Here is a 72,089-nt window from a genome sequence, read left to right as displayed (position 1 = left end):
GATATCATCTCATGCCTGTCAGGATAGGTAAAATTAGGAACACAGGAAACAACAGGTATTGGTGAGGATGTGGAGAAAGGAAAACCCTCTAACACTCTTAGTGGGAATGCAAACTGCTGCAGCTACTCTGGAAAACAGTATGGAGGTTCCTCAAAAAGTTAAAAATAGAGCTACCTTACAACTTGGTAGCTGCACTAGTAGGTATTTACCCAAAGGATGCAAAAGTACTGATTTGAAGGGACACATACACCCTGATGTTTACAGCAACATTATCAATAATAGCCAAATTGTGGAAAGAACCCAAATGCCCATCGATTGATGAACAGATAAAGAAAATATAGCACATACATACAATGGACTATTAATTACTCAGTCATCCAAAAGAAAATGAAACCTTGCCATTTGCAATGCCATGGATGGAGTAGAGTGTACTACTTCAAGAACAATAAGTCAGTCAGAGAAAAACAAATACCATATGATTTCACTCATTTGTGTAATTTAAGAAACAAAACATTAACACCAGGGGATAAAAAGAGAGAGGCAAACCATCAAACATACTCTTAACTACAGAGAAGAACCTGAAGGTTGCTGGAGGGGAGGTGGCTGGGGGATGGGGTGGGATGGGCTAGATAGGTAATGGGCATTTAAGGAGGGCATGTGTGATGAGCACTGGGTATTATATGAAAGTGATGAATCACTAAATTCTACTTCTGAAACTAATATTACACTATATGTTAACTAAATGGAACTTACATAGAAACTTAAACAAAGAAGCTAAAAAAAAAACTCAATTAAAAGTTAAAAACAAACTTGCCACACACTCTCCTGCTTATGCAATGTCACCCTTCCCTTTACTTGTACTTGTTTTTCAAATATGATAAGCAGAGACTGAGAGCTATTTCTTTTCTTCTATTTAGATCCGCATTTATGGAAAACTTTTACTGACCCTAGATCTCTCCAAAAAGCAAAACAACAAAGTACAGTACCAATTCCATTCAAAACTTATTACTAAAATTTATACTCACTTTTCTATTTTGATAAAATTCCCCATATTTCTGATTTCTTTTTCTCTTAAAGTCTATTGAAGATTTCAAACATAGGGTAACTGTTGCTTCCTGAGCCACACCTGTTTCCTGCGCTACCCCAGCCCCCCATTTTAATGGTCCCTTCCTGTTGAGGTGGTTGGCTGCTCCAGGCCTGACATGAATGAGCCTTAAGTCTGCATTGAGAGACACTATCATTGTTCATTGTTTCACCTTTCATTTATTAATCTTTTTAGTTCAGCTTTATTTACGTACCTATTGTGTGTTTAAAGCTTTTCTCTTCACCCAAGGATGAGAAGATTGAAGTATCTCTGTGAGTCAGTTAATTTTCAGAATTCTTTTTTTCCTTCAAGTATATGTTTTTGTGTGACCCAATCAAATTTTGAAAAGGACGTTATCTCCATCAGACATATACATACATTTAATTCTCTTGGATGTTCTCTTCTGTCCACTTTCTTTACTTTTTTTGTCTTTGTGGCTATCCTAAAATGGGTTCAGTTTTACTATAAGCCAGTTCTCAACAAGCTTCTGAGAACAGTGTAGGCTGGCCAAAATGGCAGTTGCTTTTGAACTCAATATTTTTCATATTAACTGTTTTTAACCGTACTTTGTCTCATGGAATTGAGCAAAGAAGGAGCGGGGAACCCTGGGGTGAGGGATGGGAATGTAGTACACTATAGTTTTAGAGAAATACACAAAGTAGTTCTGACTTACTTAGAAAGATTTTTAAAATTAGTTTAAATCATTCGCAACTTGCAAGAAGTTCTCTTGTGATGTCTGTTGTGAGACAACAATGGCAAGATGATGAGCTGTGGGCTCAAGCAACCAGAAACCTTGATGGTTGATCTGGTATTTTTGGCTCCATTATTGGTTGGTCTCTAAGTAAACCAAAGTGATTATCAATGCAAAAGTAGCCAAAAGGGATGCCTGGGTGGCTCAGTGGTTGAGCATCTGCCGTTGGCTCAGGGTGTGATCCCAGGTCCGGGGATCGAGTCCCACATAGGGTTCCCTTGGGGAAGGCCGCTTCTCCCTCTGCCTAATATCTCTGCCTCTCTCTCTGTGTGTCTCGCATGAATACATTTAAAAAAAATCTTAAAAAAACAACAAAGGTAGCCAGAATGGCATGATGTGTGATAAATTCTCAAAGATATCATGTGAGGGCTACACATTGAAAGACATACTTTAGTAGATTATTAGGTTATTAACAATAGATTATGAACACAAGTGCACTTAAGATAGTTTCAGGGATGTGTTTCACTTTACAATTCTCTGTCTTAGTCCATCTGGGTTGCTGTTATACTGTAAATGGTGTGGCTTATAAACAATGGAAATTTAATTATCACAGTTCTGGAGGCTGGTGCCAGAATGGTTGGGTTCTGGCGTGAACACTTTTCTGGGTTCCAGACTGTAGGCTTCTCATTGTGTCCTCACATGCTGGAGAGCAGAGAGAGGAAGCAAACTTTCTCATCGACTCTTGCAAAGGCACTATATCCTATTCAAGTGGGCTCCACTCTTATGTCCTCATCTAACCCTAACTGCCCCTGTAATATCATCATTTTGGAGACAGTATTTCACTATTTGATTTTTGGAGGAACACAGGCATTTATTTGATAAAGGTGTTATAAATGTTCTAAGGAAGATGTCATAGAATACCGTGCCCCGCACAGAATAAGTAGATAGAAAATGTGCAAACTACATGCATTTTGAGGCTCACTTATGTAGGGTTTGCTCCTGCTGTGCAGAGAACAATCTCTAAGATGCAGTTGTTATAATTACTGAGAAATATGTTTCCAGGAGTGGACAGTATGAACATGGATTTTTGACAGTGAAATTCCTCCTCTGAATTTCTAGTGTAACTGGAGAAAATTATCCTTGGCCAGGCACTGGAATTTCTTTGACAGCCTCATGGTCTTTCTGAAGCTTAACAAGTTAAAAATATACTCTTGACTATTTAATATCCTGATCTTTGAAAATTTTATTTCCTTTATTAAAATATCAACTGATACATTTTATATGATCTACATTGAATATTGCAAAAGATTTTCATAATATGTGTTAAGGTACATGACTTTTCTCTAAACATTACACTTTAATTATTCTACTGACTTAAGCCACTCACGGAGGCAAATATTATTATTAATATTTTCACGGAGAAATTTTGTAAATGCAAAAAGCCATTAAAATGATTAAAATTTCCTCTTGGCTCCTGCTATTCCTGGGACTGCCTTGGTTCCTAAGAACAGATATATTGTTGAATCTAGCTACTAGAAAAGTATAAAATGCATCTTACACTGTCCAGAGGAAGAAAGTCCTGAATTAATTCTTATGCTTTCTATCTATTGTTGTTCCTCTTTTCTTTTATCTTTTCTTCCTTTTAAGAAAAAAAAATAGTACTTTGGAACAAATTGATTTAGTTAGATAATTCATTGATCATACCCCTAGCCTGGGGTAAAAGCATAACTTCAAAAACAGTAATAACTAAGACAATCATCTAATTTTACTGAAATAAAACTGAAAATGTACACCCAACAAAAATCATCTGTGAGACTACTTTAGGTGCATTTGTGCTTGTACTTTATTCTCGATGACATAGTAATCTACTAAAGTTCCTCTCTCGATTTTTCTCTTTGCAATCTGGAAGAACAGATTCACCAGTGATTGTGCTCATTTATAAAAGCATCCAAAACAAAATTGGACCCCAAGGCTGATAAGCTATAAAGATGCTGATCAGATCTGAGCAGAATGGACCATGCTTTGGGGCTTGCTCAGCTAAAGATGGTTCTAGAAGACTGATGGCTTTATATACACAATTACAAACACCACAGCTCTGTCAGATGAATGGAAACTCATGAAATATGGGGCTGGTCCTTTATTAAGTAAAGAATGACATTTTGTAAAATACTTCCTAAGATTTAGTAATTTTTTGGAGTTAATTAAATTCCCAACATTCTTTGGTAGAACACATAATCAAAGGATCTTACAAGAAAGAACAATCCAATAGTATATATATATATATATTGGTTCTACAAAACAAAGACTAATTGATTTTTTAATGGCTCAAACTAAAAGGGATGAACCTTGTCAAATTTATATAATTGCTATCCATGATCAGTGGAAGTCATAATCAATGAGAAATTAGAAATATGCTTGTTCTTTCCAGAGTTTTTCTCTAAAGAGAGGTTCGATATAAGAAAACAACCTGGGATTATTTTCTTTGGTATAAATAACACAAATAGCTAAAAATGTAGTTACACTGAGGTAATATATTAAAAACAAGATTGACCTTCAATTTGAGATTAATGCTCATTTATCAGGGATGATGTTAGTCCACAAAATCAGGCTTGGCTAGATTTGCTCTTGATCATTATGTCCCAGCTAGCTCCTGTGACTTTTCAGATTTATAATGTAAAAATCAGACCTTGAATTTGCATTCCTGTAAACACTTTTTGCCGAATTAAAATGTCATTTGCTGACTCAATTAATAAGTATGGATGCCAATTTAAAGTTACTTGTATTCTACAGAATTTACTTCATAATTCTACCAGAGAAACAATGATGAAAATCTATGATTACCTCCAGTGGCTTTGTTTATCTTTCCTGCTGTCAGCTTCCCTGTGGAGAATCTTTATGCCTAGTTTGTACTGAGACCCCAGAGTTCTTTTATTTATTTATTTTTTAAAGATTTATTTATTTATTTCAGAGACTAAGGGAGGGGCAGAGGGAGAGGGAGAGAATTCTGAAGCAGACTCCCTGCTGAGCATGAGCCTGATGCAGGGCTCCATCCCAGGATCCTGAGATCATGCCCTGAGATGAAATGAAGAGTTGGATGCTAAAAAAAATAAACAAATAAATAAAGAGTTGGATGCTCAACCGACTGAGCCTTTTGCACACCCTGCCCAGACTTCTTACAGTTTCTCCTGGCTTCCCACAAAAATAAACTAACTCAAATTCCTTGTTTACACACACACACACACACACACACACACACACACACACACACACACATATATACAGAGAGAGAAAATATAGAGAGATATAGAGAGGATAAAGAGTTAAAGAGAGAAATAGATACAGATAGATGGATACAGATAGATGTTCATGAATAATAATAGCTTCCTCTTGTAGTAATAAGAAAACGAAGCAAGAAACATTCAGGTCCTTGAAGCACTGAAATTAACAAATTTTGATAGCCTCAGAATAATTTGAATTAGGTGAAGAAAATTAGGTATATTCTAGAATACGCCTGAAAACTGGTTTCTAAGAGATATTAATTTGTTCTATTGATGTGCAAATTCAATTTGAATGAAAATGTTAGAATGAGGATATCTAAGCAGACCAGCCCCCAATATTTTTAAGGCTCCAGACAGGACTATTTAAATGGAAGCCCACATCCTCAATATGTAAATATTTAAAAGTCATAAATCAAATTAACAAACTCTCAAATAAATATGTTCCACCTTTCTTCCTTGACAAATATAAGTTATAACAACCTGACAGGCTAGATTTGAATTTGAATTCTAGAATCCGTAGGAGATCTGTACTGCAGGATGATGCCTAGCAGGGCTAGACAGGGGCCTCTGGCCTGGACTGTGGTTACCCCTTGCCCTCCCAACCCCCCATCTTCTCTTCTTCCCTTCCCTTTGGTTGTGTACCATAAAGCCCTGCTGGTGCTAGTGTAGAGATGCAACCCTGCACCACTTAGGCCTAGGAGGTATACAGGTATCCCCCACTTTCTGAAAATTCTCCTTATACCCATTTGCTTTTTTGAAAGATGTGTGCTAGTATCTGTACTCACAAAAAGAAATCTGAAAGGAATTTTTGCCTTTATGAAAAAAGCAGTTACTATACTAACATAGGCCTTTTGAAAAAGTGAAATGGCCTAACATGAGCTTTTGGAAAGTGCTTTATGCCATTTCAGCTTACCAGAGGCTCTACTTTCAGGTATGAGCAGGAACCTATTTATTACTGATGGGGTAAACTTGAGAAAGGGTCAATGGTCCTCATAATATGGGCCACATAATTAGAGACTTCTAGGGTACCAGATACTGTGACTGTGGTCTAACAAGTGGGTGAAGATTCTTGAGTAGCTGGCCCTTTTCACTGGCTTCTTGCCAACAGGAGGGTCAGGGCCAGAGAAAATCCAGAAAAGGAGTTTCTAAAGCCTGGGGCCCAGGGCAGAGGCCCTTCTTTTTCACATATGGAGATGATATTAATCTAAGTTCTCTATCATGCATTGAGCTTTAGGATCTAACTCAAACAAAGCCATTTATCCATTTTATACCTATATCTTTTTATAAGGAATTTTGAAAATATATAAGTGAACAATGAAACTTAAAAATAAATTGGTGGGAGGGGCACATGGGTGGCTCAGTCAGGTAAGCATCTGACTTCCACTGGGTCATGATCTCAGGGTCCTGGGTTGGAGCCCCACATAGGGCTCTGCACTCAGCAGTGAGTCTGCTTATCTCTCTTTCCCTCTGCCACTCCCACAGCTCATGCTCTCTCTCTCTCTCAAATAAATAAATAAAACAATTTTAAAAATTGGTAGGGAAATAGTTTGGGAATCACACAGTTTGGGTACACACATTATCCAGGTGATACTTAAATTATAGTTTATTAGGAATAGGAGAATTTATGATAAATCTGTAGTTTAGATTTGGAGGGGGTGTGTTGTAGACAGTGAAGTCCACATCCTAATCCTTAGAAATGGTAAATATGTTGTAAAGAGGAATTCAAGTCCCAGATAGAAAGAATCTTGAGAGTCAGCTGGCTTTAAAATAGATGTATCACCCCTTATTGTCCAGGTGGTTGCCATATAGTCACAAGTGTTCTTAACAGTAGGAGGAAGCAGAAGAGTAGGTCAGAGTGAAGCAGTATGAGGTGCGAAGAGGATTCAAGTTGCCACTGTTAGATTTGAAGACAAAGGAAGGGATCAGGAGGCAAGGAATGTGGTAGTCTCTAAAAACGGGAAAAGGCAATGAAACAGATTTTCCCATGGAGGCTTCAGAAAAGAATGCCAGCACTGTCAACACCCTGATTTTCAGTTCAGTGAAAACCATGCGGGACTTCTGAGCTCCAGCACACAGATACAATAAATGTGTGATTTTAAGTCATCAACTCTATGGTAATTTATTATAGCAGCAATAGAAAACTAATACAGGGGATAAATATCTCAGCCCAGTGTGGTAAATTAAGAAGCTCAGAATGTTGCTGAAAGTTCCTTATTAAAGTGTAGAATTAACGTGTTCTATGTTCTTGATTACCATTTCTTAAAAACGAGGATGAATTTTCTTAAAAACAGATAAATTTGCAACTAGGGTAAAAAATGTCATGAACTCCTAGGCACAAAATTATATTATGATGTACTTGGCATAGTGCATGTATCTGCAAATGTAGTCTTGTGTAGATGGTGTATTGAGTAGCTGATAGACATATTAGTTGTGTTACTTGCATTGTAATTCAATGAAGAAAGAAATGATGAGTTTAACCAAATAGAAAATGCAAAAGAGATCTCAGTAGTCTTTGGAAGGCTTCAAAAACAAATTATTAAGTGGTCCAAGTCTTGAACATGGGTAATGGTAAGTGGCATGTCACTATGATGATCTATGTAAATACATTGGATTAAGACAAATTTTTCTTTTCTTGTTTTCTTGTTTTCTTTTTAATTGAGAAAAAGCTTTGTTTCTGATGGATGTGTTTATGATGTCTTGAATCACGATTGAAGAAGAAAGTTGTGTGGAATTTTTGATTACTATATTCCATAGTTTATTAATTAAAAGATTATATGTACTTAAAATACTGTTAATTTTCCCCGGAAATCTATTATCAAATCATATACATGTATGGGTGTGTGTCTTCTTATATATTCAATTATATTGAGAATCATGGGGTTAAGGGAAGATAAAAAGTAAAATATCCAAGCAACTTTCAGTTTCTTCTTGACCTTGCGTGCACTGAGCTTCCAAAAATCGCACAAAATGCAGTGAACACAATAGTGATCCAGAACATAGCTAAAAATGTAAAGCAGTGCAATCAGATAGGTATTAGACTTTAAATCCATTTAAGACTTTATCCTCAAAATCAAGTGTAAAAATCAGAGAATTCATATTAACATGAGCAGAATTCTTTCACTATTTCTTAAACTGGATTTTCCTCACATCAGGTGGCTTTCTCTTGCCCTCCTCCCACTTTTTTTTTTTTTTAAATCAAGCCTAAGGAAACCTATAGTGAAGTTCTCTAATAACAAAGTATAATGGGGCCTCCTACACCATTGTATGTTGAGGGCTGTCTATTCTATTTTTAAAAGTCTCCAGGGAAGGAGCTTCTACAACTTCCTTGTGAATCTCTGACTTCGTACCTGGCAATCTTCCCCTCCCTGGGTCCCCAGGCTGGCCTTCCTCCCTTGCTTAAGAATTTATTATAGATCAAATTATTTTAGGGTTCTGAATATATTGTTATATTTAAACGATACTTTCCCCCAAAGGGGCTCAATTAAAAGAGAGCAGGATGTCTGTGCAGTGGAGTGCTGTCTTCGAAGAAAGGTGTTCAATTAATATAAATGGGTGAGATTCAGAGGATAAACACAAATCAAAATCTCTTAGATGAACTCTTTCAAAAGTTTTGAAACAACTGGAACCTGAGGTATGTCTTCTTTCTCCTGATTCTCCCCGGAGTTAAGAAATGATGTGCAATTGAAGACAAATGATCCCAGCCTGAATCCCGAGGCTAGAAGCTTGACTGCACTGTTTGTTTCTTCATCAGAGGACAATGATGGTGCTGCCCTACCTTATTTTTTATGTGGCTTAATTAATACTTATATGATATTTGCAAAGACATTAAGAAGTATTTAGGCCTTCTATGGGTTTGATACTGTTATTATTCCTCAAGATATTTCTATTGTTATTTTCTATTCAAATTAAAACTGTAGGGAAGAATGGAATTCCATTCTGTCATAAAATCATGTGTTGGCATTCAGGAGGAGACATAAATCATTTTTTTTCCAAAATTTCCATGTTTCTCTAATGTTCTCTACTACCTTTATGATGTCTTAGGAAAAATAGTAGCACAGTATAACTAGGAATTAAAAAGATTCTATTGCTATCTAATACTATCCATAAACTTTCAATTAAAACACCAATGAGGGATCCCTGGGTGGCGCAGCGGTTTGGCGCCTGCCTTTGGCCCAGGGCGCGATCCTGGAGACCCGGGATCGGGTCCCGCGTCGGGCTCCCGGTGCATGGAGCCTGCTTCCCTCTGCCTGTGTCTCTGCTTCTCTCTCTCTGTGACTATCATAAATAAATAAATAAGAAAGGAAACCAAGTTGGATTCCTTTAAAAAAAAAAAAAAACACCAATGAGGCTGACTCATTTAAACAGTCAAAAATGTTAACTTACATACTAATGTTAACTATTTACTACTAATGTTAACTATTTACTGTTTGCTTTGGGGGAAGGGGATATACCCTTTTGGTGTCTTATGTTTGCTTGTAGTCATTTAGAAAAGTTTTTAGATCTGAGAAAAATTTAGATTCTAATTTTTGTGTTACATCTTCTTTATTAGAATGAACGTGGGAGCAGATTTTCAAACAATCACACTTTTGAGAATTTCTCCTTCTTCCTGTTAGGAAAAGCAAGAAAGTTCTCTTTATTGGGAGCAAGCTGTTTTTGTCTGCCAATATGTTGGTAACAAGCTACTTTCAATATCGCTGGTGAGCTTGTTTTCATGTTTGGGGAAGGGACTTACAGGCCTGTTTGTGTATAGTAAGCTATTGAACATGTTCATGGAGCTCAATGGGGAGCCGGAGATTTTTGCTATTGTGTGGTTCTGACCCTGTTCCCATAGGAACAGAACAAGTGTACTTCACCACACGAGTTTTTCTTTCTTTTTCTTTCTTTCTTTCTTTCTTTCTTTCTTTCTTTCTTTCTTTCTTTCTTTCTTCTTTCTTTCTTTCTTTCTTTTTCTTTTTCTTTCTTTCTTTCTTTCTTCTTTCTTTCTTTCTTTCTTTCTTTCTTTCTTTCTTTCTTCTTTCTTATTTTCTTTCTTTCTTTCTCTTCTTTCTTTCTTTCTTTCTTTCTTCCTTTTTTCTTTCTTTCTTCTTTCTTCTTTTCTTTCTTTCTTCTTTCTTTTTTTTTTTTTTAAGATTTTATTTATTTATTTATTTGAGAGAGAGATCAAGAACAGGGTAAGGGGCAGAAAGAGAAGGAGAAACAGACTCTCCCCTGAGCAGGGAGCTGGAGGTGGGCTCAATTCCAGGACCACAGAATCATGACCCGAGCCAAAGGAAGATTCTTAACCAACTGAGCCACCCAGGTGCCTCATGTCTGCTTCTCTTTCTGATCTCCATCTGACTCAGGAGGTGGAGCCTGGAGGACAGAGTCGGGGTATTTGATTTCTCTTTTGTTTTCCAAACATATCTTAGAGTTAGAAAGGAGAGATGTTAGTATTAAAAGAAAAAAATAGGGGGACACCATGGTGACTCAGGGGGCTAAGCCTCTGACTTGGTTTTGGCTCAGGTCATGGTCTCAGGGTCCTGAGATTGAGCCCTACATTATTTGGGCTCTATGCTCAGTAGGGAGTCTGCTTGAGATTCTTTCTCCCTCTCCCTCCACTCCTCCTCCTGCTTGTGTTCTCTTTTTAAAATAGATAAATAAATCTTTAAAAAAATTGCAAAGGACTGTGGCTCATTGTATCAAAATACACATTAGTTAGCCAAAAGTTCATATCATGGCAAACAGACACAAAGTTTCCCAGTTAAAAAATTTTTTTTCTGTGACACTTAACTATTGTCCATCTTGGGTCTAATACATAATTTCTATTTTTTCATTTTCTTCATTTTTTAAAAAAGATTTTATTTATTTATTTATTCATGAGAGACACAGAGAGAGGCAGAGACATAGGCAGAAGGAGAAGCAGGTTCCCTGTGGAGAGCCTAATACAGGACTCGATCCCAGGACTCCAGGATCACACCCTGAGCCAAAGGCAGATGCTCAACCACTGAGCCACCCAGGTGTTCCTAATTTTCTTCATCTTTAAGAAAAGATAATAATGCTTCATCTCAGAAAATATTTTTAAAATGCTTCATAATTCTTAATGAAACGTGTTACATTAGTGCAAAACCTTCTCTTAGTCATTATTCATATTGTTCAATCATATTTTATCTTTTATTTCAGGAATTATTCAGTTTCTTTTTTTTAAGATTTTATTTATTTCTTCATGAGAAACACACATTGCGAGAGAGAGAGTGAGAGAGGCAGAGACACAGGCAGAGGGAGAAGCAGCCTCCCTGCGGGGAGCCCGATGCAGGACTCGATCCCAGGACCCCGGGATCATGACCTGAGCCAAAAGCAGACACTCAAACGCTGAGCCACCCAGGCATCCCAATTATTCAGTTTCGAACAGATTGTAATGGAGAAACAGTGAGATGAGGGACGAGGGAAATATAATTTGTACTTCACAATGTTCTAAATAATTCACTTTATGTATTACCTGTATGTGTAGGGAGGTTAAATTTCTTAAAATAAATTGCTTCAAACTAAAGTCACAATTCTCAGTGGATTATTAATCAAGCAATTAGAAAAGGGAGTATCGTATTTTTTTCCACTTTGCAATAAGAAAATTATAAAATTTTATTTTATTCATCTAACATTGCAACTAGATGAAACAATGTTTTCTTCACTGTCATGGTATCATGTCCAAGAAGAGTAATACATGTTGGTAAGAAACTTGTAGTCTGTGTTATTAACCAAAATAATGTTTTAAAACCATATTTCCTTGTATTTCCTATGTCTATGTCTTTAGGCCTAAAAGAAATATTAAGGTAGGTTTTGTTAGTTTGGAATATGGACTTGGTATAATATATTTGAACTTGCTTTAGAAAAAAATCATTCAGAAATTTATGTGAAGGATTTATTGCACATTTCTCTTTGAGGTGAGCAAAAGCAAGTCTGCTATTGCAGATACCACTTGAAAGCTCATAGAGGAAAATGGTGTGAACACTTGCTTTATTTCTTAACAGCAAACTGATTTTAAATGTTGGGGTTAGAAACCTACTCAACAGTTTTTTTTCAACTGCTCTCGCTCTAATTCATAATTACAAGCTTATTCCAATCTCTGCATAATGAAACCACATTTTAGACCAACAGCTGTTATCTACTTTTTTTCTGGTAGCCTTGGGGTATGAATATTTTAATATTCATTTTCTATGTGCAGATAAACTAAATACTTCCTACTAGAAGTCTATCAAAGTAATCACGAAAATCTTAGTTGCTGTTCTTTCTTCCATGTAACACATTAAAAAAAAAAACTGCTTACTTTATGCTGCATTTTCCATCAACCTGAAAGTGATTTTTTATAATATGTACCAAAAAGGATATGGAGAAATCCAGGAATAGAAAGGTTCCCGGGAAAGATTAGAGCCATAGTGTTTTAGTGCCTGAACTTGCATCCTGTGCGTCAGTTTAAGCCTTGATATTTTGCTTCTGGCATTTTTTTTTATAACTGGTTTTGTGTTGGAAGACTGTGATTTTTACTTATTGAAATGGTACTAAGTCCTCATATGCAAATGGTATGGCCTAAAGGTAGACCACTCCATCCCCCGACTTTTGAATAAAATCTCACAAACACCATTGTAACATAGCATACAGCATATGGCAACTTTGGGTTTTGGATGGCAGTGAATGAATAGAAAGATTAAAGTTCTGGAGCCCAGTGACATGTCAAAGGGAAGCAGCAGATAGAAGGGCAGTGGAAGACCTCGCAAAGAAAAGGGAAATAGATGAATTTGTAGCTGCCGTGGGTGGATGTTAATATTGAGGGTGGTCAAGATGGATTCTTCCTATTTTTATGAAGTCTATAGGCAGGTGTTTTCACCTGTCCGCGTTCCAGCAGAACATTAAAACTTATGTAACACAGTAAGCAATATTTTTGTATGGAAAATAACCTGTGCCATTAGGTCAAGATCAAATAGCTCTAATGTTAGACCATGACGATATGAACACATCTGAGGCCTGAACATGGTGATGGAAAATAATGCCAAGAACAAAAAAGCCACATAAAATGCTCCATGTAGTTTTTTTCTGTTACAAGGAATCAAGGTCTGTGAAAGCTTAGTTGGCCTTAGTGAGCACATATGTGGTGATGTCCTATGTGATCTTTCTTTCTGACTTTATGTTCTTGGCTCTTGGGATAACAGAACACAAACACTCAGGCCCTGGGTTTTTTGAGAAACAGATGCTTCCTCCCTTTTTAAAAAGTGCATACATTTGACAGGTCTTGATGGTGAGACTAGATAGAAACTTCTAATCCTTTCCAGGGCCTGTGACAGCTAAAATTTTCATGCTTGTCTCTTCCTTGTACTTTCTTCAACCTGCCTCATTCTCTTCTTCTTCTTCTTCTTCTTCTTCTTCTTCTTCTTCTTCTTCTTCTTCTTCTTTTCTTCTTCTTCCTTTCTTCTTCTTCTTCTTCTTCTTCTTCTTCTTCTTCTTCTTCTTCTTCTTCTTCTTCCTCTTCTTCTTTTTTCCCTTCCATTTTTGCTTGTGACTTAAGAAGTCCCTTCTAGATATCAGGGACACATTCCATTTATCTTCAGCCTCGTTGTCATTGTTGTTTCTGCCTTTGTCTTCATGTCTTAACAGACACTTGCTGTTCCCTCCACTGCTTTCAGTGGAGTCCCAGCTTTTTTGAAGGTCCTACCATTATACTGCCCTTTCCCCCCCACCCCACATTTCCTTATCTCTCAAGGTCCCATGTCTCTTTACTGACTCCAGATCATCACTGCTGCCCTGGAGGGCTTCCTGCATTTGGCTTTTATATTCTTATGGATTTTCCTAACATTCACCCAGCAATTGCTCTGTGCTGGGATGATGCTAAGCCCTGTGCATGCCTTCCTTCACTTCTCCCTCACCATACTTTAGATGTCTGCTATTATTACTTCCATACCGTGATGGAGGAGAATGAAGTGTACTGCAGTTGAATGACTTGTTCTGAGACAAGCAGCTGTTGGATGGTGTGGCTGGGAGTCGAAGTTGGGTCTTGTCCAGAACTCATCCTTTCAGTCATTAGGAGTCTATTTGGTTCTTCTGCCTCCTACTCACCATCGTTCAGCGACACTGGTCTTCCTACTGGCAGTTCATCAGGTAGGGGTTATGGATTCATCATGTCAGCTTCTGGAATTCCACATCCACTGTACAGCTGCTGTACTCTCGAACTGCACACAGTAGGCCAGCTCACCACACTGACATCTCAGAGCCGCTGGTCTTTTTGCCTACCATTCTCCCTCTGTTCATCCCCATTGGATCTGCTTCTTTTTCGGTGTTTCTCATCTTCCTGACCCACATCCCTTTCCATTTCACCTCCATCTTTTCACTTCCTTTGCCTACATCACCTTCTCCCACCGGCACGCTCTTTGTGTTGATGCTTCTTACCCATCAGTCTAGTTCAGCGTAGATTCTTAAAGTCTCTTTTTTTCAAAAAGCTTTCAGTATCAACCACCAATCTTTTTTCTTTTTTTAAAGATTTTATTTATTTATTCATGAGAGAGAGACAGAGGTAGAGACATAGGCAGAGAGAGAAGCAGGATCCCTGCAGGCAGCCCAATGTGGGACTCGATCCTGGGTCTCCAGGATCATGCCCTGGGCCAAAGGCAGGCACTAAACCGCTGAGTCACCCAGGCGCCCCTCAACCACCAATCTAAAATAATTCCAGAAATTACTCTATTCATGTGTCTCTTTAGATTACTAGAAGATATCCGGGATATCCTCTGGCTTTCAGTTCTCTCGAAGAAGAAGATGCCAACTTGCCCAGCAAATACTGCTTCTAGCTACAGTGTGGCACTTGCAGCTTCTTGCAAGTTCTACTTACCCCTTCGATGTCTTGGGGCTTTCTCCTGAGGCCTTATCCTAAACCTATTCTCACTTCCTCCTTCCTCACAAGCCAGCCTTCATCCACTGTAAGTCTCTCCAGTCATCCCCGACTTTGTGAAAGGCTCTCATCCCAAGTCCTGTCCATGGTGGCACTTGCTCCCCACATATAAGCTAGGTTTTGTCCAGTTTTTATTTCGAGACATTTCACTCTGGGGCTTATTTGTTTCCTTTGCCACAATTTAAGTTTTACTTATTACAGTGATTCCTCCTTCCTTGCCCTCAAACACACTTGAGCTCTCCTTCTTTAAAATATTCTTCACTTGACAGCCCCCCTCATCTGGCCATGATTTTATTTCATTGTGCCTGTTGTTTATTTTATTTCATTGTGCCTGTTGTTTTACAGTCTTAAATAAATGCCCTTAACTCATTGTATCCACCCTCCGACAATTTTTTCTTCTTTAATTCCTTGAAATGTGACTTGCACACCCAGAATTTTGCCAAAGTGCAGTCACTCAGAAAGTTATTTTTGCTAGATCTTTCTTTTGTCCTTATGGTCATTGATGTCTCTGTAGAATTTGGTTCTAGTAAGCTTCAACTTCTGAACTAAAACATGTTCTTCTCTTGACTTTTATAGCAACATTAGTAAAGTTTGCTTCCCCTAAATTTGGCCGTTCTTTTTTGTTCATCTTTTAATATTTTTTAAACGTGAATCCTAGGAGCTCATTTTCTATTTTTATAAAATTATCTCAGAAAAATAATTACCTCATAGTTCAGCTCTAAGCTCTGTGATCTTCACTTTAAAATCAAGATTTCCTTCCCTTTCTCTCCAGTTGCCTGTGACATATTTTCACTTGGTTTACAAACCACCATTTCTTTAAGGTCTAGAACTGAAATCATTCAGAAGTCATACTTTGTTCAATTATTTATTTCCAGGGATAGCAACGGTCTTCTCCTTGGTGGACACTCATATATTTTGGTTTATTTTTATTTTTTAAAAAATATTTTATTTATTTATTCATCAGAGACACACATAGAGAGGCAGAGACATAGGCAGAGGGAGAAACAGGCTCCCTGGGGGAGCCTGATGCAGAACTGCATCCCAAAACCCCGAGATAGCACTCTGAGCTGAAGGCAGATTTTCAACAACTGAACCACCCAGGTGCCCCTATTTTGGTTTAATAGTATTAGGAGTGCACTTTACTGAGCAGCTACTATAGCCTCCTATAGACAGTGGGATAGGCACTTGAGGTATTTTATTTAATATTCTCAAAAGTCCCTCAAGCATAGGCTCTGGGCAAACCCAACTTGTTGCTTACCCAAACTTGGACCCACAGCTCCTTTTTCTCTAATCACATCCCAGCGAGGGCTGGCCCAGTGTTGCTATTCTGGATAAGTGGAAGTGAAACTTTAAAGGGTGGGTCTTCCAGAGAAGCTTTGGGATTTTCTTAGTTCATATACCTCTTGTCCCTTTGCCTTTCCCCTTGCTGCTTTCCAAGAACGTGGATGGACTGGAGACACTGGAGCCATCAGGGGAAAGAGAACAGAAAAAAATACCTCTTTTCTCAAATATTGCTTTTTAGATCAGTGGTATCCACATTCTCTAGTCAGCTATACTCAGGTCTTGCATTTGTCTGGTCTCACTCCTCCAACTCCTCATATTTAGATTTCTACTTTTATTTCTTGACTAATCTGACTTTAGTCTCTCCCCATACCAATTCATTCTTGTTATTAATGCCTCACTAACCATACTTACAGAGTTCTGCATTCATGTGAAGGATACAGATGGAGGTGTTAGCCAATGCTATACTGCTAATGTTACGTAGATGCCATTAGCAAAAAAATACTTCTTTAAACTTGTAGAGAGCTGCTATATAAATTTATTTGGAACTCAAGGATGTTTGGGTGGCTCGGTGGTTGAGCATCTGCCTTCAGCTTAGGGTTTGATCCTGGAGTCCCAGGATCGAGTCCCAGGATTGAGTCCCACATCGGGCTCCCTGCAGGGAGCCTGCTTCTCCCTCTGCCTGTGTCTCTGCCTCTCTCTCTCTCTGTGTCTCTCATGAATAAATAAATAAAATCTTTAAAAGGAAAAATAAATGTATATAGAACTTAGTGCTCATTAACTTATTAATTATACCATGTAATAGATATAAATCTAAGCAAAGGATATTTTATTATTAGTGTTACCTAGAAACTGAGACTTCTACATGGCCAAACCCATGGCCACCACCAGTAAGCTGCTAAATTAGAAATAGAATTAAAGTTCCATGAGTTAGGATTTGGTGCTTTCAAAACCACATTTCTCTTGTCACACTGCTTTGCAATTTATTTTTATGCTCAATAGTCTGCTGGAATTACTAACACAGTGACATATTGAGTGCATTTTAAATAAAATTTCCCAGAATCTTTCTCCATCCTCCACATGTAACTTTTTTCTTTGACTCCCCAACATAACTCCCCCCACATAAGTCAGACCAGTTTAAATATAGTTTCTCAAGCCAGTTGATGCTGTTTTTCTGTTTGATATTAATATTTGAAGCTTGGCTCAAACCCTACCTCATCCATATATCTTTTTAAATTTTTCATCCTAATTAATTTGAGCTACTCTATTTTTATATTTATGTAAAACTTCTTAGCAATTGACCTTATCCTCTCTTGTATTAATTTCTGATAATTTTATGTATTGCAAACTTGAGTGATTCATTTAGATCATGTGCTTGAGGACAGGGGCTGCAAGTACTTCACTATCTCCTGACATTGTTCAAAATTCAATGCACAGCCCTAGCAGAAACATGTCAGGAATCACTGAACACACCATTTCTTGATTCTTCCTCCCTTCCCTTCATCTCTCTCTCTCTCTCTTTCTCTCTCCCTTCCTCCTTCCTTCCCCACCTCTCCCTCCTTCTCTCTTTTTTCTTCTTTCTTTCCTTTTTCTTCCATTGTTCAAATTGCTGAATGATTAATGAATCATGAATATTCCACCACTTCTTAGAGTTGCCACACACAACTGCCGGCTAAATCATCAACCCCATCAGCTGACTTCAGCCTTCTCTGATCTATTTTGTTCTTGTTGCTCCATTGATGCAACTCCATTGCTCTCAATTTTACTGAAGTCTTTTATAAGAAATGAATACAAACATCAGGAAGGAAATCTATGTAACAAGCTCCTTCCCATGTTGTTATGAGTGGAGGTCCATAGCTCCAAATCCTGACTGTTGCAGTTAAACATTTAAAACTGAAAAGAATTGAAGACAGAGAAGCAGGACCAATTACAGAATGCTGTCATAAAAAGGCTCATTCAGCCTCAAAGAGCTCCATTTTACACTTATAGGGAGTAAATTTCTACGGTGAGCTGTAGAAAATTAAGTGGGGAAATCACATGTTGGTTCACTTTACTGCATAGGCACATACATGATGTATAAGAAACTGGGCTGTCCCAAGACCATTGTGTGTTGAGTTCCAGCTTTGTCTCTGGGGGCCTACATGAGTTGAGATAAATTTATTTTATTTTATCTTTTTAGAAAGATAGTGGGTAAGTAGAAGTGGAGGGGCAGAGGGAGAGGGAGAGGATCTCAAGTAGGCTCCTCACTCAACATGGAGCCCAACACAGGGCTCAATCTCACAACCTTGAGATCATGACCTGAGCCAAAATCAGGAGTTGGTCCCTTAACCAACTGAGCCACCCAGGCACCCCGACTCTTCTTTTACTTTTTATTAGATATAACAAACATTTATCAAGCATTAACTCTGTGTAGGAGAAGGTAGAGTGAGATGTGCAGGCACAAGCGAAACACTTCTATAAAGGCAGATAGTAACAGTGTTAAAAATAGATGTTATGCAGGCAATCATCATCCTAAAACTGAGAGAGAAAAGTTAATGTCACACAATGGGCAGATTTAAATATTTGATAATTTAAGTACCTGTGCATGGCCAGGTCCCATGTTGGAAGCAATATAGCTTCCCTTCAATGCTGGTGGCTTGATTGTCATATGAAGTCTAGTCATTGCCTGTTTCTACAGCATCATGATACTCCCATTTTCCTCTCTTTTTGGTGAAAAGCATTTTTTTTTGCCTTGTTTTCAACTAGGTATTTTTGATAAGATTTTATGATTTCCAAATATAGAGACAGACATCTTTGTTTTCTGTCTTTTTCTCTTGGATGCACGTGCTAATTAAACTCACAAACAGTTTGACTTGGACTTTAGAGACTTAGGAATTTCATTAAGCCTTTGAAATTACATGACAAATTTCTAGACCTAAGTATATGTGTGTCATTATGGAAAGAGTATCCAGTACTTTTCATCCCTTTATCCGAAGGGTTTGTGGTTCTATAAACATTTTAAGGATTACTATATCCAGTGGCAATTTTCCATGGTTCCCCAGCAGCAGCTGGGACATTTCTCAGTTTTACTGGACATTAGCTGTTGCTTCAGCACATATGTTAACATGTGGTCACACATAGGCATACTTAACAGGAATTCATTGCCCAGTATTTATTATGACTGTTCTATCTCATATTTTATCACTTGAATTGTTCAAGTGGGCATGATCAACACACTTGCTCTCTTCACCACTTATGAAGGAGGTGTGGGAGTGCCTTTTTCCTGCTCTAATCCAGGGTGTTCTAAAGTTCAGTTTGTCCTTCACATGTTAGGTGGAGTCTGAAGGTATGGAGGCAATCACAGTGACTCTACTTGTGAGCAGTCTTGATGCCTGGAAGCCAACTAGTGAGCTCAATTTGCGAACCCTGGATTGGCCTAGAGGTCCTTGATTGAAGGTGAGGAATCTACTAATCTGCCTCCGACAGGATTTTGTCTTTTGGAGCTCTCACCTCACAACAAGGAGTTGCCACTGCATTGCTTCTGGAAGTGTTGATTTCAAGATGCCTATTAGGCATCCAGTGAAAATTTTGATTAGGCAGATGAAATAAGAGATGAGAGCTTAGAAAGTCTGTCCTGGTGATCCGAAATCCAGGGTCCTCATCATATAAAACCACTGGACTAAGTGATAACAATTAGGCACTAAGCATTAATAAATAGAAATCTGAAGATCTCTTCTGAATGTAGGGACCTTCTGAAAGACCCTATCTGAAGGACCCGGTAGATGTTCAATATCCAGGGGTAAGGAATGATGGGGGTATGTCAAAACAAAACAAGATAAAAACCCGAGCAGGTGTGACCAGATAGTTTGCTTTATTCTCTCTCTCATTCTCCTGTTTTTAGCTTTGATAACATAATGCAGCCTTCACCCTGCCTTGTGAGGAAGTCTAATGTATTTCAGTAGATCTCTATGACCCTGATCCTCTTCGACTAACTTCCTCTTCTGTGCGATGGCCAACAGCAGAAACATCTCATTGACTTACACATCCTGGGGATTTCTCCACTCTATCTTGTGTTCTCTCTAAGACAGTGGGGCAATCTGCTACAAAATGGAAGCCTCAGGCTTTGAATTCATGCACAGTTCCTAATTCTGGACCATTCACTCTGGCATCTGTCCACTTCCAAAGCTCTCCAGCCTTAGGATATTTCAATAGCATACTTTAACTGGAAGATCAATTTATTTTTCATTCATCCTTGCAATGACCTCTTTCTAGACTCTACAAAAAGTTTTAAAACCACAGTGGCAGCCAAACCTCCAGCAGATCTAGTGTTTGGTGGTGGTATAATACATGGACCTTCAATTAGCCCAAGCTTCTCTTCCCCTTCAGAAAGAACATTAATTTCTCAAGATGGTAGGTGTCTATAAGGAATAGGTTAAAACTGATTATTTCTAATTTACAATGTTTTAGAGTTTGTTAAACTTTCTCAGTTTAGTGAATTCTTACTGCATTGTGGATATTTGGCTTTCTGGCTTATCCTGTCCTGCAAAGACAGTTCCTCGATCTTCCTCTACTTTTCTAAAAATTATCACAACCCTTGATATGTCGAATCACTTTCTTGTGTATTACAAATCTAAGAAACAAGTGATATGGAATCTCATGTTTACTAAGAATTTCTCCTTAAGTCCAAAGTCTTAGGCTATATAGCCTCAAAATATAACCCACACAAAGTTGAGCTGCTTCTATAATCACTTACACATTATCACATTCAAAAGAAACACCAGTCTGGAAATTTAAATCTAGATCACAGAACATATATCAAATCATGAATAGATTGCATAATGCAGAGTAGGTCAGCTTAAAAAAAACCTGCAGTCAATCTTCCCAAAGAGTGCAAGTGAAGTATTTTCTTGAAAATTGTGCTACAAGACTAACTAAACTTCCCAGAAGAACAAGAGTGAAACAAACAAGCATAAAAAATAAGGAAATATAATAGGTAAGGTTGATGTGGCTGCTGTAGTCATTCTTAACTTTCCATTAAAATTTTTGTTTCCAAAATGCGGTCTCCTTGTTCTCATTGGTTGGTGCTATGGGAACCAAAATATTACACATGTCCATTTGAGAAAATACCTGCTAACTTATGTTAAACATTTTAATCACTTTCTATTGGGTGAAAAACTCCATTTGAAAATCACATCTTTAGGATTTTGTTTCTATTTCCATATTATTGCCATTAAAAGTTTTAGGTATTTTTAGTATGGGTAGTGATAATTTATTTGGGCCCATTAGCAATCATGTTTACAAGTAATTAACACTTAGAGGTGAACTGGATTTATACTGGTTTCTCTCCAAAAGTCTCTGGAATGATTTCTTAGTGTAGGATTTTAGTGACTTTGGGAAGTTCTTATTTCCAGTCCCCTTAGCTGTTCTTCTTCTGGTTTCTGCTTAGTATAGCCTATATTCTTTATTCCTTCTCATCCTGCAAACACCATCTCTTCCTTGCTTAATGCCTGGTATCCATTAAGTCAGAGTAAGGATTTGGGGAGTTGATATCAGATTGTGAACTAGGTGGATAGTAAGGAAGTAGAAGAGTAGTGAGGATAGTTCAAGAGGCAGAGCCATAGCTTTGTGTAAAGTTGTGGGCCATCAGAAAATGAATTGGAATTAGACACACAAATTAATTGGAGAAGACACAAGAAATCACAAGTAACTGCCAACAGCTATGTCTTTGATGAGGCAATGAATGTACTAATGTGGTCCACAAATTGTCGACATGACTCCTTGAGAGGGGTGGCATATATCACCTGGAGTCTGGACTCTGATGGTTTGATCAATAGCGTAAATGGGCACCTGGGTGGCTTGGTGGTTGAGCATCTGCTTTTGGCTCAAGTCGTGATTCTGGGGTCCTGGGATCAAGTCCCTTCTCCCTCTGCCTGTGTCTCTGCCTCTCTCTCTCATGAATAAATAAATAAAATATTTTTTAAAAATAGCATAAATAAGGCCATGCCAGTTTCTAGGCCCCCGCCTTAAGAAACTGGCAGCTTCCATTTCCCGTCTCTTGAGACCATGACCTAAAATCCAGCCACTTTGTTGGGAGGCTGCCTAATAAGCCAATGGAATGGCCACATGCAAGTGTTCTGAACAATAGCCCCAGTTAAGGTTCCAGCTGACAGCCAGCATCAACCACCAAGACCTATGTACGAATGGGCTTCCATATGACTCCAGTCTCCATCTGGTCATTTACCTGTATGCTTGAGCTTCCCCAGCAGAGTGCCCAGATATCACAGAGTAGAGGCAAGTCACCCCCATCGGGCTCTTTCCTTAATTCTGACTCACAGAATTCGAGAGCACAATAAAGTGGTGGCTGTTTTATATCACTCAGTGCGGGGCCATTTAGCTATTTACTTTTTATGTAGAGATAGTATCCAAAACAACCATTATCAGGCCCAGGTATGCCCAGGTATGCCCATGTATGTCACGATTGATCAAAATCTTTCTTCTCTTAATTAACATAAATCTTATGAGAATCCCGAGTATGCAGCTGTACATCAAAAATAGATGATTTGAGGGGCGCTGGAGTGACTCAGTCAATTAAGCATGGACTTTTGATATCAGCTCAGATAATAATCTCAGGGTCCTGGGATCCAGCCCTGCATGGGACTCCCCTCTTAAGCAGTGGGGAGTCTGCTTGTCTCCCTCATCCTCTGACTCTCTCCCTGCTCATGTGTGCATGATCTCTCTCTCTCTCTCTCTTTCTCTCTCTCAAATACATAAATGAATCTTTTTTAAAAAATGAATGATTTGAGCCTCTATATGTAGTAGCTTGGAAATGTTTGACTCTGACAGATACAATTCCCTTCGTATAAGAACCACTTTCCTCAAAAGTGTTAAATTGTAAATAGATTTTGAAGCATGAGGTTATTTATTTGATGGTGACCTTGTCACTTCCTTTGCTTGTGCCATGTGCTTTGCTCTTCCAAACATTTTTGATAAGGGGATCTTTTAAAATCAGTAGATTGCAGCTTGTAACTGAGGTATCTAGATAGTTTAGGTGGCCAGCTTTGAACTCCTTCATTATGGTGAAGTTGAAAGAAATAGCTTTACTTCTACCAGTAGGGTCTTCTGCCAAATTTAACTTGTACATTTCTAAATCACTTACATATTTTAAAGGATTAAAATTAAAGATGAGATTAAAAACGTTCCTCTTGGCTTCAAAGGGAGAACCAAAATCTCCACAGAGCCTAACTGACAACCTCCTTTGCTGTTTGAAAAAGGGGGAGGGAAGAAAAAATTGGCTTGACATAATTTCTTTCCTTCTTAACCTCTTGTTGTCCAGCCAGCCTTGTTGTGGATTAAACATTAGAAAGTTAAGTTGTGATGTTTACCTTAGATTTACTCAAACCTAAAGTAACACTGAAGAAATTGATACTGAGAAGCACCTGGGTGGCTTAGTCAGTTAAGCATCTGCCTTTGGCTTAGGTCATGATCTCAGGGTCCTGGGACAGAGCCCTGCGTTGGGCCCCCTGCTGAGTGGGGAGTCTGCTTCTCCCTCTCTGCCCCTTCCTTCTTGCTCCCAATTGTGTGCTGTCTCTTTCTCAAATAAATAAATAAAATCTTAAAAAAAAGAAATTGATAGTGAATTTTTGTCCATTTCTGAGCTTGGCTCTGACTCCCCTCCTTAGGAGGGTGGTTAATTTGACATGTTGGGGCAGAATTAATTTTGTTGCCAAAACAGTAACTTTCTCCTAATAAATTTTTCTCTCTGGAGATTTCAACACTTCAAAAGATGATACAGCGCACTTTATGCAAACCAGAGGATGATAAGGTTTCATGTAGGCAATGGAGCCAGTGATTACGTCTGAACCCCAACATGTAATTACGGAGGAGAGATGGGTGGACTTTCAACATGCTTCTAGTGGTAGAACTGAAGGTGGGGAGGAATGTCAAGTAGGGGTTGAGGTTCAAAGTTAGGAGAGCTGGTTTCCAGCTCTGCAGCTGCTATAATTACACAATTCTGTACATCGGAGCCATTTATCTCCTGCCAACTGTGGTAATTAATTTTGTCTTTAGTCAGTAGAAGGGGGATTGATCTTCTCTTTATGAAGAAGTTTCTCACGCAAATGTTTTCCAGTGTTGAAATGTCAAATGGCTTTTCTTCTGTTTTACAGGAATCTGAGCTCACGATTCTCTGAATCCATGACTAATGCAAGTCAGAACCAAGTTTATTGATGATGTCCATTTTCCTCCTTAGGGATCAAAGTTATCCAATGTATATACTGATTAGAGCTCTTAAATTATCTCTAAGCCTATTTGCATGTAACGCAAGAATCGCTACCTATGCAGGTAAGTACCTGTTAGTTGCACAACAAGAAATATAATCTTTTGCAGGCTTATGTTTTCCTTTTAAAACCTTCTTATAAATTTATAGTTCCAATGCTTAACAGAATTATTTAACCCAAATGCATCCCAGTGGCCTTGTAGAGTTAAGTCAGCATTTAAAAGGGGCTTGTCATCAGGTAGCTTTATGTCATTTCCAGAAAACGCAGTCATATTTTTGAACATTCTACCTCCCAAAGCTTGCTTGGTTTGATATGAGAGTATTTTGATGTAATTTTCCTGCAGAGTGTGGAGATATGATCTGAAAAGAGAGAGAGAGAGAGAGAGAGAGAGAGAGAGAGAAGAATTTTAAAGGACATGGGGAAGTGTCTAGGAGCTGAATTATCATCTATAATTTGGTTTGTACAGAAAATCACTGTGAATTAAAGACAGTATATCATTTTCATTTGATTTTTTCTTGAGCATTCAAAGTCTTTGAACTACAGCTATAAAAGATCGCAACAGCTGAGCAAAACTGAAATTCACCTGCAAATTTATTCCAAGAAATTAGATAAACCAAACAATATGGGTGATTGGCCCATGGGGACTGGGCTTGATGACAGAAGGGAAATTTGACAGTGGCTGCGGATGAGAGAGCGTGATGTGAAGATAAAATTGAGGAGAAGTTTAATTTTGCATTTTTCCCCTAAAAATGTCAGTTAATTTCATGTATCCTTCTATCCAGTTCAGTATTGAAGTTTCAGACCTGGAAGGGGCTTTAAAGGTGACTGTTTCAATGCTTGTAGTTTTCTGAAGTTAATGTGAATATAAATCTCCCAGGGATCTTGTCAAGATGTAGATTCTAATTCAGGAGGTCTGGGTGAGAGGCTTGAGATTCTGCATTTCTAAGATGCTTCCTGGAGCCATACTTTGAGTACCAAGGGTCTTGTCCCCTCTCTACTTCTCTATGTGTTTACAGATGAGCATAGCAATGGCTAGAGATACTGAGTTAGTTTCCCAAGACCACACAGCTACTTAATGGCAAGAGTATGAGGAGAACCAGGTCTTCTGGTCCCCCAGTCCAATATATTTTACATGGACTCAGAATTTTCCAGTCTGTTTCTGTTGATGAAAAGCTATAGAGATCTCAGTGCTGTGCCGAACAGCCTTAACCACTCAAATGCTCAAATCCTATTGCACAACTGTGTGCTAAATCAGATAGTATCTTATAATAGACTCTAGCAAGGGAGATCTATTATTTAATTTAGGCAGTGAACATGTCAGGTAACTCAAGAACAGGCATAGAGTTTACGCATTCTGGAGGTTACGTAATTTGAGTTCTCTTTAAGAAAAGTATCCAAAGTTACAAACGTAAATTCATGGGAAAGCTAATATTGATTTAGAATGGGAGAAGAAATCCCAACAAGTATTGGGAGCACTGGAAATTTATGCTTCTGTCTTCTGAGATCCCTTTAGGAAATTTACCAGAAATATTTATAAAGAATGCTTCTTACTTGCAGCCTAGAATTTACTCCCAGTACTGCCAAGATCCTATAGCAGTGAGTGGTCCTGAAGCTCAACGTTCATTAATTTTGCTGTAAAGCTGCATCTAGTCTGAGGTCAAGTTTGAGAATTAATGCTGCCTCTATAAAGTGGGCTATTGGGGGCTTGAATGATGTTCTAAGGGGTCCCTAAGACCCATTCCAAACCCACCTCATGTAGGGGAAAATCAGTGTGCTCATCCTCAATAAGATCAGACCTCTTGAGATTGTTATCTAGACATAATCTACCTTTCAGATCATAAAGGATATTATGTCAATGCTCCCTGGGCTTCATTGCCACTTGGAAGACAGAAAGAGAAGCCAATGGAAAACCTAGGAAGGCAAGGGACAGTCAACCACCTCTAGCAAATGTGCCAGCTTTCAAATTTTCTCTCATCTGAGCTCTACTCTTTCTACTGTCTTTTTTTTATCATCATTTAGACTATCCCATTAGTGACTCAGTTTTTGCTCCTTTGCTAATGTTCAACACTTTAGGTCAGCAGGATATTTCTAAAAGTCACTGAAACTATAGAGTTAAACCATAAAACATATGACCAAAATATTGCCGAAAACAACATGCGTGTGTTGCAGTGCTTCTGAATGGCCTCCGAAATTCCTATTCTGAATTTAAAATCTTTTAAATTTACTTTTTTGACACACAAAACTGTTTCAAAAGACATTTGCTATGTTTTATTTTCATATGGTAGATATTCCCCCTTGTACTGCAGCTTAGCATGGCTTCAGCACAAAAATATGATTAAGCTAAAATTAGCAAAGAGCATAATGGATGTTAGAAACCATCTGAGACAAAAAGTTAAGAACATTGCACATTTCTTGGGTATTGATATTATATGATGAATCATAATAACACATTTCAAGTCCTTAATCTTGTCTGTTTGTATTTATTTAACTGGGATATGTAGTTTTGCTATATTCAGTGTTTATGCCAGTTATGGTGGATGCTATTACATATATATATTATTAGTTTAAGATTTATTTAAGATTATTTATTTAAACTAGACAAACACCCACATTAATTTATGCTATGGAAATCAGCTTTGATTTTCTTTTTGTAGCCAACTTGGAAAAAAAAAATCTGGTGAATCATTTAGTCTCAGAGTTTGCTTTATGAGCGATTTTCTCTGGGAAAAGAAGGGGGGACCTTCTGCTAAATTGGGGATCTGGGCAACCATGCATCTCTAGGAGGAACAAAGGAAAAGAACAGAGGGGCTAATTGTTTAATTAGTAAATGTCTGCTTGGTTAATGACATATTAATGAGTTTTTAAGACCGTCATATCATTTACCATAAAAGACCCATGTGCCTATCCCTGGATGTACTGTATAATTAAGTAATGTGGCCCAGAGGAGTTAATCATTTAAAACCCTGTCATCTTTCTCAAGTTTGCAGATAGAAAAGCCAGCACAGAAGGCACCTGCCAGGTAGAGTCAGGGTGGCACATAATTTTGAACTAAATTGTCTCTCTGCAACGGTTACACAGTCAGATGTCTGCCCAGAAGCAGAATTTTTTTTTCTTTTGACAACTGAGAGAGCTGCTAAGATACTGCTGTTTGCTCCTTGGCATTCAGTTGTTGGCAGGAAGAGTGTGAGTTTACAGAAAGGGGGCCATTCGAGCTGTTTTTAAGTACTTAAAAGAGTAGAATGGCTCGGAGGACTTTATAATTCTAAAATTGTGATCTCCAGTATGGTAGCCATTTGCCACGTGGCTTAAATTTAAGTTAACTAAAATGAAGTAAAATCAGAAGTTTATTTTCTAAATCACATTAAACCACATGTCCAGTGCTCAACAGCCATGTGTGGCTAGTGGCTACTTTGTCAGCTGCATAAATCTAGAACATTCCCATCATCCTAAGGAGCTCTCTCCGACTGTGTGGGTGCTGAATGCAAATGGTGGGTGCTGGTAGGACAGCAGGAAATGGCATTTACCTGCTTACTTCCAGTGTCAACTCTCAGAGCTGAAGAGAGAATGCATTCTGCAAACCCTGGGATGTCAGCCCAGTCCTACATGACTACTTCACATCCTTTTTTTTTTTTTTGGTGGGGGCAGGATCCACATCAGAACACTTGTAGCTATTTATTTAGACTAGAAAGTGAAAATTGACCTCACCACAGAGCACACAATTTGGAGGATATAAATTATGCCTGTATTGGTAAATTACAGAGCTTGGTACCACAATGGGCGCAATGGAATTCTCAAGTCCAGATCCTTGCTCTAACCTGCTTCGCTCCCATCACCCGGATCTGCTCATTCCACACCAGCACGATCGAGTCTAACTCCGAGACTGCAGTTCCACTGCTCCTCTGTATGACACTGTGGTTTTCCCTTGAGTTAAATTCTGTGTCTAGAAACATTTGGATGTCTTAATTTTCTTGGACCTTCCGCATAAGTAAGAGTTGTCCAAATGGGTTATTTTAAACAATTTACACATCATTCCCTTTTCCTAGGATTTCACCCTACCATCTGATTTTTATTATTATTTCCTTGTGTCAGCCCTTTTTTTCTCTCTCCTCAGCCCCTATAATTCTAAATATATTGGCCATTTTGGGGTCATTATAAACCTAATATCCTGCAAACTGTGATTGCCCATGTAAGCAAGTGCCACCCTATACAACTGCAGGGCATTGTCAGACTGGAAATGCTGAAGACTCTCTCCTTGACCTGCTGTCAGACTGGAAATGCATGAAGAGTCTACTCCCCTTCAAAATCCCTGTTATAGTACATGTCCCCTGCATTATGAGTCTTTTGCTAGCACCGTGTAATATTGGTGCTACTGCCAATGAGGGCCACAACACACCTGACACATAGGCTTCAAATAATTTAGGCCTGGATTTGCACATAGCTCCCCAGATTCTCACAAATCACAGAAGCTTTCTAACCCCTAGGGGTCTAACACTTCTTTCATGGCATTGGCAGTGAAAGGACATCAGTCAACTCACTTTCAAAAATATAGTCTGAGAAGTCACAGTACACAGCTTGAATATTGCTCCATGGCTAAGGGCACATCTATCCTTGTGGCTTAGAGAGATCCTTCAGGAAGTATTGCTTGTACATCAAATGCATTACCATAAAATCCACATTTTATTTCTTCCTCTTTTACGTCAGGTGGGGTAGATTAGATCATTGCTCACATATGTTCACTGTCTCCTCTCTTCATCCATGGGAAGAGTATAGTTTCTCTCCCTTGGGCTCTGTGACTTGTTTTGTCTCATGGTGGATGGAGTGTTCTTTTCTACCCCTGATATGGGGCTTGGCCTAGTGTTTTACTTTGATCAGATGGATGTTATCAGAGGTAATTCTAGCAGAAGCATAAACTGTGCTTGCTTAATTGGGCTTGCAATCTTGTACTCTACCTTTCATCGCAAGAAGAATATGCTTTGAGTAGTCATTCCAAGAGCTGGACCTAACCTGAAGTATAGACCCAAACTTAGCTAAGGCCAGCCTGCATCAGCTAAACTCCAGCTGGCCTGCAGATGTGTGAGTGAGAAATACATGCTTATTTTTGTACGCCACTGAGATTTGGGATCTTTCCAGAGCTGAGACATCAGCCAGACCTTTCCTTTTAATAATCAGTAGGACAACACTGGTTGAGTGTGAAATAGTCGTATGCAACTAGGGCTGCCCTCGCATGATTGCTTTGGTCCTTCTGGCTTTATGCTTTAATGGTTATGAGACACCTGGAACCAGAGCAGGGCATGTACTTGCCTACTCAATCCTGTCTTTGTATATCAACTGTGGTAGGGAAGTACAAAAAGACAGTTTTGAGTCAGATATGAAATGCAGAATTAGGTCATGGTCCTGGTTCTTCTAGAACCCATAGGTACTGAGATGATTGTGGTAGTCACAGGAGGAGTTTATATAAATACTTTTTTCCCTCTTTTCAGGACCATGGTGCATTTGAAAGTCTCTACTCTTCTTGAAGTTATCCTTGATCAATTGCTTGGTTTGCACAAGTTGTAAACAGATGTAACATATTATGTGTCCCTTCTGGGCTGAAGCCCTGAATACCGGTGCTCAATTTACCTTCATATTCCTCTTGCTATTGTGACTGGCCACTTTCCACGTGGTGGAGGATGGTGTCATGGAAGCTGAGTTCAGAACTGATGGGGATGTAGCATGAAATAGAATTATACATTTGTAGCTGTGCCCACTGAATTTTTTTCTTTTTTCTTTTCTAAAGCACTATAACCTAACCTATCCTGACTCTTGCAATTTCTTATATTCAAGATGATTGAAATCTAGTAAAGGAGATTAGACAGATTACTATCCAAAGCAATATGAGATAACACCACGTATATGGTTTAAAATAAATTTTATCTGAATGCTGAAAAAGGGAAATTGTTTCTGACCAAGGTGATCAGGAAAGACATGATCAAAGATGAATAACTGAGCAGTCATATGCAAATGACAAGATCTAAATAGACAAATTGTGGTGGGAGGCATTGGAAGGAAATGAGATGGGAATGGAGCAGAAGAGCCCAAGGGTCCTTTCAAACATGGAACAGAGAGTTGGGCTGCCAGTCAGGCCCTTTCAAGCAGGGTCACTGCACATAACTGAGCAGACTTTCAGTGTAGCATCTTATGCTCTGGACTTGAGTGCGTAGGCCAACTAATGGAAAAGACCAGATAAGTAGGTCAAGGCAGAGGATGAAGAGCCTTGAATGTTAGGCATAAAAATTTGACCTGTGTTTTGTGGGCGCTAAGAATCATCAATATTTTATGTGTAGAGAGGATGTCAGATCAAAGCAACATTTTAGATTGTTTGAGCATGTTTTACATATGGACAAGGAAAAAAAGAAAAAGAGAGGGATTTCTTGAGCTTTCTATCCTCCTTGCTTTGGGTAGAAAGTCCACTGCAATGACTGGAGAGTAAGAGGGTGGGAGCCTGAAATATATAAGACTCAGGAAATGGGAATATAAAAATGGACGTGCACTTCTACAGGGAAATGAGTATCATGTGGTTGTTAGTGTACAGGATTAGCCACTTACGAGCTGTATAATCTTTGGGAAATTACTACTTAACCACCCTGAGCCTCAGAGTCATTATATGCAAAATGGTGATAATACTAGTACACATTTCACAGGCTTCTTGAGGGAAGTAAATGAGAAAAAGTCCTCATTTCACCGTCAGCTCAGGTAGTAAGTCCCCAGTATTTGGAAGCTACTATTACTTAAAATAATGCCTATCTTGGTTTCTTCCAAGAAGTTTTGCGGCATTTTTTTTTCTATTAAGCATTAAATTTGTGTTTCTATGTGATTCTTCTTTAGAATGGAAAAACTTCATCAAAATGTTAGGCTATCAAAATAAAAATGAAAAAAAAAGCACTTTTTTGTTATTTCAATATCACCCTTCCATTAGACCAGAAATACCAAGTAAGCATGACCATCAAGGCAGTTGTGTGTAGTTGGTAATTCCTTTGAAAGCCCTGGGGGAGGGTTAGGGAAGAATACTGAATAGGAAAGCAAACAAGATTAGGTCAGCACCCAATCTCCCTTTGGGGGGATTCACAGAACTGTTTTTGTTTGAATAAGCAAAATGTTTGCAAAAGTTTGGTTTATTTCACGCTGAAGCCACAGTTGTTCCTCCATCCTTCAATTAATATTTTAAAAGGTAAAGCAAATATTCAAAAAGGTAAAATGGTACTTTGAGTAAAAAAGTGGGAAAATCAGTTTTCAAAACTTAGAGAAAGCAAATATAGTAAAGCTTTCTATAGCTGTATAAACAGTGGTGAGTAATATCTGTGTGTCTTCTTTGCGACGGTCTGTTGTATGGACACATATATTCCCTTCATCAACATTAGTAAGGAAGTAAAAAATAATTTAAAAAATTAGTAAGGAAGTTATTCCATTTTACAAATAAAGAAAGGATGATTTAATATATAAATAAATACATTAATTAATTAATTAATTATTAATTAGAAGAGCCATACTTTAGAGAGCAGAGGAGGGGAAGAGGGAGAAACAAAGAGAATCCTCAGCAATCTCCACATCAGTGTGGAGGTCTTCATGGGGCTAAATCTCACCACCCTGAGATCATGATCTGAGCTGAAATCAAGAGTTGGACGCCTAAATGACTCAGCCACCTAGGAGCTCCACGATTTGATTAATTTAAAAAGCTGAAAAAAATATGATTTCATTTGTTCATTAAACACAGATTTATGATTGGTTACTTTATAGCAGACACTGTTCGAAACTGTGATATAACCTTGACTAAGGCATAGATCCTAATTTCCAACAGCTTGAAGCTTAGTGGGTAAAAAAAATAAGTAAAAAACAAAATAATAATGTGAAGAGGGATTTGATAGCCATATTCCCAAGGGAAGCCTCCTTGGATGCAATACCTCAAGGTTAAATCTTGTTCTGGATTAAGAGTTAGTTTCTGCTAGGGTGAGAGAGGGCAGGACACCAGGGGAAGGTTGCCTGTTCCTTGCCACACTATGGTATCTTTCTATGGTATATTTTCTTGCTGGCTTTTATCAGAATCTGAAATCCTTAACCTTCTATCACCATCATTTTGATCTGAGGCATTATTATTCCTACTGAGATTATTGTCATCATCTCTTGGCTGTTGACCATGATTCTGGCCCTGTACCTTAAGTTTAACCTAATAATACCAAAGTGATCTCATTAAAATATAGGTCAGATCAAGTCACTCTGCTTAAAACTTCCTATGGTTTCCACTCATTCAGGAAAATTAAGGGCCCAGTCTAGTTATCTTATATGGCTTTGCTGAATCTACTATCTTCTTCTTCCATTCACTTCCCAGCATCATTAACTCTCGGAGCTCACCTTCCATAGCTCTTCCCCCTCCTCATTCTGGTATGTAGGCTTCCTTGCTGTTCCTAAGGCACATACGTGTTTGGAGAGCACACTCCCACCCCAGACCTTTGCACATGCTAGTCTTTTCTGCTTACAATGTTCTTCTCTGTAACCTCCTTAATGTCTCTACTAAAATTTTATCTACTTGATGGGATACCCCAAGACCCCTTTTTGTAAGGTTATAACCCATCCTACTGCCCATTCCAGTTTTCCCTACCTCCCTTTCATTTAATTCATCACTTATCACACCTAGATTCTATTTATTCAGCTTGCTTATTTTCTATCTCCTGCCCCTGGCATGTAAGTTCCATAAGGGAAGATGAGTTTATCTGCTTGCTCTCTGCTGTATCTACATTGCTAACAGTACTGCCTGGCACAGAATGGTTCCTCGCTAAATATTTCTTGACTAAATAAATGAGTACATCTGGATACAACTGGAACAGTTATAAATGCCTTCTGAGATGAACTTTCATTTCTTTATGATTACCAAGGGGAAACACTGGTGTCTTCTGGGTGTCAGAAGGGTTAACCTAAAAGGTAACCACAAAATCACAGTGATACTAAATGTTATAACCTAAAGAGTATGCAGGCAAAATCCAGAAAGTTCAGATCTATAATTGTTACTCTGAAAGCCAGAAATAGGGATCAAATACTGATCATAATTAGGATGGGTAAGAGGTTTTAATAAATATAAAATGCCAGGCTCATAATAGGTTCTTTACTCGTGGTAGCTTCTTTGGTTCCCTTTCATAACAGAATATAAAATTCATTTGTGCTCTTCTTGAAAGTCTTATCACTAAACCCCATGACCCTTCTCAGTGAGGCTCTGATGTTTAATCTTTAGTTTCTCTTCCAGCTGGAACTCATCTTTGTAATTTACCCAAAGTGGCTTAAGAAAAACAATAATTTATAAGGTAAATTTATTTAAAAAAATAGTAGGACTATTTAACCATGGTCTGGATCTAGGTGCTCAAAGGATACCAGCAGAACTCAGTTTTCTCCTACCTCACAGCTCTGACTTCCCCATGGACTGGCCTCAATCTCAGACAGTTGTTCTCATGGTGACAAGATGGCTGCAGCAGCAGAAGCCTAACTACCTTCAAGTCGACCGTGAAGAGGAAGTCACTTTTCCAGTAGTGCCATCAAGATGTGAGAGTCACTCTGATTTGACCAACTTGAGTCACTTGCCACCATGGTCCAGGTCTAGGGAAAATGTGATTGGCTCCCCCATGCGTCAACACTCAGATCATATGAACCCATAATGAGTTAGACACCAACACGAATCACTGTCTGTGCTAGAATAAGTTCCCTGGGGTAATTCGAGGGTAAACCACATACTTCCTGTTTCCTTCTAGAATTTTCTGTAGGTATTTTAGCAATCAGTTCTTGGATTTTATATGAAAACTAACAAAATGATAGCCACTAGGATGACACATTTTGTCTATTTAACACTTAGTTTTGCCTTATTTTAAGAATATTAGTCATAACATATAAAATCCGAAATTGCCAAACAGATCATTTTAGAAGTATTACGACATGAGATTTAAATTAATACATAACATTTAAATTAATGTTTTTCTTGATGGAAATTTCTGTAATGATGATAGACAGATGAGAGAGAGAGAAAGTTAAATAACACTTCTATATGGCTACTTTGTGCCAGGCAATTTTAAAAGCTATAAGTCCCTCATACATACAAATACATATTTTTAAAACTCACTCTGTCCTCACAACAGCCAAAGAAGTGGGATTTTTATCCTCATTTTTCTTCCACAAGGCAAGTCTTTGCAAATCTTTTTTCTTCTTGATAAAGGGATAACACTCTACAAGGAAATTACAAATCATAAAGAAATCATAAGATTATATCAAAGGGCTCTAACTACACCCATGTCAGGGTCACACTCAGATCTGTCAGTATTTACCCACACCCTTAGTGATTCCCCAGAAGTGCCAGGACACCCTGCAGTTGGTAGACAAACACCTGGGAGCAAAGAGGTTTGTATATAATCGAATCAGCCATTCCTAAAAATACTGAGTCTGATGCTTTCTAGGCATGTGCATTTTTCCTGGGGAATGTGAACTAAAACTGTGGGTAAAGTATGTAGCAAGAGAATCAAAAGCACCAAACACTGGTAAGCCATTTAACAAACTGGCAGCGTTTCTTGTCTTGTTTTTGGCAGTGTATTTTATTATCCTACTCCCTCATGTGTCAGCACTTCTCTCCACGATATAAAAATCAAGAAAAGAAGTTAAAGTTTTCGGAATAATCCCAAACTGAAGAAATCACTAAGTGAGATAATTACATCAGCCTCAATGGCTGTCTCTACTAGGAGCCAATTCAACGACTTGTGGTATTCGCACAAAGGGAACATATTTTGCATGACTTGACTTCCAAGCAGTGATTATCCCTTGCAGGCTGTTTGTTTTTCCAAGTGGTCCTGCTGATTAGAGGCTCTGAGTGAAATCTGTGGTGGTTGATAACCTAGCTACCTTGGCTTTCTGCTACATTAAACCCTTTTGGTCTGCTTTAAACGGGCAGCGCTAAGCCTGTAGACTTTCTCTGCCTTCAGAAGCTGGAATTTTTTGCCAAGAATTTGCTTCTTGCAGGTCTTGAAGAAGTATATGATATGTGTTGGCAGTGTTAATATAAGAATGCAACTTTTGAGATTATAAAGTCTCAGTAGAATATCAAGTATTCCTTGATTTTGTGGTTGAATTTTCAAATAATTCAGTGAATAGTTAATGAATGTTATTCATCACCACCATCTTCAACACAACTGATATAACATCCCTCAAATTCTGTTTCAAGGCATAAGAGTCCCACTTGGTGCCCCAGCCTGGAGAGTGGGGTAGAGCAGAAAACAATGCCTGGATAGAACATATTTCAGAAATGTTTGTAGATTCAAAGCTTACGTTAGCATACCAAAGCCTTGAAGCATCATTCAGCATCTCAAAAAGTTATTTATCCAAAAACACCTTTCTTTTCCCCATGTGACGGTCTTTATCATTCCTTGGAACTTAATTTCCATAGAGCACACATTGCAAAATACCGCTCTTATGAATGCTTATTTGAGCTTCGTGAGGGTCATGTGTGCAGGATGCTCAACTCTGTTACATTGTAGGACACAGGGGATTCAGTATTTGCAAAAAGACAACAGAAATCTAGATTTTTGATCATAAGATTATTTTCTTTGCTCTCAGCCAGAGATTGGAAAAAGGCCACATAGTAAATATGTTTTGGCTTTGTGGGTCATATGGTCTCTGTCACACCTACTTGGTGCTGTCCTTGCAGCACAATAGCAGCCATAGACAATACAGAAACATGGATTTCATATAATTTGCACGTGTCAAGAAATCTGATTTTTTCACAACATTTAAAAATATAAAAAAACATACTTAGCTTATAGGTTGTGCAAAAACTCAACAGGTTGGATTTGGCCAAGGGACCAGTTTGCTGACCTCTGCTCTAAACCCAAATTGGTAGAGATGATGTCTATGCTTCTACTTATACTACCCAGATGGATCTTTTGTACTGTTATTATTTTGTTTGTTTGTTTGGTTGTTTTTTTCACTTTCCATTTCTGCTTTTTAAAAAATTTTGGAAGAGCACTTGGGTAGCTCAGTCAGTTAAGTGTCCTCCTCTTGGTTTCCACCCAGGTTAAGATCTCACAGGTCATAAGATGGAGTTCCACATCCAGCTCCCCGCTCAGTAGTAGTCCGCTTGAAAGGTTCTCTCCCTCTGGCCCTTCCCATTCCCCACTCAGATAAATAGATACATCTTAAAAGAAAAATAAAATGAAAATAAGAAATTCTGGGGAAGAAGCAAGTTTGTAGATTTTTAAATTTGTAAATCTACCCATCCTTCAATACTCAGTGTAAGTCCTATGGTTCAATTAAGCTTTCCCTTTATGGTTTATTTCATTCAGACATTTCTACCCTGAGCTCTTTAGAACAATTCCTGCCTGAGCCGCACCAGCACAACTTCTCCTTTGATACTTTTGCTTTGCTTTATATTTTTCAAAGAATAAAGGTTTTGTAGACTGGAGATTTTTTTTAAAGCTCTTTTAAGGCAGAGATCTATTTTATGTTACTTTATAACAACCCTCCTGAACCAAACTAGGGCATACTGTACATTGAGCAATCAGTCAACATACAGATAGGAAAACAGACAATGTACAAACCATACAAGAATGTAGGGATATTGTACAGATATATTTAGTGTTAACACTCAATTGTCTGCATATTCAGTGTATGGCAAATAGTAATTTATGGGAGGTAGTAGCAGGAATGTTATTATTTTTAGAGTAGTATGATTTATTCTCAGGTATACATCTAACAAAGAGGGCGATTGGCTTGTCTTTTCATTCAATCATTATTCATGCATACATTAATTTATCTATATCTATATATATATATCTTTCTCTCAACAGTCCTATCTTCACCTTCCCCTACTTCCCATTCCTGCCCCCATAAGACCCTTATTATCACTTGACTCAACTATTATTCTATCTATGTCTTGTATCTTGTACATGGTTGTCAGAGTGACATTCTTTATACAATAAAACTTATCATTAAGCCATTGCTAGTCCTCTACTTATAACTGTTTAATAATCCCCATAGCCTGCAGGATGGACAGACTTCTCATGATATATGAGGCCTCCCATGAAAAAGCCCCAGCCTCCCTCCCCAGTCTCATATGTTAGTGTGCTTGGGTGGCCATAACAAAGTGCCATAGACTGGGGGGTGGGCTTAAATGATAGAATTTATTCCTCACGGTTCTGGAGACTGGAAGTTCAGGATCAAGGTGTCAGCAAGTTGCTTTTTCCTGAGACCTCACTTCTTGACTTGCAAATGCTTTCTTCTCCCTGTGTCTTCCCAAGGTTTTTTCCTCTGTGCATGCATCCCTAGTGTCTCCCTGAGTGTCCTAATCTCTTCTTATAAGGACCCAAGTAATACTGGATCAGGATCCACCCAGACAGCCTTATTGTATCTTCATCACCTCTTTCAAAACTCTGTCTCCAAATACAGTGACATTCTGAGGTACTAGGAGTTAGAGCTCCAGTGTATGAAAACACAATCCATCCCATACCATGTCTCTAAACTTATTCTTCCTCCTCAAATGGAATCATCCATGCTTCATAGTTCCTGTTCTGCATTAAGACTTCCATACTCAAGCTTTGTTCAGTCTGTTTCCTTTATATGACAGATCTTTTTTCCTATTCTAGACTTGTTTTTGTCTAATGAACACTGATGATATTTCAAAGTTTAATTTAGACAAAAGTATCTTGTTATTGTCTTTCCTGACTCCTGGTATACTTTCAAGTATAACACTTATGACATGCATATACTAATATGGGCCCTGAACCTAACTGTTAACCAGACTCTCTATTTCTGCTCAACGAAAAGTTTTTTTTAAATGCATGGCTTATAAGATTTTGTTGACTCTTTATTTTTAAAACTATTTTATTTATTTATTCATGAGAGACACACTGAGAGAGGCAGAGACATAGGCAGATGAAGAAGCAGGCTCACTAAGGAGAGCCTGATGTGGGACTCAGTCCTAGGACACCAGGATCATGAGCTGAGCTGAAGGCAGATGCTCAACCACTGAGCCAATTAGGCGTCCCTTGTTGACTCTTCACTTTATTTATTTATTTATTTTAAAATATTTTATTTATTTATTTTAGAGAAGTGAGCAGGGAGGAGGAGAGGGGGAGAGAGAGGGACAAAGAGTCTGAAGCAGACTTTGCACTGAACACAGAAGCTGATGTGGGCCTCGATCCCATGACCCTGAAATCATGACCTGAGCCAAAACAAAGAATCAGAAGTTTAGCTGACTGAGACACCCAGGTGCCCTGATTCTTTAATTTTAGTTGATTGGATAAATTGTTAGATAATAGGCAACAGAAAAGATGTGATCCCTGGATTATAAAAACAATATCCGTGAAGATATCTATACTACCAGGATAAAATTAAGAAATTTGAAGCTCAGTCAGATGTTACCTGAGAACCTTCTTAAAGTTAGCATTCTAGGCACTGCATAGGAGTGGACACAAATTGAACCAGAAAACTTATTTTAGCTAAACTATTATTCTCCTAGTTTTATTTACAAGAAAAAGGATTTGAGTAAAAGTTTTGCTTTGTTAATTACTTAAGAATGTTCTGGAGTCTGTTTTCCTTCCTTCTTTTTTTCCATCATAAACACAAAGCTAGTTTTTCCTTGAAGAAGCTTTATTCTGACAATTTACTTACTGAGAAAATAGGAGATTATTCTTATTCTATGTTAGATTTTTACCTGGTTTCTTGGGACCCATATATAGAGCTTTCTTTGGGGGAAAATGTTTTGAGTAATAAAACTTCAAAGACAAAATGTACCTATTTCCTACTGAAATACATAACACCTTCCTATAGAAGCTCAAGGACAGATGAGCACTAAAAGAATTCTCATAAAATTCTGATATATTTAACAATATTAGACAAATATTTAAGACATTACTTTTTTAAATAGATGTTAGACCAGCAAAATAGATCCAGATCCAGGTAGTAATAGATCCTTAGATACTTCACTCCGCAGATTGTTTTGTGCTTTTCTCTACTTACTGAAGTGTTAACAATTTTTTAAATAAGCCATGAATTATTTAGTTTAGTAGCAACTACAGCAAACTCTAAATGAGGATGATGAGCTAATGCTACTCAAAGAAGAGAAAGCCCCTGCCTGCTGGTATGACTGTATCCTGGGAGCTAAGTTACTCACGTCTTTAGAAGATTCTCAAGTCATGTCATTAAAAATGGCAATGCTTTACACTTAATGGATGGCTTTGTCCCTTGGTTAGGTTTTTAATAATTAGTAAATCCATCAATGTATTCATTCAGTCATCTGGCCCATATTTCATGAGAACTTGCTGTGTGCTGGGTACTTGGCTACATTGACTTATAGGGTCCCTCTCTGGATGTAGTTATTTACTCATTAATTTCATGATAGAGTTATACAAGACAACTCTTAACACACCCGGTGAGGGCTTTTCCACTTGAAAGAAAAAAAAGCTAAACATTTAACCTAACTGAAAATGTATCACCAAAGTGCTTGGCTTCTGGCAGAAACCAGAGACTATGTATAAACACATCATAAAAATAGATAAAACAAGAGCAGAGAGCCCAGAAGGCTAAAGTTGTCTTTTAGATACAGTCATGGTGACAACCCAGGCAGTGCCCAAAAGGGCCAGAGGATAAAGCAAACTGAACCAGACTTCAAGTCAACAGACATTTATTGAACTCCAGTTCTGCATCAGGCACTGTGATAGTTGCTTTTGGGGATACACATATGAGTGAAACATCTTATCTGCCCTTAAGGAATTTATAAGAGGAGATAGAGATATACAGAACCGCCACACAAGGCAGGATGCATGTGCACAGAGTGAGAAGAGAGATACGGAAAAAGTACCTCAGGAACATGCGGGGGAAAGTGTTTAATTTTTGTTATAAATATCAAAGAAGGCTTCCTGCAAAGGATGGGGCTTGAATTGTGTCTGTAAGATTAGATATGGTTTTGAGAGGCAGGCAGTAGGGAAAAGAGGCAAGTAAACAACAAAGAAAAGTCATAAAGAAGACAATTGCAGTGTGTGGCATTCAGGCTTGGATCAAAGAAGCAGATTTCTGGGGCATGGGAGCTGGTTAAGCAGCCACTGGGAGGCTGTTACTTTTGTGTCTTGTGTTGGAGACTGAAGCCCACAGGGTGGGCAGGCAGGAAAGAAAAATGGGTAGCAAGTTGGAGGAGCATGGATAAATTGGAACTCTTAAGGCTGGAGGGAACCCCACAAGGACCAACAGAAACATAATTTAACCTCTCTTACTACATCTTAGTCTCCATCTCTGATAATGGAGGTGACCTGCAAGAGAAGCAGTGACCATTCTTTGTGGAGTTAAATGTGTGTCTTCCCCACCCATGGGATAGGCTGGAGGAGGAGAGCAGGAAGGAGGTAGGTAAGGAGGTAAGATGCTGCACCTAGTGGCTTCCCCAGCCATCCAACTGAGCTGCGATGAGATGTCTCTGTACCAGCAGCTGATGTTCCAGCAGACCATCACCGCCTACAAAGAACATGGACCCCTGCTTCACATCCTGTTCTAAAGCTTGTAAGAATGGTCTCCTCTGCTTTACTTCCAACCCAGAACTCAGCAATGAAGGGAATCTTGGGTAATAGAATTTCAGTTTTCCTAAATTGATATATTGCAAATGAACCATTGGATGCCATAAAAAAGCACCCAGAGTTACATTCTACATGTTCACATGTTACCAGATATTTTACCTTTTCAGAGGCCACATAATTTTCTTAGAACATTACAGAAAAAACCCACCAGACCTAACCCACAGTCTAAAGTATTTGAGAAAGAATTTATTCATTTGCTAACGATCAATCAGCTTGTTCATTATTCAATTGTTTAGGTCCCAAAGCATTGGAAAATTAACACGAGGCAGAGAATAGGATTAAAGAGTTGGATCACGTTGATTCATTTCTATCTTACTGCAATGATTAATTTTAAAAAGTGAACGGAGAGACCCATTCTTCATTTTTGCTCAGCAACTTACAAACTCCAAATACACCAAGAGCTCTCACATATAGTTGTAGAACAATCTAGCCTTGAGCCTCTGAAAATATGGGCTAAATAATAAGCCAAGTGATTTGTTTTTGATGGCAAAAGACTTTGTTTTCTCTTCTTAGAAATACATGTGCATCTGGCTAATGTCATGCTTTGGAAGACACTCTGAAGTAAAGGTGAGAAGTTCTTTGTTCGAAATGTTAACAACAGCTGTGGCCCTAGACAAGCAAATGAAGCATAGTTATTTTTTAAAGAACACAATTTAAATGTTCAAACTGCACTTTTCCCTTGAATTATGTTGCTCACAAAGAAAAAAATTTGAAAGGATTGATAAAACACCATCAAAACAAAATTGAGAATTAAGTGAACTAAATTAAATTAGACAGTGTCTATGCTTAATTCATCCTCATGATTGGGTTACTTGTTTTATGCATCTTCACAGCCAGCATTGTGTCTCCAGAGACAAAAACAAAACAAAACAAAACAAAACGAAACAAAAAGCTATATATTTCAGGTAGGTCTGAAGCTCAGAGGTGAAAGAGAAGGAAATTTGGAAGTCCATACCAACCTGACATCCAAAAGATGGTATTGAATCTGTACTTCAAGGTCAAAGATGATATTTGACAGGAGTTGACAATATGTAGAAAAGAAGTGCTGCTTTCAAAGCAGGCTTTATTACTGTTCCAATATGAAGTAAATATTAAATCCAGTGACTCGAGATCATAATTCTAGGCTATTGTTTTCTATGAGTTTTAGAATTCAGCATGCTATTTCCAAGAGTCTAGCAAAAGAGTATAAGGGTTTGACCCTAAATCTTGGAGTCCTGTGCACTAGTGATGTGATGGGCTAAAATAACCGCTAATCCCTCATGTTCGAACAGCACTTTATGAAGTGATTTCACATAAAAGATCTTTTTTGATATAACTGTTATATGGCTTATCTTACATTTTATGGACAGTGTGAGTTTTTTGATGTGTAAGATGAGCTGAAATAGGGAAAGTGACAGAAAATTTACAGACCTATGGAATAATATTCCACAATGGGGTATTCTTTATAATTATCGTGGCTGAATAGCACCATCCAAAGTTCTTAAATCATCAACACTGCCATTTTTACTGTAGAGGATAAGAGTTATGATCCTTGGACTCTTTAAATTTTCTTCCTTGACAAAAGTGATCTACCTCTCTAGCCAACCTGTCTTGATGATCCATAACGTTGCTACCCTGGTGCCAGATGGATGTGATAGAGGGCTCCTAGAAGGCTCTCGGTGTGAGCAAAATGTTGCTTACATATAACGGGAATCTTGTGAGATTTTAAAGTGGGAAGATGCTAGTTGGAGTATGAATAACCTATTTCAGTTGAATTTACATTTATGTTGTCAACATTGTTATTTTGGTTTATGTAACTTATGACTAAGAATTTTTTAAAACCTGGAACGTGATATTCATTTTTTTATAGCATGGCTTACTTTTTAGTATTACCTGTGTCAACAGGACAGTGTCTTAATCTGTTTCCATTGAGAACCTTATACAGGCACTAAGGCTAACAGCTGTTGTGTGTGACAAAGAGTTATTAACTCCTCCTTCGTGATCCAATGAACCACAAAATCTAGTCATTTCTTATTGCTCCAACCATCACTGTTTGCCTATAGCTGGTACTCAGTCAAAAGAGTGCAAAAAACCCACCTCCGAAACCAAGAATAATACAGTCCAAAGTGTGACCAGGTTACATTATTTAAACCAAATCCCTGTCAATTACCTACTAGACTTCTCATCCCAAATGCCATAGGGGCCCATCAAAATTAGGATGTCCAGAAAAGAAGCCATTTTATTTGCTCTTAAAGCTATATTGTCTTTGAAAAGCTATTTCTTCTATCTATTACGGTGCCATCGATCACCGACTTTTCCAAGGTAGCAACTTGAGAGTCATCCTTAACTCACCTTATCATTCACCATGTGGTGTCAAACCACAAGTGTGGTTGGATGCAAATCCAATCTCTCCAATTTGTTCCTAGTCTAGGTCCTAGTATTCTGTGCCAATCCAAGTCCTCTTTATTTATTGCTTGGATCACTACAGCATTCTTCCAACTGGTTTCTTTGTCATCAATCTCTTACTATTCTCATTCCCATGATTGCCAATTACTTTCCTTTAATTAAATTAAATTAATTAATTTTTATAAGTACCATATGAGTAATAGAGAATGTATGGGGTGCCAAGTAGGCAGTGATGACTTTTCTCATAGGTAATAAAAGCAGGCATCTTGGAGGAAGTGCTTTTAGAGTTGGACCTTGAAAGATGACTTATCATTTCTTGAAAAAGGTAGATTGGAGATCAAGTACGAGTGACTGAAAATTTTAGGATGGGAAAGTAATACCTACCATTAGAAAACCCTGCAGGAATATTAAACGGGTGACTGGAACCAGACTGACTAGAATGGGGATGATTCTGCAGCTAAAAATACAATTAGGGCACTCTTATTTTATTTATTAAATTTTTTACTGGGCATAATTGACATTAACATTATATTAATTCCAGGTACCTAGCCTAATGATTCAATATTTGTACACATGGCAAAATGATCATCATAAGAAGTCTAGTTAACATCCATCACCAGACATAGTTACAATTTGTTTTTTCTTGTGAAGAGAATTTTTAAGATCTATTTCTTGGCTATTTTCAAATACGAAATACAGTATTAGTCATTATAGTCTCCATGTTGTACATTATATCCTCATGACTTGTTTTATAATTGGAAGTTTAGACATTTTGAGCCCCCTTCACTGCTTTTGCCAACCTACACTCCACTTTAATTTTAGTAGGGGTACTTGGGTGGGGGGATGGCAGTTACTTGAAAGAATTCTCTACTTCTCTATTGAAACTAGCCTGGCTCACGAACTCGTTAGCAGAGAACAATGATCTTTCACAAAGTTTCTCATGAGGTGGGTTTGGAAAACTGGAGCAATGATCATGGCAGCTTATGTGCATAAAAGAAGATAGGGGATTCAGGTGTTAGTAAAGCAAGGAAGGATATTAATGATGCTAATTAATAATGCAAAACAATATATCTAAACTGAGATTGAAGTCTCAGAGAATCTGGGTTTGCATTCATGGGGCACATTAGCTGGGCAGTGAGCCTGATATATAAAGAATCAAAGAAGAAGATTGAGGAGTGGGGTTGTATGTGGCAGGATCCTTTTGGGAGGCATTCCCTCATCACTCTCACACATACATCATTAGTTTAAACACATGATCTATACTTGAGCACATCATGTATTCACCAGACAGTGTAAAATATCCTAGGATGATGAAAATAAATAACTGAAGGCTGCAATTCTATTATTTACTAAGATATTCTGAAAATATTTGAAGCATAAAAGTTTGATATTGCTATAGATTTCCTATTGTTTGTAAATTTTATCAATATAAATTTACTCTCAGGACGCCTGCATGGCTCAGTGGTTGAGCGTCTGCCTTGGGCTCCTGGGATGGAGTCCCACATCGGGCTCCCCACAGGGAACCTGCTTCTCCCTCTGCCTATGTCTCTTCCTCGCCCTCTGTGTCTCTCATGAATAAATAAAATCTTTAAAAAATAATATATATATATATATATATATAAATGTACTCTCTTTACTCAATTTAATGTTTTTCTTGCTAACAAAACAATTATTTATTTATTAACTTACTCAAAAAATATGTACTGAATTCTGATTACATTCCAGATACTGTGATAGGAGCCAATGTCAGGTTTAGAAACAAAATGTGCTATCAAGGAATGTAGTCATTACTACAAATAATACTAATGTCAATATTTTACCCCTGGGTTCTTCAGGAATTTTTGTATAGAGGGAAAAGTTCCTTTAGGGACATGTGTGTGGTATGCTCTTGTGGTATTTCACTGTTTAATTGTTTCTTGGAAGGAATAAAATATTACATTATGATTTTCAATGGTTTCTGAGGGTCTTTGTCTCAGGAAGGGAGAATTTAGACCATTTACTTTTATTTGACTATTATACCTGGACTAACTTGTCATCCTGATTTATGCTTCTATTTTCGTGATTAATTTCACTTGTCTTCTATTTTCCACGACAATTTGAAAGGTAGTTACTTTTCCTCATTCTACCAGTTGCTGTTTTAATCTTTAGGAGAACTTTCAAACTATGTAATTGTCATGGGCTGTGGAACAAAGTTAACAGCTTTTAACTCTCCCTTTGAAAAGATGAAGAATTCAGTGCTTTCATTTCTCTTTTCCCTTTAATTTAGGGCTTGATCAATGTATCCTAGGGCCTGATTGTGTGTGTGTGTGTGTGTGTGTGTGTGTGTAAAATATAGTCCCAAATGCAGTGGGTTAAAAGACCAAAACTGGCATGTAGTCTGAAGCAATTACCTCACTGAATCCTTCCTTGCCAAACTAGGAATCATTTTTTTTCTCTTGAATGGCAGAGAACACTTTCTTTTATTAAATCATGACTTAGAAAAACAAACAGCAACAAACAGAAAAAAAAGAAACCCACAACTCTTTCATAAGCATTTTGAGTAGGGTAAGGATATTTTTATTTTTCTTCTGACAATCAGAAAATCAACTATATTCAGACCATCACGTGGATAAATGCACTCATTTATCTTTAATGAAGATTGCTATACTGCAGATAGTCTCCAACAGGGAATAATAATGGCCATTATAATCTATAATAGTCATTTAAAAACTTCTAGTAAGCTAATAGTGGCTTCATAATTTAAAATATAAAATAATTTAGAGTGTGACTCTTGAGACCGCAATGGTGCAAAGGGAAGCATACCATCAGGGGTTAGAAATCCTAAGTCCACATCAAGGCTAAGGGCTGAACAAGAGGATGCAGACAGGTGTAAAAGACTGGTCCACAAAAGTTTGTGTTCAGTTTTAGGGCAACCTAAGGCTGTTGTCTTCCTTGTCATTCCAGAATCTTTAGCATTGGGAAATGGCATATATGGCGGCTTTAACCCTAGAGTCTTTTAAAGACTGGAAAGTCCTTATACATCACCTTGTCTGGAAGCTCACAAGGCAATGGAGGCCCAGGATGGCTGAGCTTGTTAACAGTGGAACCTGGACCAGAGACTGAGCTGTCTGGTACCAGCTTCAGACTTCTTTCCATTGCCTTCGATAGCCTCTCATTTTAATCCCAAGTTTGTGGATTGCATGACAAACAGTAGAGAGTTCACTTAAAAACTGGATCAACTAGTGTGAGACGCTGACAATCCTTCTAATAAACCAGTATGAGAAATTCAGCTTCCTCTCCTAGCATCAGCTAATCAAAACATTTTTGGCGTATTGAAAGTAGTCACAGTTTCTAAGAGAAGCCCACAAGGATCATGCATCATAAGCAATCCCAGTATTTGAACAATCTGTTCTTTTCATTTAAACAAATACAGGCATGTTGTCATCCAGTGAAAACTTTTCTCCATGAACGTCACTCTTCCTTGGCCTCTGTTTGATACGTTGGGGCATTAAGTTTTCAGTACTACATGTCATTTCCCTTTGATGGAGTTACAATACTGCACATTAGCATTCCACCTCAAAAACATTCCTGGAAAGGCATTTTGACCGACATAAGCAGGTTCTTTAGATAGCCATAAAGCTCTTACAAGATAAATAAGCAAACTTTTCTGGAGCTGAGGCATGATAGTGTCACTAAAACAGATACACATAATGATCTGGTCTTTCTTTTCTGAATATGCATAAGGTTTGTTATCCGATAGAGAGTATCTTCCCAAATGAAACAAGAGAACTCTTAAGTGTAACTTTATCATGTGAAAATGCTCCTAAAAAATCATAGCTTTTTAAAAACATTCTTTGTCATCAGCCCTCAGCCAGTGATTACTGTAGTAAGTTGAAGAGAAACAAAGGTGTCAGATGATTTTTCTGCTTTTGCAGAAAAATGCTCACATTAACAATTGCATATCCTGAGAATAACCACTGATGGCCTCAGTAGGAGGCAATCCAATGTATAGAATTTGGTGAAACAACTTGTTTGGTGCATTAGTGGATTCCATGACACTTAGGAAATTGTTTGGAAATATATCTGGAAATATAACTGACAGCAGCGAAGTGAGCCAGCTCTCACTTGGGAAAATCTTCTAACAAAGTGCAGGCTACCTGTCGGAAAGGGAGCCAGAGTGGTGGGTGAATCAGGGAGACTCTGGAAATCTGTATGGAACCAACAGAACTCAGAAGAGAGAGTGGAATCTTGAAAGAGCGACCAGCAGAGAAATGAATCCTGGAAGGCTTTTTTTTTTTTTTTTTAAATAAAACCAAAGCTTTAATGAGCTAAAAGAAAGCAAATCCCATGAGTCTTAGGAGTTTTGTAAATAAGGAGACCAGCCTTCCCGTGGGAGCAGGGCTAGACCATAATGTCCCATTTAGAGGTGCCAGAGCCATCACGTCTTAGGTGTGAAGTTAGTTTGTCTGGACTCAGTGTACTCCTCGTTTTTCAAAGTGGAGAACAGACACTGTCTGAAAACTTATCCCCTTCGCATTGCCCGGAATGCGATCCATTAGAGATTTATTCAGATTTCTAAGCACATGTGCCACGGAAGATTGAAAGTGAATAATCATTCATTTACCTTAATGTGAATGAATGAGGTGCCTTGCTAATACTATCTAAGTGAGCTGCAAGGAAGGAATAGAAGTGGTATAGAAGAAGATGGAAGACAGGGTGAGGCATCAAAGAGGACTCCCAGCTCTGTGCCCCTGAGGTGTCAGCAGGGGAGCCAGAAGAAGAGAAATGAAGATGTTAGGGAAAGAGCTGAGGAAGAGAGGTGGGAGAGGTGACCTGCGACTCAGCCAGCTGCCTGCAATCCTCTCCATCTGCAAATACAGTCTTCCTGCCCCAGCCAAGTGTGGCCATCATTAAGCTCTTGCTTTGTTCTGTACTCTATCTCCCTCAATCCTCTCCTTTTATTTCCTGTGGTAGAGATAATGTTCCCTATTGATAACATAACAGCGGACAGCCTTTTTGAGCTGAGCCATGATGTATGAAATAAGCAGAAGTGATATGTCCGAGTAGCTTTGGTCTCATGCCATCTCTCTTCCCTGGAGGATTACTATACCTTTTTTTCAGGTACTCCGCTATTAAGAGTAGGGATAAAATCAGTTTTTAATATCTTAAGATCCTCCCCTCCACCACCCTTCCATGAAACAGAAGCATAAAGTCTGGCATAAAAGCACATTTGACATAAATAAAGCTCCTCCCCCCTCCCCAGGGATGGTGTGGTCACCTGACTGCATGACCCAAAAGCCCATGACTTTTGCTTAGACATCTCTCTCCCTGGCATTCAGATGCTCCTATTTAAAAACAAAAACAAAAACGGAGGATTAGAGAATAATAACAACACCAGCCCTGTGGTCTTTTAATCTTTCCTAAAATTGACACATGCAATAGGTTTTATTCTCCCCTGCATATAGAAGAAGCCAAGGCTCAAAGCAGTAGAGCAACTTAGCCATGATTAGACATTTGATGAGAATCAGTGAGAGGTCCAAACTCATGTTCTTGCCGTGAGACCAAAAGGTCTATTATGCTCATCTGACTCCCATTTAATTTCTCACAGTCTGACTTTATGGTCTATATGGTACAAGCCGTTGTAAAACACAATCCAATGTAGAGTTGTAAGGAACTAACGTCGATTGCCCATCAATAATAGAGATAGAATACAATAAAATATTCTAGTTGGTAGTCATGAAAAATACAGACGTATCAAGCAAGATGTTCCACGATTGCTTCTAAGGTTACATTGCATGGCTTTTGGTGATTTCTGATGTTTTTATGTCAATTTTTATAATGCATTTTAAATCAAAATACAAGTGAACCCCTTTTCCAAAATTGTATTAACCTCAAACAACCTTCCCCTTTGTTTCGATATAGATATGAGATGAATAAAGATAGGATGTTTAGCAACCTCCGATTTTATTTGCTTCAAGTACATGAAACGTTAGTAAGAACAAAGTGTCTACTATTCTATTAAGTTTTAAATCTTAAATATAAAACTTGCAATTATTCATGAGTCATTTTCTTTTTTCTTAACTTTTCAGTTACCACCTTAGGGCAAATCCTAATACATGGGGATTTAGAATCAGTAGTATTTAAATAACCTTAGGAATCATAGTAATTCCTTCTAGGTTGTGCGATATACTTTCACCTTTGAGTCCCACATGAATCAAGTCAATCACAAAGTCAAATATGTAAAATTCAGATTATATTTTGTTGTTTAGACAACTACAAAGAACGGAGTATAATATGAAGGTAAAAAGAGAGAACCATTGAAAAAGGCAAATTCTAACATCCCACTTATAAATCCTTTTGTGTTCCTGACACTGGCAGTTGGGGCTTCCTGATAGAGTATTTGATGTTAAAATTGGTGGGGAAACCCCACATTTTATTGCCAATACTTGTTTTGTTTGGAGAGTTCCTTCTTTTAACAGTACGGCTGTACTAGCAAATAAAAGCATGACTGTCCTTTCCTATTCTTAGATTAATTCTTAGAAGAATGTTGAAGTTATGGCCATTGCTCAATGATATAGCACACTGCTTTAAACAAAATGTCTTTATTCTTTTACAACTTGGATGATAACTAAGCCAATGAAATCTGATGAATACCGTCTTTATTTTTTCTCTGAAGGTGTGCAAGGAACACTGGATTTTAGGAAATGTACATCCTTGGGATACCCTGTGGAAACAGGCTGTGGTTGGAGCTGGGGTCCAAGAGTAAGAGCTCTTGGACTACCAACCAACAAATGACTTCGAAAGGGGACCTCATAATGCTCATCATCTCCCTACCTAACATTTCCCCCCACATACAGAATTAAAAAGAGTAGTTGAAGAAATTCTTTCTGGGTCTGAACATTTGGGATTCACAGTAGATGGAGTAAAGAAAGTGCTTTTTCATTTTTAATCCAATTATTTTTTAAAAAAACAGCAAAATTGGGGAGGAGAGATAGAATAATTAATTGTATATATTCTTATTATGGAAAAAGTTATTTTTTTATTATTGTTCAAAATTGAAAATCACATTTCCTCAATTAACCAGATATGTCAGGTGGGTAAGTTTGCCCTTTGATGGAACGGCATTGTTGTGTGATGTTTGGGATGTAGGCTCTGCAGGCAGGGATTTCAGGTCTGAATCCCAGCTTCACCCCCTATTAGGCCATTATCTTAACCATATTCTTTAATGTCATCAAGAATTTGTGAGCTGAACAAAGGAGATTTCTTTGTCCTGTGGGGGTCCTGGCAGATTGAAGATAGGTCCAGCCAAATCCCAAAGGAAAAAGATTCAGCTAACCCTACATTCCACATCTGAGAGCATCTGCTCTTCTACTCACGAGGTCCTGATTTTGGAGGACTTTGGGTAAATTGTTCTGTCTCAGGTAGATTTTGTCTCTCTGATCAGCATTCAGGAAAAATGTCATTGAAACACAGGTATATAGATTTAAAAGTAGCTACCAACCTGTTTACATGTCTTCCCAGGATTGGTGTTTCCTTCTCGGCTCTGGATTTTTATATATTAGCACTGCAAAACCAAGTTCACAGCAACAACACAATTAGCAAGCTCTCTGAAAAACTACCTCCGTTTGTGGCTGCTAATGTATTTGCTATAGATTTTAGTGACAGAAATAGTGATATTAATGTCATCAACATCCATGTCACTGCTTGCAGGCATCATGTAAACCAAAAGGTTACATTTTGAATTATGAAAGCCTGGGTTAAAAAAAAAGTCCTTCATTTTTCTGACTTGTCACATTAGAGTTTAAGATTATGTTATAGGTGCTCAGAATTAATCATAACCTGTTAATCTAGGTAAAAATAAAATATAATGTGGGAAGTCCACATCGTTGATTTAAAGTATTTTAAATGTTATGCTATGGTCTAAATATGGATGCATAGATATATATGAAATAAACGTTTGTTTTATGAATAGCCACTACACTTAGCCAGATAACTTTGTGTTTCTCATCAGATATATTCTAATTAAGGCACATTTCTCTGTTTTGAAATTCTGAATAATCCAAGAATACAAATTTTAGAAAAATTGATTTCTTAATCAAAGCAGCATATACACAGACACACATAGGTATGCAGGAAGTGCACAAATTTCATATTTCCTAGGTGCCTGACTGTTTAATGCTCCAAGACACCCTATGGAAGTGGAAGTATAAGCCCACTGAGTTTTAAAGATTAAATAACTTGCCCAAGATTGCACAATTGTAAAGCAGTAGCAGGAGGGTACAATGAAGAGTTGTCAGTCTCTAAAATCAATACCCTTCCATGTGTTTCACATCCAGACCCCTAACTATATTCATAACTATAATTCTTCACTGTTATTTCTTTATTTCTATAGTTTTCACCCCAGTTCTCTTCTTACTGTAAAATACTGTATCTTGGGGATTTTGGACCCCCACATTAAAGATTTTGAGATCATGTTCCCCACATTGGCAAGAACTTCTTTTCAAAGATATCAATTTGTGGAAAGCTATGTACTCCTTAATAGTTAATCTAAGTATTTATTCATTGATTCATTATATGTATTTATTCATTTATCAAATAGTTACTAAGTACCAATTGCAGGCTAGGCATCCTGCTAGATGTTAAGAATAGACAGGACTTGGGATTGACCAGTACATTTTTGTTACTTAGAATTATACATTTCTCTAAAGTCTAGGTCATCTTCACTGAAATGGGGCAATTTCTTTAGCTTTGTTGAGAAACCATTGAAGGTTTCTACCTTTAATCTGTAGTTACCATCATAATAGCTGATAAGCTAGTCCATTTGTATGCCATTATGGAATGAATCTACATGGGTCTATTTTATTAGGGAATGAAATCTGGCTTTATTTGTCTTAAAAATCAGTGCAGGGGTGCCAGGGTGGCTCACTCTGCTAAGCCTCTGACTCTTGGTTTTGGCTCATGGTTTGGTTCTGGGATTCAGCCCCCTGCCAGCTTCCTCTCTAAGCAGAGTCTGTCTATAGACTCTTCCTCTTCCTTTCCCCCCATGTGTGTGCACACTCTCCCTCACACACACACAAATAAATAAATAAATCTTTAAAAATAATCAGTGCAAAATATTCATTTGTTTTATCTTTTAAGCATGGGCCAAAGACAGATTGGAGGCTCTACACAAGGAAGCAGAAATGCCTCAGTTATTTTGGCCAGTTACTTTTAACTCATATTTCAGGTCAAGATTTCCAGAAAGAATGAAAGATGTCTCAGCATCCTGATTGGATTCTTAGATTGGATGCTATTCATTCTTAGTGGGATTATGGCTTGGAATGAGATGGTCATGGAGTTCAGAGAGTCATGTGTTTTGACTGTATTATTTTATTAAATAACTCAGCTATTAAAAGAATGTATGGAGCTTCAGACTGTAATCAGTCCATATAGGGAGAAAAATCTTTTGTGGAACAGTTCAAATGCCAATGACTTTAGTAGTTTCCAGTCCTAAAAAAAAAAAAAAAAGAAAAAGAAAGAAAGCAAACAAGTAACGGTAAATGCATGCTATTGGGCCACTAACTGGAATTTTTCTGAAATTCCCAGAAACTGAACAAGAGATCAAGGATGTTTTGTGGGCTATTTTTTTTTTGAAGTCAATCAAACAATAATGGCGATTGTAGCATCTGGAATCTAGATGGTATTAACTTTTGGCTGTTGCCTCAATTTCATTAAATTCAGTGAGATTTTTATTATAGGGAACTCGCCAAAGAAAATTTGCATACCAGAAACAAAGTAGTCATGGATTTATTCATTAGCTTTTGTACCCACAAAAGGTCTACAAATGCAAAGGTTTCATTTTGGATGGAGTTCATTTGGATGTATCACTAGGAAGGGTATCTTTGCATTGCAGGCCGCCTAAATTTGGAAGAATTCAGTCCCATCCATTTTCTTTGTTCTTTGCGGATCTACAATGGAATAATAGAGTGATCTGTAAGGCCACACAGCCAAAATATTTCACCATTTCAAGGGCTGTTGTAGGCCTACAATTCCAGATCAATCTGATTCATGGCAAAGTTATCACAGAAATAGTTTTATAAGTATTTCTTTTCTTTTCCTTTTTTTTTCTTTCTTTCTTTTTTTTAACATTAACTATATAGAATTTTTTTCTTCTCGTAGGTTCTCGATCATTGCATTTCACTCCTAATTAAATCCCTCAGAGAGGCGCATGGGTGGCTCAATTGGTGAGTCTTTGGCTCAGATCATGTCCGGGGGTCCTGGGATCGAACCTATTGTGGGCTCCCCATTCAGCAGGGAGTCTGCTTCTCCCTCTGTACACTGCCCCCCCCCCAACAGTCTCTCCCTCTCTCTCAGATGAATAAATAAAATCTTTTAAAAAATTCCTCACTTCACTGCTAATGTTAAGAATGAAGAGAGGCATGATTTTAGCCCTCTGGTTTTGTTGATCGATTTAAAAGTGACAAGGTTTTTGTTATTTATACTGACTGACCCTTAAATTATGATTTTAAAAAAATGCTTTGCTTCTGATTTCAGAAGTGACTTGAAAAAAAAAACTGAAGGTATTTCTGATGCTTGTAGTTAAACGGAAGTTGAGATCTGTCAATTAATACATGTCTTACCCAAATCAATTTAGAATATGATGTTCTTCCTCTCCAGAAGTAACATCAATTCAGTGCTGTATTTTTTCATGGTGATAATATGTTTAATTTCTGAAAATCATATCATTCTGGAAAAATAAGATTTATTTTCAATTTTTTTTCCTCTCATGAAATTTGTTTTGATATTTGAGGAGTCATGAGGGTGAGCTTTATTTTATTTTTTTTAAAGATTTTATTTATTCATGAGAGATGCAGAGAGAGAGGCAGAGACATAGGCAGAAAGAAAATCAGGCTCTGTGGAGAGACCCAGGACCCCAGGATTATGACCTAAATGAAAGGCAGACGCTCAACTACTAAGCCATCCAGGCGCCCTGAGGGTGAGCTTTATTGAGCAACTTGGTTGCTAGGTTCACAAAAGATGCTGGAGAGAATTGACCCTGAGACGGGGCTGAGCCCACTGGTGTTCTGTCAGCTGAGATTCCACCCATGGTCTCTCCTTCTTGAGGGAGTTAGAAGCCTGAGGCAGAGAAACTTGGCAGGCAAAGAAGAGAGCTCAAGGAAGAATTCCAGGCCTCTAGATGGAATCAGAAGACAGAATGAAGAAAATGGAGCAGGACTTAATCTCACTTAGGTTTGGATACCAATGCCCCAGGTCCTGGCTGATGTCCTCTGGTCCTCAGCTTACCCAGCTGCTGGAATCTAGGCAAGAAAAAGACAAAAGAAATTCAGCCGAGTCTGAAACGCCAAGTATGGTAGAGCAGTTGGATTTGCAAAATCCAAGTTTTGGAGGAGGTTAAACATTCTTTTTCTGTTTGTTCCTGTGACTCAACACAGCAGTGAAAATCTGAGCAAGAGTGTGTGTGTGATGAGGTCAGAGGGACTGAATCTTCTCAGTGATATGCCTCTGGTTCCTGAGCGATTCTGAAGGACAGCACACTGTTATCAACTCCCTCGTCTTCAATTTGTCTCCCAATAATGAATAATGTAAATAATGTTAAAATTAAATGAAAGCCCATTTCACAACAAAACAAACCCCTAAACATTAAAATGACAGAAGAGTCCCCAAACAGAGTGGAAAGCCCTGGAGTGGTGGCCTCACCATGGTAAAACTAAATCATCAGTACAAGCAGGTTCTAATAAACCATTCAACGTGATAAAGGGGCGCTATTATGTTACAAAGCCCAGAAGGCTCTGCTACTGCTACTGCCATGAAGTGAATAGGTTAAAAGACTTTTAATGGGATTGCCATACTTTCTCCAGCAAAAATGCAGAGCTACAGGCAGATAATATGCCTTTATTAATGTATACAATAGGACACTAATACAAATTAGAAGTATCTATGATGTGAGACAATCTGGTTTGTCTCAGTGGAAAAATCAGGGGGATGTCGCCAGAAAGAAAACACATTTTACAGAAGCAATTGCAATATAAAAGTCTTTTTGGATAATGAATTCAATTTTTCTGTTGAATAGAAGCTCCTACAAGAAAAGTAAGTGGCCAATTAATGTTCATGTAATAACTTTTCTGTACCTCTAATGTGCCAGGCACTGTGTTAAGTACTGGTACCCTTCAAAAAGTCACGATGCTTGGTGACAATGTGGCCTGCAACACATCGGGCCTAGAACTGGTGGATATTTATTGTCTTTTACGTTGTTAGTGTAAAACCCATGCAAGGTTTCAAAATAAGAGGCTATTCTTTTAAAAAGTTTTGCATCTCTTATTTTGACATTCCTCTCACTTTAAAAAAAATCAAGATTTTTAAAATTTATTATTTTTATTATTTTTTAAAGATTTAATTTATTTAATCATGAAAGACAGAGAGACAGAGACAGAGACACAGGCAGAGGGATAGCAGGCTCCATGCAGGGATCCCGACGTGGGACTCGATCCGGGATCTCCAGGATCATGTCCTGGGCTGAAGGCAGCACCAAACCATTGAGCCACCCAGTCCGCCCTACAATTTATTTTAGAGAGAGAGAGAGTGAGCACACAAGGTGGAGGGGGGAGCAGAGGGAGAGAGAGAGGGACAAGCAGACACCACAAGGACCACAGAGCCTGACATGGGGCTCGATCTCAGGACCTTAGGGTCATGACCTGAGCTGAAACCAAGAGTTCGACACCCAACTGACTGAGCCACCCAGGCTCCCCAGATAGTCCTCTCATTTTCATTTGTTTGATCCTCACCACTCTGAGTTTTAGCTCCAGAAATAAAGAAGTAGATATATAAAAGAGAAATGAAGTTGAAGAAATAGTACCATTTATAAATCTGAGATGTTATTCTTGTACAACATTATGCATTAGGTGAGATACTGTCTTTGCTTAACTAATCACTAAAATTAATTGTTACAAATATTACCTGATGATCAGACGTTGAATTTCTTATCATATTGGAAAATAAGAAAAAAGATATGAAACATTCCGTATCATTTTGACATAATCTCCTGGCAGGAGAACTGTGGCTCAGTCATGCTTTCAATTACTTTACTAAGTAGTCACACATTAAGGTCTAATGGAAAATGATGTTTTATTCTCCTGGTGTCCTGTCCTATTCTTTTCTAAATGGGTTTCGGGAATAAAGATGCAAACTTGAATGGAAAAATGTTTTTTATGGTGTTGTACTCTTTTTTGCTTTCTCACATAATATAAAGATAGATGCTATTGTTTATTTTTTAATTTGGGCATGTTTTATTTTAATAGTTGAAGAAATACTTAATCATAATGACAAACTCCTCTGGTGTAACTCATAATGTTGTCAAGCTTCTCTTATGGCAAAAGTTGGTGCAATTTACAATTCTTCCTAAAGGGGTTCTTTCATTTGTGTTCTTGGGGGCATGCCAATGGGAGTAGGTTTTGCAATGGATTAAATGTGCTAATAACACAGCCCTTGTTTGATGAGTTTGTGATTATAATTTGTTCTCCCCAACAGCAGTGATTGTGTGTGCACATGTGTGCATGGACTCATGTATGTGTATTTATGTGTGTTTGTGTGTATTTTGTGGGGAGGAGGGGGTTGAAGGGAAAGTTCACCAGATTATCATTAATCCTTAGTCTTCCTGCACAACTCTAGAGTGGTTACCATATGGTATGAAGTGATAGGCCTGGGTTCTCTTCCAAAGCACACAAGGATAAATCCTTAGGAAGAAAAATATTTCTACTACTGTAATCATAACCTACTTGCACTGTGGGTTTGATCATTGAACAGCAGGATACCCTGTGTGTGTAGATCTGATTTTGGATGGTTTTTGGCATGGCCTTTGTCACACAACCTGTAGCCAGTTTAATATGGTAGCTTAAAGTTGACAGGCCTTGTCCAGTTGCAATGGTCAAAGATGTATTTCTTATCTGTATAAATGGACTTTAAAATGAAAATTTTATGTTTTTCAGGTTTAAAATAGCATGTAGCTAGCAGCCCCTGGCATAAACCTTTCCAAATTCCAGTGAAGATGTGGAAAGAACAAAACTGACAATAGCAAAGTAAAAACAAACAAAACAAATAAACAGGTAAACAGAAAAATGGAAAACAAGTAAACAAGACTAGCACTGATCCTATTACCAGTATCCGGGAGGATGTCCTAATAATTATAAAAACAATGCACCTGGACTGAAAAAGTAACTGAGGCCCAATGTTAATGAAAATAATGCCTTTCAAGGTGGGGAGATCTGTTTTTACGTATGTTTCAGACATCTCCTCTGCAAAGCTCTATGTTATCAGTGTTAGTTAAAAATTACTTCCTTTGATGACAGGATTAAGCCACAGTGAAATCTAAAATTGGGGAAGATCCTATAGTTTATCACAAAGAAATGGTAAAAAATGTGGACCATGCTATTTATCATAGCTACTTCATTGCTACAAAAATCATCCAACGTTAGGAAAAAGTTTCACATAGTCTGACAACGCAGGCATAAAACTTATCACGGTTGACAGGCTTTCCACGGCATAGGAAAATGCTTTCAATGAGATCAATAGACTGTGAGCTTCATGAAGGCAGGCCCTCACCTTGGTTCCCTTCTCCATTTGCATCTGGCAAATAACTGGCACAAGAGATATTTGCCAACTATGATAAGTAAATAATGATTACGTATGACTGGGTATAAAATGGTGTAGAGAGCATCATTTCAAGTAAGCCTACCACTGGGAAAATGGCCTTGTCAAGTTAGTCTCCTCTAGCCCTTTAGGGTGGACACATAGGGTGGAAAGCCTCATGCTGGCCTGGGGGACAGAGGTAAGGGTTTCTGGAGCTAGATTTTGCAACAGGGGTGACAGACTTCCATGGCATGCTGTGCGTTTCTATCACCACACTTAGCACACTTTTGCAATTCTATGTAGATCAACCTAGAAGGTAAAGCTCTTCAAGCATTCTGTCTCAGACGAGGCAATCGAACCTTTGTGGAATTCCATCAGGTCTAATGAGACCCCGGCAACTGGGGTGAGCAATGACTTACTGGGTATTACTTTTGTCATAGAAACATGTCTCATATCTGGATTAACACTGTGGATGAGATGTTTGTGTTCTCCAACATTAGTAGGTTGCCAGTCCTAACCGTCACACTCCCCCATCCAAGAATTTGACTACTTTAGGTATATCATATAGTATTTGGAGATAAGGCCTCTCAGAAAGTGATAAGTTAGATAAGGTCACAAGGGTGGGGCTGTCACCCCAGAGGATTAATGTCCTTAAAGAGACATTGGAGAGCCGACTGTCTGCATGCATGCACTGAGGAAGGCCCACATGAGGACTGTAAAAGAGCGGCCATCTTCAAGCCAACAAGAGGACTCTCATCAGAAACTCAATCTGCAGACACCTTGATCTTGGACTTTGAGGCCTAAGAACTGTGAGAATATGCATTTCTGTTATTTAAGCCACCCAGTCCACAGCATTTTATTCCAGCAGCTCAAGAAGAATGAGACAGTTAATGAATAATCTGTGCTAGGGTATACGGAATCTTGTTTATTCACCCTAACTCCAAAATCTGAAGCCGAGTGTGTTGAATGAGGTCTCAGGTTCTGATCCCAGCATTCTTTTCTTTAAGATTTTATTTATTTATTCATGAGAGAGAAAGAGAGAGAGAGAGAGAGAGAGAGAGAGAGAGAGAGAGAGAGGCAGAGACATAGGCAGAGGGAGAAGCAGGCTCCTCGCAGGGAGACCGATGAAGGACTTGATCCCAGATCCTGGGATCATGCCCTGAGCTGCAGGCAGACACTCAACCGCTGAGCCACCCAGGTGTCCCTGATCCCAGCATTCTGGGACAGTCCACCATGGTGGCTCTTACTCCATGAAGAATGGCTTAGGTAGTGGTTCTTGACCAGAGACGGTGGGAACAGGACGGAGGGAGCTCCACTTCTTTTGAACTTTGGGACATTTAGTCCTTCTCTCTGCTTCTTAGCTTTCTCAGTGACACCTGCCTTTTCTACATCAAGGGGGCGCTGCGAGGGTCAAATGGAATTGTGAGATTACTTTGCTTAGCAGGAACACTATATGAATGTAAGAGATTTATTGAAAAGTGCCACTCTGACTTGGGAAGGGAAGGCCCCTAACTAAGTGAACATGCTTCATAGGACCTGCTTAGCTTATTCGAGTCATGCTTCTTACCATAGCAAGGAGGAATCCTGGGGACAGAGAGGAGGTCCCACCTGAGCCGAGGCCCCAGCTTCTGTACCTGCATCTGGGTACTTGGAATCCTCAATTCCCTGCCCAATGAGTCTTTAGCTTTCAAAACGTGCCTTGTCCTCTTCATCAGTCCCATCTTTCCAGCTGCACCCAGACTGACTCACTTCTAGGCCTGAAGGGTGCACAAGAGGTGATGGTTTGGAGAAGGGTGGTCTGGAAGACCGTGGACTCGCAGGCTGAACACACATGTGTGTAAGCATATGTGTGTCTATGGGGTTGTACGGTATGTGTGGCCCCTTATGGAGCAGGAAGGAACCCAGAGAGGGAAGAGAAAGGGGAACACCAGGACTGGGGGGGGGGGTGGTAGTTTGTAGTATATAGTATGTAGGCCTCTTTGTACTCTTTGCCAGGCCCTGAAAATGTTAGGGTGAGTCTGCACATGAATCCCAGGTTCAATCTAACTGTGTGATTTGGGGCTAATCAGTTTGTATATCTGGCTCTTACTTGCCTCAAATTATTAAAATGTTGTAGTGTTTGAAACTGCAGATTTTGACACATAAAACCTGTGCTAGTTATAGATCTGCCTCAGTTTTCGGCTTCTGCTGAAATTCTGGCTTAGATATTAATTTCTAAACTCATTTATAAAATTCATACACACATTGATTTTATTGGCTTTCCAATATCCATTTCATTACATATATAAAAGTTATCATTTCTGGGCTTTAGGTCTTTCCACGGCTTTTATAAATGATCTTCTTCTACCTTAACTAAGATGGACTTTCTCTTGTTTTCATTTCTCAGACATAATTAGTTTTGAGAGTTTTTTTTATTATATATCTTTTTCATTTTTATCTGTCATTATTACATCTGATTCTTATTTTTAAAAATTCATATTTTTCTACTTTTTCTGCTTAATTAATATTTCATCTCCGCTTTTATATTTTAATAAGATTGATGCCTATATTTAACATATTTTATGATATAGCTTGTTTGTGTCACAGATGACTGTAACACATTCGGAAATTTGAGCTTCGAAGGGCTGAGTCAAGATGGAACCTTGTAGTTAATTTGGTTGCAATAATTGAGGATATTTTATGAATAAAATTATCACATAATCAAAAAATGTTTTAAATGGGTAACTTTGTTTTAACTTAAATTGACATAAGGGAGTCTATGAGCTGGCCTAAGATTCATAGCATTTTTTCTCTAGGAGAATCCCAAGAGGTCAGTTTATAAACAAGTAATTATTGAATACACCCAAGAGAATCTGGATCTTATTCCCAGATCTGCCATTAAGCAAATTGCTTAATACCCTTGTCTTCATTTGTACAAGGTTGCACTGAGGATAAAGTTAGAGACAATAGATGAAGCCATACCTTGGAAAGCAGAAGAGTCTGCAGTGATAATTTGTCACATTAATAATAATAAAATTATTATGTAATGCTACTGATGAATAATTTACTTGATGTAAATTTAAATCATATTTTCATTATGAAATCCTTTATAAGGCTAAACAGCTCTATTGTTGCATATATAATGGAGGTCTTGTCATTTCATGACCTGTTTAGGTTAGTCAGATAATTGCAAGCAAGGTTTGGCTTAATGGAGACCTCTCTGTCCCCCTGTTCATATGATAGGTTACATTGTTAAAGAAAGCAGGTTTTTTCTTGATTCTTTCTTCTGGTTGTTCATTAAGACTGCAAATTGGTGAATAAAAGTAGACATGAAATAATGAAATGAACAATACATGTGTGATGTTGGGTGATCTTATAGACTCACGTTAGAAAATGTAACCCTGCCGAGTGCCCACTGCTGAGCCAGGCTGCTCACATTTGAATCCCAGGCTCACTACCCAGGAAAGATGTATTCTTGGACAAACTCTTAACCTCTTCATGTCTGTTTCATGATCAACCAACTGTGGAAAATGCAGTGTCTGCCCTTAGAAATAAATAAGCTAATATGTGTAAAAGGCCCTAGTGCTTGGCACATTGTATTGGGGCCAGAAATGTTAGTGTTTCATGATTAATAAATTTGAAAATAGAGGCACCTGGGTGGCTCAGTGATTGAATGTCTGCCTTTGGCTCAGGTCATGATCCTGGGGTCCTGCTTCTCCCTCTACCTATGTCTCTGCACCTGCTCTCTCTCTCTCTGTGTCTCTCATGACTAAATACATAAAATCTTTTAAAAAAATGAAAATAAATGTAGCTCTCAAAATGTAAATAAAATGTTTAAAGTGTCTAAAATATATATAATATAAAATTTACCATTTTAACATTTTTGAGTGTAGAGCTCAGGGGCATTAAGTCCATTCATAATACTGTGCCAAGCATCAACTCCGTCCAACTCTAGAACACTTTCATCACTCCAAAGAGGGAGGCTCTGCACCTATTAAACAATGATTCTCATTACCCGCCAGGCTCCTCACCTCTGGCTACCACCCTTTTCTATTCTCTGTCTCTATGATTCTGGTGACTCAAGGCATATCATACAATTTTTTTTTAATTTTAATAGTAACCATCCTAATGTGTATGAGTGGTATCTCATTGGAGTTTTGACGTGCATTTCCCTGACGGTGAGCGATGCTGAACATCTCTTCACATGCTTTTTGAATGCCTATATATCCTCTTTGGAGAAATGGTGACTTAAGCCCTTTGCCCATTTTTTAAGATTGGCTTCTTTGTGTTTTGTTGTTGAGTTGTCAAGACCTCAATATTTTTAACTAAGAAAAGACTTTAGTTATCAAGATGCTTAGTAAGGTCTGAGAAAATTCTGTTAAGTAGGGGACAGTATTAATTCTAAGTTCTTGTATTAGAGTGTATAGATATTGCCAAGCAGATATTTTAATAGATATACTTTCTTTTTGTCTGAACTCAGGAAAACTTTCTTTGACAAATGTTTTATAACACAGATCTTATCAAATAGCTTGCCTTGATTTACGATGATTTTGAATGCTTAGCCAAAATGAGATGCTACAAAATAAAGCTTTTCTTCATTTCCTTTCCTTTTTAAATAGCACATATATTTTTCCAATAAAGTTTTTCACCAAAAGTTTCTTTCAGCTGCTTGAGATATCCCAAAGAGCAATGTCAGAATATCAAATTTTAATCTTGTACAATGTATTCACTCTCATGTTAAAATTCATTCAGCCTCTCCTCTACTTTTGTGGGGGATGCATTTTGATGACATTTCATTTGCAAGAATTGCCATTTTAAAAAAGCTGCAAAATCTTATTTACCCCAGACACATAGAAAAATATGACTTGCTCTTTGTGTTAGAGAAGGTAACTTTCTAGAGCAGCAGGTGGGTGGCATGATGAAGAGGAATGTAACAAAGTAAATGATTGTAGGGAAATATAATGATAAGGACATAGGAATATCAAATTCATGGTAATAAATAGCATGATAAACCATCTCTTTGCTTTCTAGCTTGACCTAACGGCATGTTAAAATCCAGGAAATCCCACCCTTTTTGGAGTGATAATGTCTTTAGAGACTAAAGTTGAGTACCAAGAATTATAGATGGTCCCTATAGAGGGTTTTAGGAAACAGGTTTATGATAACAGGCAAGTATAGAGAGTAAAACTGGAATGAGAAAAAAGGCAAAGTGAGTTGTAAACCTCACTCTAGAAATGAGCCAGATTGACAACTAGGCATTTCAGCTTTATCAAATTCAGTGATAGAATTTAACATTCCAATTCAGAAGTGGAGACAAATGAAGAAAACATAAACCAAGTACACTCAGCAGCTTCTTTGTTGGGACATGTCCATGCTCATGGGGTTATGATCCATGTTTTGGCATCACATGGCCTGGGTCCATGGTGACACTAAGAAGTTTCTGAAGGGAGACTGTGGCACCCACATCTGTTTACCGATTCCAATGTTCTTTGAGGAATGTTCAATTTCTTCACAGCCCCTCTGTCTCTGAAAAGTGTTGTCTGCCATATATTTATAAAAGAAGGTGAGTTTCAATTGATTTTTTTCTTGGGAATTGCTTTAGATATTCTCAACAATTTTGAAGTCCCTAGAACTACCCAAGATGGCCACAAAACCAGAAAAATAAAATCCAGGTCATTCTAAAGAATTCTCCCAGAACTTTTCCTGAAAGAAATTCAAATCTAGACCTCATTATATTGTCAGTGCTAATTTTTGACCTATGAGAAAAAAAGCAAAGTGCTATGTGCTGCTCATATATTACTGTACTTCATTATTGATTTTAAACTAGATGTAGAAAATCCATGGCCGGTGTAGACCAATTTTATGCAAGCTGTGAAAACATCCATCAAACAGAAACTTGATCCTAATAGAAATAACCAGTGACCAACAGCAGAACAGAGAACTTTCAAGTTTTAGGAAGAAAATGTAGTAGAAGAAATGTGATATGCGGCTTGTTGCATTTGAGTCATTATGCCTAGGAAAAGCTGTTCTCATTTCCAGCACACACATTTTCCTTAGGAATAAGCTTTAGTAATTGTAATTTGACATATATTTATATATGTATTTTTCCCCTCCCAGCAAACATATTTGGAAAGTTTTGGCAGCCAACTCTGATGTTGTACCCATCAAATTACTCAGCTTTGCGATACTTGTGAAAAGCAAAAGAAATATAGTTTCAAATGTGGGGAGATCTGAATTTATAGATGTCTTTTCCCAAGGGTTTGTCAATTATTCATTAGCCTCAGTAGGCAGTTTTACAAATATGTATGAAAATCAACCTAAACCTATAAATCTTCAGCCTGTTTGCTTAGAATTTGCTGAGCATAGCTCTTACATTGATTAGCCAACTAAAAGGAGAGGAAGAGCATATGTCACATGGTGGTACTAGCTGAGCTGAGCTCAGAGAGCAGCAGTGAGAATGAAGAGAAATGGAAAGACTTGAGAAAGATCAGAAGGTAAGCACTGAACCTGCTGCTCAATTGTCAACAGGTGAGTGAATGAGAAGGACTCAGTAACAATGGAAGAGTGTCCAGCTTGGATATACTGGAAAGAGTATTGGTAATATTTCTAAAAACAGGGAACATGGGAGAGAGCAGGTTTAAGAAGTATAATGAGCACTGTTTTTCATCTGCTTAGTTTGAGGGGCTCAAGGGATGAAGCAGAGATCCCAACTGGCCCCCTAATAAGCATATCTGAAGCTCATAAGAAAGATATGATGTGTAAGAAAGCACCGGGGCTTCAGTAGCTAATGGGTGGTAACTAGTCTTGGGAATGACAAGATCTTCTGGGAGAACATCTAGAAGACAAGTAGCTGATAGCATAGGGAAGAACCCAAGACACATTAATACCTAGGGGACAGTGGAACAAAAACCTTTAAAAGACACAGAGAAGGTAAGAGGCTAGAAAAAAAGGATAAAAAAAGTGGAGGATCAAAAATAAGAACTATAATAGTTTGGGTTGTGAAAATGTAATTCCAAATCAAGATAGCATTGAGAATAAAATATTCTTGACCTAAAAGCAACAAGGGGCTCCTTTTCCCGTGTGCATCAGGGATATATGAAAACACCTTGTTTGATAAATCAGAGCAAAAACATGATAAACATTTATCATATTTCTTTTAACAGACCTTTTTTTTAAAAAAAAGAATTTATTTATTTGAGAGAGAGAGAGAGAGCACAATCAAGGGCAGCAGGAGAGGGAGAAGCAGGTCCCCACTGAGCAGGGAACCCAACAGGGGGCTTGACCCCAGGATCCTGGAGTCATGACCTGAGCTAAAGGCAGATGCGTAACCAACTGAGCCACCCTGGCACCCTGTGTGTCATGTATCTTAAAGCCATAACACTAAACATGAGTTGAGTAATAACTGATATATCATGAATTAATTTATTTTTTAAAAAGCTGTAATTGACCACTCTGCTGGAGTATACATACATGGATTAGACACAATTCCTTCTTTCAAGGAAGTTACATTCAGATGGGGAAAATAGACTCATATAGAAAAGATTCACACAATCTGGAAGGTGCTAGGACACATACGTGTGGGGTGACTATAGGAGCATTTTTATGAAGATGATGCTGACTGTGATGCATTGAATAGGACTCACATCACTCCCAGTCAGGTAGCACAAACAAGTGATGTTGGAGGAGTGTCTGCTGAGATACAACCCTACTGTTCCTGTCAGTGCTTTTTCATGTTTTGGGATCATGGGGACCCCGCTTTGGCCTTACATTCGCTCTGACATTTTTGTGGCTATCAGCAGGAGTGTGTTCTTTTACCACTGTGAAATCTCACAGCTTGAGTTGCAACACTTACACTCACGCAGCTGTGTATTCATCCCAAGGTAAAATTGCTGTGCAGGGGAACAGAAATTTGCCTTTACTCTCTCGCCCAAGTCAGGTTTTTTGTTTGTTTGTTTTTCTAAGGCAGGATATATGAGCTCTCTAGGGACCACCCAAATATCATTAACAATATTCCTAGTTTCATAACTTTGGTGTTCTTCTGAAATCTACTGGGGAAGGTCTGGATTTGGGAATGATAGTTAAAAGTATAATGTGAGAGGACTTTTATCCTCTTGCTATCATACCTTCAAGTGGCAGACCATCTATTTTGGAAGAGCCATCTTTTCTTTAAGTGCTTGCTGCTTTTTTTGAGATGGTCGAGGTTCTACTTATAATTGTCACAGTTGATTTAGATCTTTAGATGTCTTAAACACAATGTTAGGAAAATGTGAACTTTCTGTTTCAAATAGTATTTTTAAGCAACCCTACTTTTTCTCTGCTACTCTAACTCTTCTCTGCTAATTTCCTATGACAATGCAGAGATGGAGAGATAACGGCAACACAGAAAACCAGCCTAAGAGAACACATATTGTTAGAATCATCAAGAAAATTATACTTTTTTAAAAAAGATTTTATTTATTTGAGAGAGTGACAGAGAGGGAGAAAGAGAGAACATGAGCTGGGAGAGGGGCAGAGGAAGAGGGACAGAGAATATCCTCAAGCACACTCCCTATTGAGCATGGAGCTGGAGGGGGGTGTGGCTTGATCTCATGACCTGATCTGGAGGCAGATGCTTAACCCACAGAGCCACCGACATGCTCCGAGAAAATTCTATTAATTGTAATTATTTTGGAATAGATGCATATTTTTATTCATAGAACAATACACTTTCCCCCCACAGAAAGTGAGGTAGAAGGGGCCTTGATCTCTACCACACCGTCCTACCTTGAGTTCAGAGACTCAGGAAGGTAGAAGGCGAGAGAAAACAGGAATAGTTGAGAAGAGCCATAGACCATGATGCAGTGTCAGTCATGAGAAAGTAGAGAAGGAAGGGTGGAGAGTTGGGTAGGAAGAGACTCAGACCACATTGCAGCCCTGAGAAAGTCTTGGTAAGATGGGATGTCTCAGAGAAACAATTTTCCTTTAGAGCAGGAATAGCCTTGCTCTAACATCCCCACTGTGCTCAGCATTGGCTGAGTGTGTCCGTGGAGTGGACAGTGCAGAGAGGCCTGAAGGTGGAATTCACCTGGACAGCAGGTTCTCCCTGGAACACCCACGGCTGCTATGCAGCTGGAAACCTTGCCTCTTTAGCTTATTTCCCTTTGCTCTGCTACATGGAAAGCAGAGAGTGTAATCTACTTGCAGTTCCAAGAGCTTTATGGGAGGCAGTTTGAAAGCTACTGGCCCACATAAAACACTGACAAGTGCTGGACTGGCCCATTCATTTATTTAAGAGATATTCATTGAGCATCTATTGTGTGTACTAGGCACTAGGAATATAAAACAAACATGATTCCTACTTTCATGCAATTTATGGTCTAGAGAAAAGAAACAGACCGTGTATAAACAAACAAAAAGATAGACACCATAATTCAGAAGGTGAATTATGAAATATGGTAGGCAACAGAAAGGATGTAAATATTTTGATAATAATAGGGAAAGATTGAGAATTTATTATGACTGCTTTATTTATATTAGTACGTTGTTTAAATCATACATTGGCCCTATAAGATGGACTCTATTATTCTGACTATATTTCAGATGCAGACGGAGAGAGGCTGCCTTTGCCTAAGGTCCCACCGCTACTAAGTGACAGAACAATGATTCAACTCAGGCAGCCTGACTCTTTAGCCCTCTTAACAATTAGCTGTAACTTGTCCCCTACCTTCTCCCACCCCAAGCACACAGATATAGTATTTGAACTCTGATGGTTTGGAAAGGGGAACTTGTCTCTCGTCAGGGAGATCTTCCAAGCAGTATTCAACCAAAGCCTAAGGGTCGAAAGAAGTAGCCATGCAAATATCTGGGGACAAGGAAGGAAGATTCATTTTTTCAGACATTCATTCTCTCCTGCGTGCCCCTGATGTGCTAGGTTGTCCGCTCTTGGTATACAAGCGAACAGATAGTCCCCAGTCTTCTGGGTCTTACTTCCTTACAGATGACTCGGGCAATTTAAAAACACATACTCTTTGTGGTGATGCAAAGAAATATAAAGAAAATGAAGCTGGGTGAGCAGGAGAGAATGGGAAGAAAGGGGCTCTGCGAGCTCTTTGAAGTAGAGTTGTCTTTGCCGGGGGAGCATAGAAGCGGTGGAAAATCAGTGCAACCCTCACAGTGACTCTCAGGATTCATGAATAATTGCCCCAGCTCCCTCTTCCTTGATTCAGAGAGCTCCAAGATGCATGTTCATCATCTCTCTCATGTACATCATCTCTCTGAGTCTCCCAGTGGGATTAGGCTCCAACTGTCTACAGTGGTATATTGTTTGATCTAGCACCCTGCCATGACTCCTACCGACCCTGTTCCCACTACCTACCTTTCAAATAAATTACCCTTGGATCCTTGTTGGGGTGTCCTGAAATAGAGTAGTAAGTGATACATCTGAAAAGATCTGATAAACATTCAGAATAATTTTCTTCAGTTTACCCTAGACTGAAAGGAGAAATTCTGAAGTGTTTCAAAAATTGATTAGGCTCTTGGTATAATTTTGTAGGGATGGAGAAAATCTTATCCCACAGTAGCTGAATTGGTGGCAGGACAATGGCAGAGATGTGATGTGACCATGCTCCATAGCCTTTCTTTGCCCATTACCCTTCATTTCCTCCATTTCCTTACCCAGCCTGGTTAGTGGATGTGTGGCAGAGAGTTCCTTCCACATCTGGGAGCATGCATTTGGCAGGGGTGTCTAAGGTAAAATCCTTTCCTTGGCACATAAAGTTAAATCGGCCCAGCTACTCGTTCTGGAATTTTATTATAAGAATATTTGATCAATTTCTTTTCATCCCTTAGTAAAGAAGGAATCCCCTGACCTAACTATGACAAGGATGACCAAACCCGCAACATCCAACTCTGGACAGATGAGATTAACAGCAGTTTGTTAGTCACATATATTCACAGCCTACAGAAGGAGAACCCTACATGTCATGAAAAGCCAAATGGGGGTTGCTCTCAGGAGTAGAGTGAACCAGAAGGGGCTGTGGGATGTAGACTTTCTAGTAACAAGTGGGTGAGTTGGCTCCCGCTTCTTGTAGGTGGATGTGACTGCCTTGTTTGAATAATTTGTGGGCTGGCAGAGAAGTAAAATCCACCAGACGGAGGAGTGGCAGTGGGCAGTGGACATAGCCTTTGGGGGAACTAGTTGGGCGGGCATCCTTTTCCACTGGGTGGCTGATCTCGCAAGAGTGCAGGAACTCATGGCTAGGCCTTTGGAGCCTTGTGAAACCCAAAGAAGCCAAGATAGTATATGAAATTTAAAAATTTACAATACCTGGAGCTGTAAAATCTCAAACAAAAACAAACTAAATTTATTAGAAGACGAGCTAAATATGGTGAGGTGTGACTTCAAAAAGTTTAGGTGGAAAATCTTGATTTTTACCATAATTGTCAATTTTTTGTAAAGCAAATCACTGCAGGGAAGGGGAGAAGGCAGCTAATCTTGCACTTTACTATGAAGTGCTTTTATATATATATATATATATATATATATATATATATAAAGAGGATGGAGTTTAACTTACGCCTGTAAATATTTCATATTGTAGGTAATCATGATATTCTGTGTTTTCTAATTTTAGACTAAAGATCCATAAAGATTAGTGTCTATGACATTGAAAAATTGTAAGAGCCTCCAGGGATGTTTCAGATATAAGAAAGTGTAGTGAGCCTGTCTATATAACTGATCACACTCAACTTGGCTGCTTATTCAGAAATCAATGCCACACGCAGATACAGTGGTATAATTTTTGATGAGAAGGAGGAAGAATAAAAGATATGCTGTAGATATTTGGTGCATTTAGTGTTTAGATTTACATATGATAATTAAAATGGATGTTCCAGGGACGCCTGGGTGGCTCAGTGGTTGATCATCTGCCTTTGGCCCAGGGTGTGATCCTGGAGCCCCAGGATCGAGTCCCACGTCGGTCTCCCTGCATGGAGCCTGCTTCTCCCTCTGCCTGTGTCTCTGCTGCTCTCTCTCTCTCTCCCTGTGTTTCTTATGAATAAATAAATAAAATCTTTTAAAAAAAAATGGATGTCCCAATATCTTCCTATAGGAAGAGAATGCAAGTCTGGGTAATCCGGGTAATTGTCCCCGCTACATTAATTTATTTGCACAGAGAAGGACATCAGTAGAGTGAAAGATTGTAAAAACAAATCAAGAATTGCTTCAAAGTCTTTACCCCAATATTACAGTCATATAAAGTTGAGCTGTCTGAATTTTTAAAAAAGGGATCTGGATGGGGTGCCTCTAGTTTTAATCTGATAAGTCAACTGATTCCCTGATAAAGTGATGACAAACATATTACCCAGAAAAGCCAATTGTCAATACGTATTTATTCTCTTTCCTCTGCTTCTTCCTTTCAGTAGATCCTAATGCCCACAGCTTTCCCTATACCTATTGGAATTGTAGTACGATTTGAAAATATTTTCATCCAGTCATCTTACATAGATTTCATGTAACCTAACATGCGAGTACAGGTGTCCCTAACTGTGCATAGCAAATGTGTTTCTGGGAAGTTATAAATTGAATGATACTTTAAATGCACTCAGAAAACCAATTATTTGAAGGCACACTGTGGTGAATTCTTTTGTAATTCAACTGTTATGTAGGCTTGTGCAACCGTGGATTGGATTTTATTAAAACGGCATTCTTGGTACTAGCACTGATGAGAGAAATAATTCACAGTAGACTATAAATGTTCAGTGGAAGTAATTGAAGTGCAGAGTATTTAAATAGCAAAAGGAAACTTTCACCTTTAAAAGATGTTTAAACACCTGCTTGTATCATAAAGGAAACTAAGTCAAGTTCAGGTTTACATTCACTCTTCCCAATGTTTAAAATATATCTTTCTTGTTGGGTTTATATATAGTCCTCAGAAAAACAGGGGGGGGTGCCCCATGTCTCAAGGTCTTTTATAATTCTTTTACCACAGTTTGGAGAAAATTTTTTTGAGAAGCTTTCTTTTCACACAGGGCAGAAACATGAACCCATGCATCACCTTCGAAAATGGCACCTAAAAGAATCCTTTAAAGTTTATTGCTCTCATTATTATTATTTTACCTCCATATTATTGACATAATTTATGTTTTGTTGGAATTGGGTTACAAGACAGTTTAAAAAGTAGCCACAAACACTTTTAGAACTTTGTTTACAAAAATACTGGAAGCTATTAACTAACCTGTACAACGCTACAATGAATGACCCCGGATTTAGGAAAGATGGTTTTAGAACTCCTTTTACACTTATCTTACCAATAGAATGTGAGACATACAAACAAATTATAATTGCAACCTAAGGGATCATTTTATTCACAAGTTTTCAAATTTAAAATTTCTTCCTAAAGGAGAATATATCAATTCATTCAACAATCATTTAGGGTACCCTGGGTGGCTCAGTTGGTTAAGCTTCTGCCTTTGGCTCAGATCGTGATCTCAGGGTCCTGGGATCAAGTTCCATGTTGGGCTCCATGTGCAACATGGAATTTGCTTGTTTCTCTCCCTCTGCCTCTGCCCCTCCCTCTGCTTGTGCTTTCTCTATCTCTCTCTCAAATAAATAAATAAAATCTTTTTTTTAAAAAAAAAAACAATAATCATTTATTTCTGTGTCATTTGTTAGATACTACGGCCCACGCAATGATGAATATGGCATGGTACCTACCTTCAGAGAGCATATAATCACTCTAACAGTGTATCGACAAAGAGAAAGCACGTTCACAAATAACAAAGTTTTATTGCTATTAGGGGTTGTAGATAGAGCACTAGAGAAGGGAGAAATTATCTACATCTGTAGAAAACAGGGAAGAGTTCCCACATCTGTGGGGGAAGCATTCTCCATGGAGAACATCTTATGGACAAAGGCTTAAGATGTACATGCATGGGTCTCCCAGAGAGTGTAGGAGGTTCTATTTCACTCGAGTACAAACAGGTGTGAATGAGGGAAGTGTGAGAAAATCCGAGTACAAACAGGTATGAAC

Source organism: Nyctereutes procyonoides, unplaced genomic scaffold (genome assembly GCF_905146905.1).
Source record: "Nyctereutes procyonoides isolate TBG_1078 unplaced genomic scaffold, NYPRO_anot_genome, whole genome shotgun sequence".
Classification (NCBI taxonomy): domain Eukaryota; kingdom Metazoa; phylum Chordata; class Mammalia; order Carnivora; family Canidae; genus Nyctereutes; species Nyctereutes procyonoides.
This window is presented reverse-complemented; position numbering follows the sequence as displayed.